The following is a 72,089-nucleotide window of genomic DNA, read 5'->3' as shown; positions in this document are numbered from 1 at the left end:
GTGACCTATTTTTGTTCAAATAGGGAAATTAGTGTAGTAATCACCCTCCAATACTTTGGTATTATGTCTGACTTTATTTAGGTCACTTCTTTTAACTTCAAACAATATTGAACACCTGTATAAAATGCACTATTTCAGTTAGGTATCAATACCTGGAGAGTCAGCTCTCATGTCACCACCAAGTATCACTATTTCCTCCTGACTTAGCCGCTGCAGATTCAAATCATTTAGGACTTTCCACTGGTGAATAACTGCTGGTTCAATGAAACTTTTGGCATGGCGGCGAAATGTTTCATACCGAAACAACTAGCTTCATTTCCTTGAAGACCTTTTGGTGTGGGGGGATAAATAATACATGTAATTAGATCTATATTGAAGCAATTCACAGTCACACATTTACAGTTCCTCATCATTTACCTTTTCAATTTTTAGGAAAGATGCACCACTCAGGTACACAGCGGCAGAAAGGTGCAGATTTCCAGCTGGCGTGCTCCCAAGGATAGGCTGGCTATTCCAGCGTCTTCCGAGTGTGCAATGGGGGCACTGCTGCTTCACAGACAGGAATGTCCCCAGCCTTTGGGTTGTAACTTCACATGCCCTCGTGCAGACTGGACATGCATTAAACAACTCCATGATGCAGCTCTCGTACACCATGTATTTCTTGCCTCTTGCGTGTGTTGCAGTGGATGAATCTTCTCTATATCAAACCACAAAGAAAGGGAAACGCTTTTTGTTAAACTGATTGAGCTTTCATCTGGACTGTACCTTAAACCATCACCCTGTTTTCAGCTAGTTTAATTATTTGTATGCATGTAACAGGGTTGTTATATCTTTTAAATTATAATTACACAATTGCCTTTGTTTTTCTTTCTATTACCTGAAGTTTAGCTTTCCATGCCGCCTTATGCTCTATTTGATTTTGTTCTTTGTTTTGGCTCCACCTCCTTCTGTACTCCCGCCCACATTCCAGAGAACCCCATAAGTTTCCCGCGCCCCCTGCCCTCTTCCCTTTGTTCCGATACCCTTGGGAAGAGGTGTGTACATTTATTTTGTGATCAAATCTTTGACCATCTTATAGTTTATCATTATTTATATTAGTTATTTTGATTATACATTGTTTAATTGGAAGTCTGGGGTATATATCTATCCATAGTTATTAGATAGATTTCAGTGTTTTGGGGAACTTTGTGTTTTGTTGCGATGTCCTAGCATGCACCTGACCCTCGTGTAGTCATGCTAGTTCCCCTTCCCCCCCTGTGCGTTTCGTAGAGGAGTTGGAGTAAGGGCACAAGTGCTAAGAGGAAGCTATTTGTACATGTGTGTATTCAGGTATGTCTTTTATTTCAAAAAATGTTGTTATAATATAGTATGTAGTCGCCCTTTGATCCGATACCCTTGGGAAGAGAGGAGTTGGAGTAAGTGCTAAGAGGAAGCTATTTGTACATGTGTGTATTCAGGTATGTCTTTTATTTCTTTTATTTCAACAATTTTTGTTATAATATTGTATGTAGTCGCCCTTTTTGTTCCGATACCCTTGGGAAGAGATTCAGCAACGAATAAATGGACGTCGGAGTGCCCGAGTCCGGACAGATCGTGGGTCACGTCATTCATTAAAAAAAAGAAACACAACGCAGATTCAGCCGGTCACACTTGATAGACAGCAAAGTTAGCTAGTTTAGATTGACTTCAACGTGGCCGGCGCCCCTGACTTGGAGGAGGGCTTTATTTCGAATTACCAATAACTAGCCTAGCCCAAATCATTGACGTTCTGACGCATTTAAATGGTTGCTGGCAGTGACAAGCATAGACATCTTATATGATAGACGGAGCATCGAATGCTACCGCCTACTGGCGCTGACGAGACGCGGGGCCGCCATCTTGGAGTGGGCATCCGCTCCACTCAGTGTAATCCGTTTGGCTGGAGCAATGAACTGTCAGCGCATTTAATTAATCATACCTCACTGAATACCACTGATTTTCATGCGGTTTTTTGTCATACGTGTAGCTATGATCAAGGCCACATGGTTTGGCGTGTTTTATTTTTCAATACTAATTATACCAATAGTACGGTAATGTTAAATCATGCATGTGAAAAGTAATCCCCCGATTCCTATTATGGATTGTCCGCCGATTTGAGCAGGAATACGCTGAACAACAGCCCGGCATCCTGTTTCTGCTGCTGTTGCTGCTCCCGGTTGACCACTCCAAGATGGCGGCCGTATTTCTCGCGTCCCAGCAGCCAATGCTCCGTCTATCTATAAGATGTCTATGGTGACAAGTATATCACACAATTAAACGAGGATAAACGCTATGTATTTTTGTTGATTAATTTCGTGTTGATAAAAGTTGATTGATAGTTGGCAGATATATTGAAATGATTATTTCACGGAGGGGCGGCGCCCTAGCGCCCTCTATTGACCCACCGCCACTGGTTGATATATCTATCATTTGTTCACTGTATTAGCCTACCAAATCACAGGCCTCTTCAACGGTTTAAACCAGACATCCTTTTTTTCTCACTTCCATTGAAGGAAGGTGAATAGTAGAGGTGCACCGAAAATTTGGCAACCGAAAAAATTCGGCCGAAAACGCAAAAAAAGACACATTCGGCTTTTGGCCGAAAGCCAAAGAGTGGCCGAATCGGAGGCCGAAAGTGGTGGTGACGCAAAATTATACAATCTTGTCTGATTACACAAGCAAGGAGCACAGGCCACCTATACGATCTCAAAATAGTAAAATGTAACAATTACGCCACCCCCTCTAGCTTTTTATAGGTTGTGAGTTGTTTTGTTTATCTCGCCATGAACCGCGGGAATGTTTAATCTAACGTTCGTAAGCTAGTGAATGAGCGCTGCCTCAACCTGTCAGCAGAGGGAGCAGCCGCCGCGGTGTGTTTCCGCGGGACCTCCAGACCTCCAGACCTTTTGCTTATAACACTGCATGCCAGTGCTGAGTTCAGGCCAACAGCAAATCGGATCAGCCCGACGCGTTATTAGATCAGGCCTGGTGCGGGCCTGCGTCCGTGCACACGTCTACATGTGGTAGTTAATAGTAGGGAGTCATTGGTTATTCCCGCTCACAGTCACCGACGTAATGAGTCGACGTCGCCTCTGCCTGTGATACGCGCGTTAAACCCCACCCCCCCCCCCCCCCCCGTTAAAGACACCTTTTGGAGCTGTTAAGTTAGGTTACCTTGAATAGAGCGCTGGGACGTGGGGGGACGTGGGGGGACTGCGCCGGTCGCTCGGGGGGGACTCTATATATATATATATATATATATTTATACAATGGGGGACCTAAATCCAGCGATCTGATTGGTTCCCAACTGTTGTATAAAGAGCGTATACATAACTGCTATGACGCCCGATCATTTTGTGAAAGTATCACTCCGCGCCTTGAAGAGGAAACCGTTACAAAGTATCGTAAGAAACTTTATCACACCGAGATTTAGCTTGACCATGGAGGAGGGGATTCACCAGCGGGGAAATATACCCTTCGACCTTGAACTGCTCCATAGGATAAATTGCCGGCGAACCGCTCTATCGGAGCCTTCTCTCGGAGGGACGCTAAAGTGTGTTGCATAGCGACCGTCGATGCATAGCGGCAGCCAGGAGGGACTACTTTTTTGTATTCTTTAACAATTCTTTAAGTGTAGTGTGTCTATGACTTTCGTTTCGCCATAACAGTAACCGTTGTATAAAAGCAATAGATCACTTCAGTCAGTGGCATGTGCTCATTATACCACTGTGAAGGGGGTCGCCGGCCCTCCGCTGCGCGTCGGGGCCGGACAACGCCCCTTAACAGTGGTATAATGAGCACATACCACAGCCTGGCGGGATCTATTGCTTAAATATATATATATATATATATATATATATATATATTTGTGTGTGCATATATGTATGTGTGTATATATGTATAGATATATATATATGTGTGTATATATATATGTATATATATATATATATATATATATATATATGTGTATATAGGCCTATATGTGTGTATATATATATATATATGTGTGTGTGTATATATATATATATATATATATGTATAAAAAAAAACAGAATGAATTGAAGGGCATTAATGAAACTGATATCAGTTCTCCAACATTTGAAGATTTGAAATAAACATTTTTCCTTGAAAAACATGTCTAAACATTTATTGTAAGCAGTAGATTTAAGCAATATTTAAAAATAGTGTTTTGACAACTTTAAACGGAACCGTCATTTTCGGTTTCGGTTTCGGTATTCGGCCAAGCGATTAATTATTTTTCGGTTTCGGTTTAGGCCACAAATTTTCATTTCGGTGCATCAATTATTATTGGAAGATTGAAGCATAATTATCAATAATTAATTCAAAATGTCACTGAATCCGGGGAAGGGGAACATCTTCGTGGTGCTGTGGTTCCCTCTGGTGGTCAGTAACGGGACCTCAGCTCATCCGTTGCATCCTACGTTATACATAACAGCGTATCAAATATAATTCACCAACATGTTGGACTGCTTCTATTCTATCCAGACAAAACCAGTCTTCTCAGCACTGCATATCCGATTTTATTTGAATTTCTACAGGATAAATAAATAAATACATACAAATGTAGTAAATATAACAATGACGTCAGATATAAGATACCTTACTGATGACAAATGGAAGTTAAATAATTCAGATAATAACATTATCTCTCTCAAACTTTTTTTTTTCTGAACATTTTTTGGGTAAAACCCTTCACTCATAGACATGAATATAAATAAATACATAAAGTTGATAAGATAAACAATTAACCGTTCATGTGCCCTTTTAACATATAACAGCAAGAACCATGTTTGATTCGATTTGAATAACAGATGTCTGGGAACCATTTAGTTTCTTCACATGGTTGTTTGGGTGGAGACTCCTCTGTGAAGTTGTTGGTGTCTCTTGAGATGACCAGGGGCCCGTTTCAGAAAGCAGGTTCAACAAACTCTAAGTTAAAACCTTAACTCTAGGTTGACCAACTCTGAGCTGTAAAACTCTGAATTTTCGGTTTCAGAACAGGTGATAACGCTTAGTTCAATCAACTCTGAGTCAAGGTAACTCTGAGTGAAGCTCGTGCATGAGGATATAAAAAGCCCTCATCAATGGAACACAGATAACATGATTCACCATGGCAACAAGTACTAACAAGCCTCGATCCTCCTACTTCTCCCCAGCGGAGTTGCAAATCTTAATGACTGCATATGCAGAAAGCGAGCATATCTTTTTACTAAAAAGCAATACTATGGCAGCAGCCAAAAAGCGGGAGCTCGCGTGGAAAAAAATAGCTGACCGAGTCAGAGTATTTGAGAAAAAGAAAATGTTTTCTCTTGAATGTTCCACTTATTCAACAATTATATTCCATATGTGTGTTTGTGCGCACAGGTGCAACCCAACAGGCCCCAAACGGACTTGGCTGCAACTAAAAATGAAATATAAAAATGTAGTTCAAACAGATAAGGTATAATTTAAGTACAAGCAATTGTGATGTTGTTTAGCCTGCCCTCATTAAACAGCATTTAGTGGCTGAATTCAACATGTGATAGATATATTTAAGTAATTAGGGAAATCTGCTAAACAAAGAGAAATCCCAACACTGCCAGTATTTAAAATTGTCTATATGAAAGCAACACCTAAATGCCTTTTATACATACAAGTCTCCAAATTTGTGTTTTCTGGTTATCTTAAAATTTGACCTCCATTATAGCCATCAGAAAAAAGGCAGAGTCAGTTAGAAATGATTGAAGCATATCATGTCTCTAACAGCTCTTTCATCTTGTGCATCAGCAGGGGGGTCAGGATTATTATCTGGATCATTGGGGGAAAGAGTAGGACATTGTTCTCCTCTAATAGTGGCAATGTTGTGGAGAACCAAACATGCCACTATAATGTCACAAGCCCTTTCCGGGGTGACCCTGAGCCTACGAAGGCACTGGAACCGGGCCTTGAGTATGCCGATGGTCATCTCCACTCTGGCTCGTGTCCTGCAGTGAGCCAAGTTGTAGTGTTGCTGTGGGCAAGGGTCAGGGTCAGGGTAAGGGGTCAGCAGATAGCGATGGCAGGGGTACCCTCTGTCTCCGAGTAAATAACCATCAAACTCTCCTATGATTATACAAGATACACTTCATTGTTTCAGTTGTAATAGGAGGAAACAAAATATTGATCATAGGATACAACTATATACTGGATATATAAACTATATATATAAACTCACCATGGGCAAATCTGGCACTCAGTGTAGACTCACGAAACATTCGTGAGTCATACACAGACCCAGGCCACTTCGCTTCCACATTATTTACCATGTGGGCTGCGTCACATATGATCTTCACAGTGGAGAACAGTAATTAGCTGTATAGTGAAGCATATTTCATTTGGAATGTTAAAGGCTACTATTTAGGCCTACCTGTACATTAATGCTGTGGACAGATTTCCTATTCACATAATCTCCTTCATTTATTGAAGGAGCTATGATAGGAATGTGAGTGCCATCTATGCAGCCAATCACACCTGGAAACCCTAAAATATATCAAATTGACTGATTAGTGCTTCAAGTCTCAAAGCTTTATGACATAAATGAATTACTGCTTAGACTGATACCTGCAATTCTGTGGAACTCTTCTTTGAGAAGTCTGGTGGGTCTGTGACTTGGGAACACTACAAACGTGCATAGTAGCCGTTTCAGTGCAAGTGTCACATTTCGGACAGCCCGACAGACAGTTGCCTTGGACACATGCTCTGCATCACCGACGTTATACAAAAAACTGCCGTTGGCAAAAAAACGAAGTGCAATACAAAGAATTTGCTCGGGACTGAGCGTGTCCACGATGTGTCATGTGAGCGATGTGAGGGCTGAGAATATTGTTTATATAAATTATTGATGATGCAGATAAACGGAAACGCTCAAACAGGGAGCTACTCATCAGGGAATGATAAAACATCCAAGTATCTGCGCCTCGACATCAACTGGCTCTTCAATAAAAGGACACGCCATGTCTGCCACTGCCTTCAGTCTGCAGGGTTCAACTTAAGGGCAGGAGAAACTCGGGGTTAGTTGAAGATAACCTGCCAGCGAGCAGGTTAGGTTCACGGAGTATGTTGCCAGGGTAACTGACTCGGAGTAAAGCTGAACTGGCTTTGTGAAACTGAAAAACCAGAGTTTCCCTCATCTCAGGGTTAACTAACTCAGAGTTTTCACTAAACCTGCTTTCTGAAACGGGCCCCAGATCGACTAAATGTTTTCCCACACTTCTGACAGTGGTATGGTTTCTCTCCCGTGTGGATGCGCTGGTGATTCTTCAGATCACCAGGGTGACTAAATGTTTTCCCACACTGTTTACAGTGGTATGGTTTCTCTCCTGTATGGATGCGCTGGTGTCTCTCCAGATCACCTGACTGACTAAACGTTTTCCCACACTGTTTACAGTGGTATGGTTTCTCTCCTGTGTGGATGCGCTGGTGTTTCTTCAGATCATCAGACAGACTAAACGTTTTCCCACACTGTTTACAGTGGTATGGTTTCTCTCCTGTGTGGATGCGCTGGTGTTTCTTCAGATCATCAGACAGACTAAATGTTTTCCCACACTGTTTACAGTGGTATGGTTTCTCTCCTGTATGGATGCGCTGGTGTACCGTCAGATCACTAGATTGTCTAAATGTTTTCCCACACTGTTTACAGTGGTATGGTTTCTCTCCCGTGTGGATGCGCTGGTGTCTCTTCAGACTATCAGAGCGACTAAAGGTTTTACTGCACTTCTCACATCTGTGGCGTCCGGCTCCTTCTGCTGGAATCTGGCTCGTGCTTTGGACGGTTCCCGGGGAGGCTCCGATTGGTTCTTGATAGGAGGCTGCGACGTATGGGAGGAGACTAGGCTCCACCTTGATTTCTCCACTCCTCAGCAGTCGGCCGTACAGGTCGCCATGGCTCCTCTTCATGTGTTTGTGGAGGAAGATCTGAGACGTGTAGGAGTACGGACACTCGGGACAGGGGAAAGCCTGTGCTGGTGTCAGCTGGGATTTCCCTCCTAGGAGAAAGAGTGTCATATTTATTTTATTTTTGAGAGTGCTGCTGATGGCTGGTTTAAGCAGCCTCACCTGGCCAGAGTCAGGTGGTTTAGGCTTTGGGGCTTGATAAGGCTGCACAGCCTAATCAGCCTAATCAAGCATACCTGAATTAGTATACTTGTATCGTTTTTTTGAAACCTCCATGTACTGTATATTTAGACATTTTTCCAAGTAAGAATATTTTTCTATTATGTTGTCATCTTTTGTTTATTATGTTTAAATTTATGTTAAAACTTTACTATTTCCTGTATAATTTCTGACCTGCTTTGTTAATGTAGATGTTTATTGTCCAAGCTCTTTTGAATTAAAATGAGAGATGTGGTCATGAAGTGCCGCATAGAAACCAAACCCTGACAGAAAGACAGACTTGAAGGCAGACCTTTAGTAGAGCTCTTGTTGTTCCACAGTCGATCAAATCCGATTCCCAGATGTCTGGCGTATTCGTCCCCATACCAGACCAAGAGCTCTGCTCCTGAAGTCACGAGGCCACAGGTGCGATAAGGAATTCCTCCTTTGTGCTGAAACGCTATTAGGTTCTGTTCCTCTTCATTACGAGCACAATTGACGTACCTAACACACAGACAGGTACGTCAACACACCTTTACAGTCTATCTTCTGCACATGTCATAGCAACACAGAAAATATTGTGAATCTAATCAGATAACAGACATGGAGAAATATAAATGTTACCAATAAAGTAATGTAAGTAAGAAAATTGTGAACATTATTCATGCAGTAGATGGTATAAAGGTGAATAGGGTCCTACCTCATCCAGTTAGAAAGTGTCTCTCTCTTTGCATCAATGTAATCATTGTGTCTGCTCTTGTAGATCTGGAGAAATGTGTTAATCAGACTCTATGCCATCCAATAAACACACAAGCACAAACACAAGACTAGATCAAAATAAATGAATACAAACACACTGACCTCCCAGGAGTATCCACTCTCCAGGGCTCCCTCTTCATCTGTCCTGTGTCCTTCGTAGGGTCCAAAGTGTGTTCCAATGGGAAGGCCACCGTCTCCACAGTAAAACACCCCTAGACCGGCCCCAGGGATCCCAGAATCTCTGATCTACCCCACATGAGACAGAGACGGAGAGAGGAGGAGAGTCGTAGAGTGAGAGGAATACATAGAGGGAGGGAGGGAGGGGTGGAGGAGGGAGGAGAGATAGAATACAAGAGAGGTAGAGGAGAGCGAGATGGAGACACATGGAGAAGAGAGATGTAGAGAGAATGAGGCAGGGAGAGACAAAGAGAGGTGAGAGGAATGGAGAGAGGAAGAGAGGTGGTGAGATGGAGGGGGGGAGAGGAAGATAAGATATGATAAGAAATAAATGGAGATGTGTAGTTGGGAAACAAGTGAGAAAGAGATATTTAGACAGGAAGAGGGAGGGAGGAAAGGAAAGAGGGGGTTGGGACAGGGGGGGAGTTCAGAGAGGGAGTCACAAAGAGAGGCAGATAGAGGGAAATGGGGGGAGAGAGGGAGAGATAGACGGAAAGCACGATTCAGGAAGAAGAACCATTGGGGGAGAGATACAGTATATCCATCTGCTTTGGTAATATAACTGTTCACATTAGTGTTTTTATATACATTAGCTGGGAAATGTATTAAACAATGAATGTTATACTGTCTCATTGGACGGGGAGAACTTTGTTGTGTTAAAGTACGACATATACCTCAAACCCAGCGGGCAGCGTCTTCTTGGCTCTGTCTTTCTCTCTGACAGCAACGGGGCGATCAGCCATGAAGACGATAGGACCGTGGACCTCGCACTCTTCGAGGAAGATAGTCCTACACTCATCACAGACTGGAGAGAGTTCATTTATTTATTACGTCCAAAAGAGCTTCAGCTACGAATCTATATTAAATAGACAGAAACAGGAAGATTAAAAATTGGTTTGTGTGTGTGTGTGAGTGAGTGAGTGAGTGAGTGAGTGAGTGAGTGAGTGAGTGAGTGAGTGAGTGAGTGAGTGAGTGAGTGAGTGAGTGAGTGAGTGAGTGAGTGAGTGAGTGAGTGAGTGAGTGAGTGAGTGAGTGAGTGAGTGAGTGAGTGAGTGAGTGAGTGAGTGAGTGAGTGAGTGAGTGAGTGAGTGAGTGAGTGAGTGAGTGAGAGAGAGAGAGAGAGAGAGAGCTCTTACAGAAGTAGTCATCATCCTTAGGTACTTCCGGTTCTTGGTAGTTAACTCTGAGAACATTTCTCAGGTTCGTCTCTCTTGAATAAACACTTGAGCCCTTCATATGTTCATGGAGAACTGATTCACACACACACACACACACACACACACACACACACACACACACACACACACACACACACACACACACACACACACACACACACACACACACACACACACACACACACACACACACAGTTACAGACTATACGTGCACAACAAGGTGTTATTGCAGGGAAGCAGTGGTGGGATCAGAGCTAACCCAATGAGACCTCCTCCTGGACTGCAGAGCCCCTCTCTACTCCTCCTCCGGGGGGGTCGATCTCTGGATGAGAAGGAGTGGGCCCTCCAGAGACCTCCTGGTCACTCCAGCCCCGCCCTGAGAGACTCTGACAGACAGAACCTCTAGTTAGGAGTACTCCCTGTTTTATTAATGTGGGTAGGACACACCTTACCTCCTAGCAACAATACGTCTAAGGTTATACATCGTGCTGGTGTAATTAATACCCTTAATCCATGAGTCTGCTGTCACACGGACATGAAGCAGGTCTCGTACCATAGAGGACAGGACATGGTAAGGCTGCTGAAGGTGATGTGTGCCGTTTTATACCTGTACAGAAACTGCATCTGACGTACTGGGCTGTTGTAGAGACCCCTGTCTGACTGTTGGTGGCTTCCACACTCGAGCACCTGCTGACATAACTGGCTTTAGGTTAGGATGTAACCTGCTAACTATTACCAACTGACTATATGAGTTAGGATGTGACCTATTAACTACAACAAACAGACCATATGTAAGGATGTACTATATTAACTATGTGAATGTATATCTGGAGTTCGTGACAAAAATAATTTCCCTCTGGGATTATTAAAGTATTTATCTATCTATCTATCTATCTATCTATCTATCTATCTATCTATCTATCTATCTATCTATCTATCTATCTATCTATCTATCTATCTATCTATCTATCTATGACTAACTGACTTAAAGGTAGCTTAGAAGCTATTAACAACCGAGGCAGTATAAAACCTATTACTATTAACTTACTATAATGTAGTATTTAACTTTCTGACTTACGATAAATTAATATTTAACCAAATAACTACTTACTGACTCTAAGTAAGGAAGTATCCTACTCACTACTAACTGACTAAAAAGGTAGTATAAGCTACTAACAACCAATGAAGTATAAAACCTAACTTACATACTATATCTGACTAACTATAAGTAAGGATGTCTGCTACTAACTCCTACTAACTGACTATTAGGGCTTTGACTTTTGCCCAAAAATCATATTCGAAGTTCGTTTGTTTATTAATATTCAAATATATTTGAATATTTATTAATAATATTTTGACCATTAAATGCCTTCAGTAAGACCTGGGCTGAATCCGAATACTTAGTACATACTATTTCGGTCTACAACTATGCGTAGAACGCCTCTGAACGCTTCCGAACACCGCCGAAACTCCACCGGATGTTTGGAGATGACGTATCTCCCCTCAGATGCCGGCAAGATTACCTTGATAAGTTACCTGTTTTCCGTCTTGTCATCGTTGCTATTAAATTAAAAATGTCTCTTTTGACTTAAGTACTTACTTTACTTTTTTACTCTTTTTAATGACTCTTTTTTTCGCCGCTTTCTACGATGTCTTTCTAAGCCGCTGTTGGCAGCCATCTCTTCTTCGTTCGTTACCAGATTCCGGTTGCATTGTGGGATAGTGTAGTGACCTACCGTTGTATACTGTGGCGGTAGTACGCATTCTGAAACTTTTTTCGTACTACACAATGCGTACTGAGCCTTCGGACGCGCTATATTTGTGGCGTACTAGAAATTGCATACTATAAGTATGAGTATTCGGATTCAGCCCTGGATTGGGCTTTGCGAGGTTTGTTTACCGGCGATGCTATGGTTACCGGTCTTGCGTGTTCCAACGGTTTATTAGGTTTCTAATAAATCGCTGTCTAATCAATACTTCATTCACTGCCTCTTCCGTGGTCGTTGCAACATTATGAATAGACTGCGTCGGGTTCTCCGACGTCTCTCCCTCTTGGCCTGCCCATTACAGGCTCGAATATTAAGGGCTGCCTAATATTTGTTCGAATTTTGATTTATTTTTTGATATTCGAATTATATTCGAATAACGAAGTTCGGAGTCAAAACCCTACTGACTATAAAGTAGTATATAAACGACTCACTTCAACTAACTGACTAAAATGGGTAATATAACCTGCTAATTTACTATGAGGTACAACCTATTATTAAAATTGCTTATTACAGGTTTTCCTTTTTTCAGATGCAATAAAATCCCTTTAAATCAATAAAACCCCTTTTTGTTGCTATATCTTTGGTCAAATGATTAAGCAGTATATGCAGGCTAATGTATCTTCAGGGCTTTGAAAGGGATAATGTTCACTGCACATTACCCCTTCCAGAAATGTCTTGTAAATGTCTTTGTACCGGTCAATCCAGAGGTCCAGAGCTGCTCCTCCTCAGAGTCCGTCTCTTCAGGTGAGCAGACTCTCACCTGGCCGGGCTTCTCTCTCCTCATGAAGGCTGGAGCCACAAAGGACAGGCCTGACACACACACACACACACACACACACACACACACACACACACACACACACACACACACACACACACACACACACACACACACACACACACACACACACACGAAAGAAGCAGTGATGTGTACAGCAGCACCACCTGTGTCTGTATGTATAGTAGGGCTGCCACTAACGACTATTTTTCTATCGATTAATCTATAGACTATTTTATCGATTAGTCGATTAATCTAAACGATTAATTTTCCTCCCAAAAAAAAAAATAATTCACCATTTCAGCTCAGTTAATTCTTTTTATTTTAACATAATGCAGCACAAAACAAAATGTAAACAAAGACTGACATATTAAAGTGCAAAACTGCAGGTTTAAACTAGGAACTCCCAACATGATATAAAAAAATAAAAAAAGGACTTGTTATAAGTCAGTATTGCAACTCCAAAATACATTTTCTTGCTATTAAACTCCTTTCTATTATTTCTATTAAACTCCTTATTAAAGTAAAAGTGCAACATTTTTAAAGTAAGTGTAAGTGTCCAGCTCAAAATGCAACTCAAATATTAATCAATATCATGTCAGTTAGACATGTGTATTGTAGTGTAAGAACGTCAACATGTCCACATGTTCTGGGCTCAGGCTAGCTCTTTTCTTGGAAGCTATGTCACCAGCTATGGAGAAAAGAAGTTCTGAAGGGGTTGATGTTGCAGGTACACCCAAATATGACTTTGCCAGAACAGCCAGAGAGGGAAACCTTGCCTCATTTGTTTTCCACCACTGCAGAGGATCTGAACTTTTAGGCAGAGGCTGTTCCCCAAAATACTTGAGAATCTCTTCTCTCACAGAATGACTGATGACATCTGCCTCGTCCCCACTGTCATTCTGGCTGGATGTTTCCTCAGAGTCCGACCCAAGCAATGTGTCCAGCAAAGACACAGACCTCTTCTCTGTAACACCTGCTGATGTTTGGCCATCTATGGTATGCTGTGGTTTCTGACTCTCCATCACCCTCCTCTTTGCTTCTAGTGCAAGGGCTTGCACTTTCAACTGCAGTTGCAGGCTTTCATCTGGGGACAGGAACTTCAGTCTGCAAAACCTGGGATCCAAGGCAGCTGCGATTACAGTGGTGTTTGTACCAGCATCTTTGTAGGCCATCTCAACCTCCCATCTTGTTGAGATTTCGTTCGCTGCAACAGCCTGAAATGCCAGCACATGGGTGTTGTCAAAGGCTGCATTCTGTGTAGACTTCAGCAGTCCTTTAATGAGTGCAGGTAGAGAGGAGAGGGTCACATATGACCCCCCACTAAGGTAAACAGTTGCACACTCAAATGGCTTGAGAGCTTGTTCTAGCTCTTCCAGCAGGCTCCACTGTTCAGCTTTGAGGTCAAGGAAATGTTTTGCTCTGTGTGTAACCTCTGGGTCTGACAGAGTTGCTGTAACAGGCCACCTCTGCTCTAGCAGGCGGCTGATCATGTAGTACGAGCTGTTCCATCTTACACTAACGTCTTGAATCAGCTTGTGTTCAGGTTTGCCCATTTGTTTTTGTTTCGTTTTCAGCTTGGAACTGGCCATTTCACTCTTTTTGAAATGTTCCACCAAGCATCTTGCCGCTCCAATTGCTCTGTTAATTTGTGGATTCTTCAGTGCTTGATTCACCACTAGTTGCAATGTGTGGCCAGCACAGCGGATTGAAGATATCCCATGCCTCTCTTCCAACAACTTGAGGGCTGCTACAACATTAGCTGCATTGTCATGCACCACAGCTTTGATCCTGCTTGTAGGAATCCCAAACCTCTCAATTGCCGTCTCAATCCAGGATGCAATATTCACTGCAGTGTGTCGCTCTTCAAGAGGCATAGTAGTCAAACTATAGCTTATGAGTTCCCAGTCATTGTTGATATAATGGCACGTTATGCCCAAGTATGCCTCCGTGGCAATACTTGTCCATGCATCTGTTGTTAGACTGACCATGGAACTGGATGACGAGAGGGCAAGTTTGACTTTCAGGAATTCATCCTCATATCTCCTCTCCATCATGTTGGTGAAGCATGTTCTTTTAGGGAGACAGTAGCCTGGTTGGAAAGTGTTAATCATAGCACGGAAACCCTCATCTTCCACCATTGACAGGGGTCTCATGTCTTTGATAATCATGTTGAGAACACTGTCAGTAAGAGCAGCTGCAAATGTTGGTGAGCAATCCTTCTTTTGCAGGAATTCGTTCATGTTGCTTTGCCTTTTCCTGAGAGCAAGAGCGAAAGAGAGGAGAAAAACAAATGCATCATAATTATTTAACATTTAACATGTAATAATGAAGACAGTAATATTTCCTATGTTCCTTTGACTTACACCTTTTAACTTTATTGATCACAATTATTCAAATGTTATCTATTGTATTAAAGGCATCCCCCTCACAAATGAACTTCAAATAATGTCAGAAATAAAATATTTCGATACGGTACATTCTCAACAAGCACGAACAAACACTGGCACCGTCAATCAACGTAGAATAAGCCCAGATCTAGCCTACACATTTTCTGTTATTTTAAACGTAAAAACGTATTCAATGAAAATTCTAAGGTCGCAGGTAGACAACTTTATGGCTTAAATAATGCGTGTATTTAGCAGCTACAATGACAAAAGATATTTAAACTTACGGCAATTTAATAAACATGAATAGACAATACTTACGGTGGCTTTTCTGGCGGTCCATCGTCCACAACGGCGCCTGTATGCTTTCTTTTGAGGTGTTCGTGCATAGCGGTGGTGCTGCTATGATACGCCATCGACACTTTGCAGAGTGCACAAACCACCCTTTTGTTAGGCGCTAGTTTAAAAAACTCCCATACTTTTGACGCCTTTGGTCTTGACGCCGTCTCTTTCCCCACCAAGTCGGACTCGACTGCTGCTGCCGCCATGACTTTTTTAAAAACTGAAGCGTTGACTGAAGGCGACCAATGACTGGTGCCAAAAAAGACTGACGTCAGGCACGCAGCACGTAGTGATACGGAAGACGCACATTCGTTATACTGAACTGAAGCGTGAACTAAAGGGTGAAGTAAATTCATTTTAACTAAAGTGAAGTAAATTCATTTTATGAATTTACTGAAGGTGAATTCATAAAATTAAAAAAAAGATGCATCGACTTAAATTATTGATGCCGACGCATTTTTACCGTCGACTTCGTCGACCACATCGACTAATCGCGGCAGCCCTAATGTATAGCAATTAGGGCTGTCACTTTTTATTCGAAGTTCGAATATTCGTTCGAAGGTGGGGTGAAAAGTTCGAATTCGAAGTGTAATTCTCCATTCGAACTGTAAAAATGCGCTATGAAGAAGACAGCGGCGAGTGGCATCTCCTCAATAAAGCGGCCCTCCTGGATCCCCGCTTCTCCCGGTTAGTCCACCTTTCCCCTGCACAGAAACATCTCGTGACTGAAAGCCTCTCACACGAGCTCATTGAAACGGAGACCGACACTGATCGCACACGACAGGGAGAAAAGTCCGCTGCTGCGCTGGGCGCGATGGGCGCCCGACTTATACAGCACGGCTGACAGAAGCAGCTGCAACGGTAACGGAGAGCTGCGAGACTACTTGTAATTTTCTTTCCGTAAGGAATAAAAAGAGCAGCATGCCGTGTTGGAGTTCGGCCTCACAGATTGTTCGTTTATATAGGCTGTGTCCGCATGGACGACATGCGCTCCGCATATCGCGCTCCGAGCAGTTATTGTGTGTAAAAGACAGCCGCACTTGTGTGTCGGAGCTTCCTCTTGTTGTGTTTACAAATGTGTTATCAAAGATGTGTTTTTATCCTGTGCTGTTATGAATTCAGTAGGTATACGTCAAAAATCAAGACTGTTGTCGTGTTCTATGGGGGGGGGGGGGGTCGAATGTATTCGAATGTATTCGAATTAATTATGGACATTCGAAATTCATTCGAATTTCAATGTACTCAGTAAAATAATATTTAAGTATGAGTGGTTTACCAAGAGACGACATAACCAAATGGTTTTCCTTGATCTGCAGGAATCTTTTTTTCTCTGCCATACAGAGGCGGTTCCATTTTGTTGTGGAAAAGTAGGCCCTGATATCCTCAAAGTCCTCCTTCACCACAAACAGACAACATAATGTCCAATACTGTTCCTCTACAACCTTACCACTTTGTAGATAAACAACCTTAACTACAACCGTAACACATTCTAGGTAATACTGAATATATCAAAGTCAACAGTTGCTATAGAGCAGCCAAGTAACTGTTGTAAATCCCACATATTTTGCATAAATAAAGTAATATCGGTCTCCTAAATTGCCATTCTCTCCATGGAGGGTCCCTTTCATGAACACATTGGTCTTATCTGTTCGTATTCAATGGTGATTAACTCACCAATGTTGCATGAACAGATGTTTAAAGTATTGATATGGTGTCTCACCTCCTCCACTGAGTGACTCATCTGACTGGTAGGCCTACAGCTTGAGTCCAGATCAATCGTCTAACAATGAAACATAATTAGAACATCTGGGGTAAATATCGACGGCTAACATCCCTTTGCTAAGAGTTACTTAACGTTGGTTAGTGAATTGGTGCTGACTAGTCAACACGATGATTGGAGGGATTCTGACCATAAATCACTTACGTCGTCCACTTATGCTTAGTTATGTAAGCCATTAAATGATATAATAACCAAACAAGTTTAGAATATAATACATTTCAGAGCATAATATGCCTTACCACATGCACTTGAATGGCACAAAAATGGAGATCCGAGATTCTATTGTTCAGTTGATTCGGCCCCAAACTGAGAAGAAGCGGGAAAACTTGGGCGAAGTCCCGCCCCTTCTGGTAGAGCCCACGGCACATGTACTGCTCAGTGGCGCAGGGCAACATCAAGGAGAGATATGCTTCCGCATCATGAGTCTATGTAGCCTGGTTCTACCAGACTACATCACTTCATTTAATTTGGGAAATTCAAATTGAGCGGAAGTACTTAGGCGGGCGGAGCCAGGCTAGGGTCTATGGCCATAGATATATATATTAACTAGATGCCTCGTCCGCGCTACTGGCCAATGGAGTCGAACGTCACCACTGGCGGCAATCCTACCACAGTAAGCTGCTCACCAATAACATTGTGTTGGTAGTGATTCATGTACTTTTTAAATAACCATAACTTGCTCAATTTTTAACCGATTTTCAAACTGTTTGGTTTGTTATAAACGTCAGAGATGTAGGTATGACAGTACATACTTATGAATAAATGTTAGGTTCTTAGAAAAATTTAATAATGTTCTAAAATAGGTACAAGATTTCCCTTTACAAATATAGGATACAAATATAATGTATTTATGTAATTATAACCATGTGTTTTCATATGAAATGAACATTAAACAAAACAGATAGGTGCAATAAATACACACATGCACAAGGTATTCATGTTATTTATGTTAAATCAATATATGGGTTACTAAAACTCAGCAATCTATTATGTTGGTAACTTCACTCAAATCTATCTACAGTCAAGTATGCATTTAGACAAATATGAATGTAATATGTGCAACCTTTGTGGCTGTTCAAGAAAACTGAAGGCATGATGCCACCATAGGTTTGCAGAGAACTATATACAATATACACACTGAAGGCATGATGCCACCATAGGAGAGAACTATACACAATATGCACACTGAAGGCATGATGGCACCATAGGAGAGAACTATACACAATATACACACTGAAGGCCGCTGAAACCCCAGTTCATCTTCACGGGAAGGGGGGGGGGGGTGAGGGCCGCTGAAACCCCAGTGTCCATCCTCATGGGAAGGGGGGGGGGTAGAAAGAGTGGCAGAGAACGTAACGCGTAAGCACGTAAGATACATTGTAACCCTTCCTTTTACAGTCCCCTAATTACTAGGTATTTACCCGGTACATGCATGGTAAATCATAGTGTATTACTGGGTAATTACCACTGGTAATAAGAAGGTAAATACAGAGGTAGTTACCCGGTAAATACATGGTAAATCATAGTGTATTACTGGGTAATTACCACTGGTAATAAGAAGGTAAATACAGAGGTAGTTACCCGGTAAATACATGGTAAATCATAGTGTATTACTGGGTAATTACCACTGGTAATGAGAAGGTAAATACAGAGGAATTATCTGGTAAATTATAGTGTATTACTGTGTAATTACCACTGGTAATAAGAAGGTAAATACAGAGGAATTACAGCTGATGTACCAAGTAAAACCTCCACTATTACCCATCAACTCAACTAAGTAGTGTGTGAGTTGTAACTGTTTTAGGTTGGTAATAACTCCGATATTGTGTACTTCCTAGGAAATTAGGCAACCAATTCTTAGAAACACCTATTATCCAAGGTTTATGTTGGTAACAGCCCAAATTTAATGATGTATCTAGAAATTAGCATAGTACTTTCCAATAAAATACTTTTTCTTAGTTATTATTCATAGCTACACCCATTTAGAAAGGGTTTATTCAGTTTATTCAGGAAGTTTTCCCCTAGTGTCATGGTACATCTTCTTAAATACTGGGTACAAAGCCGTTTGTTTCCATGGTATTACCAGGTTCTTACCATATAATTTATAATAGATACATTCCATTGTCCATGCAGTCAACACAAACTTGTACCATGTACGTTCTGCGACGTTACCAAGTAAAAGACAACAATTTACCCAGTAAGTAAGCTGAAACTGTACTGTAAAAGGAAGCCTCGTTTGTTTCCATGGTATTACCAGGTTCTTACCATATAATTTGTAATACATTATTCCCTTTTCCATGCAGTCAACACAAACTTGTACCATGTACGTTCTGCGACGTTACCAAGTAAAACACGACAATTTACCCAGTAATTAAGCTGAAACTGTACTGTAAAAGGAAGCCTCGTTTGTTTCCATGGTATTACCAGGTTCTTACCATATAATTTGTAATACATTATTCCCTTTTCCATGCAGTCAACACAAACTTGTACCATGTACGTTCTGCGACGTTACCAAGTAAAACACGACAATTTACCCAGTAATTAAGCTGAAACTGTACTGTAAAAGGAAGCCTCGTTTGTTTCCATGGTATTACCAGGCTCTTACCATACAAGTTGTAACTGGTTATTCCCTTTTCCATGCAATCAACACAAACCATATATGTTCTGCAACATCGTTCACCAGTAGTTAAGCACTTTAATTGTTGTTATAAAACCCCAAACCACTATTGATGAAAGACATATTCAAATTAAACAAAATCAAAGGCTTATCTTTCAAACAATGCATATCTCACAAACAGGCACTGAACACTGAAGAAATCGGACAAACAAAAGAGCCGTCCACATCAACTCAATTTAAATGTTACTGATGGTGTTTTCATAAAACACATGACAGTGTTATGGCAAGTGACCACAAGGAAGACTGCTTCAACCTCTACAATTTGAATAAGTGGTGAATGCCATGCAGCAATCTGCCTATGGGAGCATCTTCGTGGTCATTCGCAAACTAATGAGTCCACTCGATGAATGAGAGATGACTCTTTAGTGTCTTCTCTGTGAGGTATCCCTGCAGTCTCCACATCTGGGATTTGAAGGCTGACCAAGACCTGACCAGGTACCTCCAAATCTCCCCTTCAAGAATCAGAAGACAAGAAAATAAACATTAGGACTGTCAATTAATGAACATTTCTAGAACATGTAGAAGTCAAGGATTATTTTGTTTATCAGTTAAGAAAGGATGCTGGTCCTCTGGCCATTGTGTTTGGTCATATTGAAAAGAGAAAAAGGCATAGCCATAAATACAGTTAATAGGACGGGAGGGGACAGGCAGTTAGCTCCGGTTAGCCCTTTAGCATCGAGCTAGCGGAGCTTCTGTCATTCAAATAACTCGGACATGTTGTTTAAAACCTATAGCACCCAATTTATTAAAATATCCGGATTTAATCGGGCTCTCTTCCATAAGTACAGTTAATAGGACGGGAAGAGACAGGCACTGTTAGCCCCGGTTAGCGCGATGCTAAAGAGCAGCTCTACCGGAGCATGCCACCTCAACAGGTGCAAGTTAGCCTCCGGTTTGATATTCGCCGGATATTCGGTTTACCACCCAATCGGATTCATCAACATAAGTGCAATACATTACGGGCTTAGTATGTTGAGGACGGTTTAGGACACCGTATCGCGAAAAATCACAAACACATGTTGTCGCCATCGATGTCTGTACAACTACGTCATTTACGTTCTCTGGCTGCTACCTGTTTTAGGGACCGTCAACAAGTTACACTCACCGACTGGTGGCAGAGACGTTACCATGGAATTGTTTCTGGAAATAAATCATATAAAATAACATAAAAATCACAAAAAAATAAATGTTGTCACCTGATTGTAGTAGTAGTTGCCAATGGTGGGCTGCTACTTACTGCAGGTAACTTTGCTAATATATTGCATTATTGTTAAACGGGATGCAATTAATAATTTCAAATATAGTTTGGTTGATTTTTGTCGAATATTAAAATATTAACTGCATTATGATTAACTATATTGCAATATATTTGTGTGATTCATTTCCTGAAACAATTCCATGGTAACGTCTCTGCCAACAGTAGGTGAGTGTAATTTGTTGACGGTCCCTAAAACAGGTAGCAGCCAGAACGTAAATGACGTCTGATGGCACAGACATTGATGGCGACAACATGTGTTTGTGATTTTTCGCGATACGGTGTCCTAAACCGTCCTCAACATACTAAGCCCGTAATGTATTGCACTTATGTTGATGAATCCGATTGGGTGGTAAACCGAATATCCGGCGAATATCAAACCGGAGGCTAACTTGCACCTGTTGAGGTGGCATGCTCCGGTAGAGCTGCTCTTTAGCATCGCGCTAACCGGGGCTAACAGAGCCTGTCTCTTCCCGTCCTATTAACTGTACTTATGGGAGAGAGCCCGATTAAATCCGGATATTTTAATAAATTGGGTGTTATAGGTTTTAGACAACATGTCCGAGTTATTTGAATGACAGAAGCTCCGCTAGCTCGATGCTAAAGGGCTAACCGGAGCTAACGGCCTGTCCCCTCCCGTCCTATTAACTGTATTTATGGCTATGCCTTTTTCTCTTTTCAATATGACCAAACACAATGGCCAGAGGACCAGCATCCTTTCTTAACTGATAAACAAAATAATCTTTGAGTTCTACATGTTCTAGAAATGTTCATTAATTGACAGTCCTAATGTTTATTTTCTTGTCTTCTGATTCTTGAAGGGGAGATTTGGAGGTACCTGGTCAGGTCTTGGTCAGCCTTCAAATCCCAGATGTGGAGACTGCAGGGATACCTCAGAGAAGACACTAAAGAGTCATCTCTCATTCATCGAGTGGACTCATTGGTTTGCGAATGACCACAAAGATGCTCCCATAGGCAGATTGCTGCATGGCATTCACCACTTATTCAAATTGTAGAGGTTGAAGCAGTCTTCCTTGTGGTCACTTGCCATAACACTGTCATGTGTTCTATGAAAACACCATCAGTAACATTTAAATTGAGTTGATGTGGACGGCTCTTTTTTTTGGCCAATTTCTTCAGTGTTCAGTGCCTGTTTGTGAGATATGCATTGTTTGAAAGATAAGCCTTTGATTTTGTTTAATTTTAATATGTCTTTCATCAACAGTGGTTTGGGGTTTTATAACAACAATTAAAGTGCTTAACTACTGGTGAACGATGTTGCAGTCGTTCAGAACATATATGGTTTGTGTTGATTACATGGAAAAGGGAATAACCAGTTACAACTTGTATGGTAAGAGCCTGGTAATACCATGGAAACAAACGAGGCTTCCTTTTACAGTACAGTTTCAGCTTAATTACTGGGTAAATTGTCGTGTTTTACTTGGTAACGTCGCAGAACGTACATGGTACAAGTTTGTGTTGACTGCATGGAAAAGGGAATAATGTATTACAAATTATATGGTAAGAACCTGGTAATACCATGGAAACAAACGAGGCTTCCTTTTACAGTACAGTTTCAGCTTAATTACTGGGTAAATTGTCGTGTTTTACTTGGTAACGTCGCAGAACGTACATGGTACAAGTTTGTGTTGACTGCATGGAAAAGGGAATTATGTATTACAAATTATATGGTAAGAACCTGGTAATACCATGGAAACAAACAAGGCTTCCTTTTACAGTACAGTTTCAGCTTAATTACTGGGTAAATTGGTGTGTTTTACTTGGTAACGTCGCAGAACGTACATGGTACAAGTTTGTGTTGACTGCATGGAAAAGGGAATAATGTATTACAAATTATATGGTAAGAACCTGGTAATACCATGGAAACAAACAAGGCTTCCTTTTACAGTACAGTTTCAGCTTAATTACTGGGTAAATTGTCGTGTTTTACTTGGTAACGTCGCAGAACGTACATGGTACAAGTTTGTGTTGACTGCATGGAAAAGGGAATAATGTATTACAAATTATATGGTAAGAACCTGGTAATACCATGGAAACAAACAAGGCTTCCTTTTACAGTACAGTTTCAGCTTAATTACTGGGTAAATTGTCGTGTTTTACTTGGTAACGTCGCAGAACGTACATGGTACAAGTTTGTGTTGACTGCATGGAAAAGGGAATAATGTATTACAAATTATATGGTAAGAACCTGGTAATACCATGGAAACAAACAAGGCTTCCTTTTACAGTACAGTTTCAGCTTACTTACTGGGTAAATTGTCGTGTTTTACTTGGTAACGTCGCAGAACGTACATGGTAAAAGTTTGTGTTGACTGCATGGACAATGGAATGTATCTATTATAAATTATATGGTAAGAACCTGGTAATACCATGGAAACAAACGGCTTCGTACCCAGTATTTAAGAAGATGTACCATGACACTAGAGGAAAACTTCCTGCAGAGGTTGTTACCAGGTAAGTAATTCCATAGTGGTAAATTGAATAAACCCTTTCTAAATGGGTGTAGCTATGAATAATAACTAAGAAAATGTATTTTATTGGAAAGTACTATGCTAATTTCTAGATAGTACATCATTAAATTTGGGCTGTTACCAACATAAACCTTGGATAATAGGTTTTTCTAAGAATTGGTTGCCTAATTTCCTAGGAAGTACACAATATCGGAGTTATTACCAACCTAAAACAGTTACAACTACACGCTACTTAGTTGAGTTGATGGGTAATAGTGGAGGTTTTACTTGGTACATCAGCTGTAATTCCTCTGTATTTACCTTCTTATTACCAGTGGTAATTACACAGTAATACACTATAATTTACTGGATAATTCCTCTGAATTTACCTTCTTATTACCAGTGGTAATTACCCAGTAATACACTATGATTTACCATGTATTTACCGGGTAACTACCTCTGTATTTACCTTCTTATTACCAGTGGTAATTACCCAGTAATACACTATGATTTACCGGGTAACTACCTCTGTATTTACCTTCTTATTACCAGTGGTAATTACCCAGTAATACACTATAATTTACCATGCAGGTACCGGGTAAATACCTAGTAATTAGGGGACTGTAAAAGGAAGGGTTACCATTTTTTGTTGGTGTTGACTGAAATCAGTTGGTCAGTGGGTGGGAGGGATCGGTCGTCAAGATGGCGGCGCAAAGCTACAGTGACGTCACGTGAACCTTATGAATAAACATATAGAGAGAGACACACACACACACACCCATAAATCCACGCATCCCGACCCATTCATACACATCCTCTCATAAATAGTGAATCATGCGCGTAAATCGTAAATATAGGAATAAAAAGGAGCACACTGCAATCGGAATCAGAATTCATGGGTGAATAATGCAGAAACCCCTTTAATGTAACAATGCACATACACATACCTATCTAAAAAAAAAATAGATAAAATGAATAAGTAAATAGGTAAATAAATATATATTAAAGATAAATAAGACAATGCACACACACATACATATCTATAAAGACATGGTAAAAGCATGCAAGAAGTATTCAAAACACACAGGGAAAAATATGTGCTGGCGAATAAGATAGAAATAGATAAAATAAAAAAGACAAAATAGATCAAATGAATAAGTAAATAAATATATATTAAAGATAAATAAGGCATTGTGAAACCATTCACACATACCATCCTTCCACATAACAGAGAAAGAAAAGAGTCACATCCTTGTCTTCATCCTCGCTGGTGTCTGTTGTTGTTGTTGTTGTTGTTGTTGTTGCTGCTGCTGCTGTTGTTGGAGTCTTTGTGTACCAGAAGAGGAACGGTGAGTGGATCAAACTCTCCAGGAGGACAAACACCTGATCTCCACCTGCTACTACTTCCTGTCCCCTTCCTAGTATCTGATTGGTTGTCTTCATGCACTGGTGGTCTGGTGGTAGAAACCTCGGTGACACTTTATTCTGATAGTCCACTGTTACACTCAACAAGCTATCAGATGACACCCAACAAGTACCGGGGAGGGGGGGGGGCGTTAATAGGAGAGGGGGGGCGAGGGGGGGGGTCATCCACTGACAGGATGTAGTCAGGGGCCCTAACCCAGACCGACGGCGAGGCAGGGGGAGTGTGGGGGGGGGGAGGAGGCGGAGCTAGTGTCTGGCGCCCCCCGGTGGCCCCTCCCAGAGTCGTGGTGGGCCAATGGGAGGGCCTTGATTGGCAGCACGAGGGTGTTGGCATGGCGACTCCAACCTCGGGGGGCTCTGGGGGGAAGACCAGGGGGGGGGCTCCTCCTGGGGGGATTGGTGAGGCGGTGGGCCTGGGGTGGGGGGCCGAGGGGCGGGTGGGGGGCTATGGAGGGGGGGTGTTGAGAGGGGTAGGGGGTCTAGGAGGGGGTGAGGAGAGGACAGGGGGGGCAGTAGTGAGCAGTGTGTGTGTCTGAGGGAGGGGGGGGGGCCGGAACCGGGGTCTGTACCGGGGGGCCACCTCACAGCCACGCCCCCCCCCCCCCTCAAAGGGGAAGCCTGTTGAAGGAGGGGGTTAAAGCGTGGTGGGGGGCTGTGGTAGAATAAGGTTCTGCTTCAGCCAGTCGTCCGTGTTCTGCTCCCCCCTGTGGAAGGTATGGGGGGGGGGGGGGGGGGGGGCAAGCAGGTTTAATGGACTCTGCTCATTGGTTCCCCTGTCTGACCGTCCCTGATGGGGGGGGGGGGGGGGGCAAGCAGGTTTAATGGACTCTGCTCATTGGTTCCCCTGTCTGACCGTCCCTGATGGGGGGGGGGGGGGGGCAAGCAGGTCTAATTGACTCTGCTCATTGGTTCCCCTGTCTGACCGTCCCTGATGGGGGGGGGGGGGCAAGCAGGTTTAATGGACTCTGCTCATTGGTTCCCCTGTCTGACCGTCCCTGATGGGGGGGGGGGGGGGGGGGCAAGCAGGTCTAATTGACTCTGCTCATTGGTTCCCCTGTCTGACCGTCCCTGATGGGGGGGGGGGGGCAAGCAGGTTTAATGGACTCTGCTCATTGGTTCCCCTGTCTGACCGTCCCTGATGGGGGGGGGGGGGCCAAGCAGGTTTAATGGACTCTGCTCATTGGTTCCCCTGTCTGACCGTCCCTGGTGGGGGGGGGGGGGGGGCAAGCAGGTTTAATGGACTCTGCTCATTGGTTCCCCTGTCTGACCGTCCCTGATGGGGGGGTGTTGGTGGTGATGGCGTGTGAGTGCATGCGTGTGTGTGTGTGTGTGTGTGTTAGGGGCTGGTTGTCTCTGTGTGTGTGTGTGTGTGTGTGTGTGTGTGTGTGTGTGTGTGTGTGTGTGTGTGTGTGTGTGTGTGTGTGTGTGGCGTACAGGTAAAACCTCTTGAGTTGGTTAATGATTGATTCATATCCGTCTCTCTAACAGAGCTATCTTATCTATCAGAAAGGCGGAACAAGAGCAACCAGAGTCCATGCTTACAGAGGTTGATACAGACGGAGCTCCAACGAGGAAACAGTGAATACAATACAGAGTATACAGAACAGGTCACAGATATGAATACCGGTAATAATAGATACAAGCCCAGGTAGCATGGCGACGCTAAGCGTCCTGCTAACCAAACCAAACAAACCAAGCCGGCTACCCGGAAGTTGCGTCCGCGGCGTCACACGGCAGCCTCGGGTCAGCCTGTGGAGAGAGAGCCCAGGTAACACTCACACGCAGCGCAAGCTGGGTATGGTGGGGGGGTCAGGTTAAGTGGTTTGATCCAGATATGAAGGGTTATTGTGGGGGGGTCAGGTTAAATGGTTTGATCCAGATATGAAGGGTTATTGCGGGGGGATCAGGTCAAATGGTTTGATCCCGATTCCCGGTCAAGGTCCCTGTCCCGGTCCCAGTCCCAGTCCGGGTCCGGGTCCTGTTCCTTGTCCCAGTCCGGGTCCTGGTCCAGGCCCCGCTCCGGGTCCTAGTGCGCGTCCTGGTCCCGGTCCGGGTCCGGACCTGGTCCTGACCTCTGCAGCTCATGATAGGCCCCCTGATAGTCGTAGGCCCTGAGGCTTCAGCCCAGGTAAGCCTGCGCATTAAGGCGGCCTTGACCACATCGACCTCCTTAAGAGGTGGAACCATCTCCCTTGTGGGATTTATACAGTTATCTTATCTGGTTGTGTGTGTGTGTGTGTGTGTGTGTGTGTGTGTGTGTGTGTGTGTGTGTGTGTGTGTGTGTGTGTGTGTGTGTGTGTGTGTGTGTGTGTGTGTGTGTGTGTGTGTGTGTGTGCGGGCGGGCGGGCGGGCGGGCGGGCGGGCGGGCGGGCGGGCGGGCGGGCGGGCGTGTGTGTGTGTGTGTGTGTGTAGTACAGGTAAAACAGCAGTCCTCTTCAGTTGGTTAATGATTGATTGTTTTAATGACAGCTCTTACTCAGGCCCAGGTCTGGGATCTGGTTTGATCCAAGGTGTTTCTGACAGCGTGGATACATTTAAAGATATATTTTTACTATGTTTGTTGGTTGCTTGTCTTGTCTTTTTCTCCCACAGTATTTTGATACGATGGGAGTCACATGATTTCACAGCACACGATACAAAGTACAGCAGAACTTTATAGCCTTGAAGTAACTTTAGTTCCACTGTTTTAACCTCCAACATCATTACTGGGACCAGGTGGTTTATAGCCTTATATGGGCTTCCTCCAACCTTCGCTCCGTCTTATCCCTTCACCAGATTAGGTTGTGTTCGGGTGGAGGCCCCGCCCTGACGGAGCGTTGGGACCATCGTGAAGGCTTTACACGTCGTTAGCTGCTCTTGAAGTCTCTTTCCTCATTTGTCTTCCACACTGAGGAGCCCAGCAGCTCAATCTTTACTCTGAACCTTTAGAACCTCTTAATGTTCTGACTCGGTTCTGAACACTTACTTTGGGTGTTGGTGAATCTCTTCCTTCAACGGATCTCACTTTCCTTGCTGTTTTGCTTTTAAATCTTCATACTACATGGGGCAGCAGACGTTTTTCCCACGGAGAAACTAAGGTACAGCTTGCTTAATTTCATATTTTCTTTAGATTATTGGTCACAAACCGTATTGAGGCGAATAAAATCTTTTCCTGGAAATGCGTCTGAAAGAGTACATTCACAACTTCCTGGTAATAAATACTTTAGATGTTACCTACTCCTACTAATGTGCTGGGGTCATATACCATTGATGGGAACGGCAGGTACCATTCCTGAGCGGCGTAGGCCATGGTGTGTCAGTGGTCGCGGGGGCACACGCCACAGGCCAATAAACGATCTCGGCGTCTCTCTATTATTGTGTACTTTGTAAACAGACATATAGTAGAATATTACGGCGGTCTCACCTGTAGGCGAGTGCGTTCTGCTGAGGGAGGTGCAGTAGAATTCACATTCACATTTTTAATAAATATAATTATTTAATTCATAAAACCTTCACATTCCCACCGGTGAAGAATCCCTTTAAGGTGGTTATAACATTTGAGGGCTCTCTTCTAAATTTTAATCACGATTGGATATCGTCCTAATTCTGCTCTGCATGCATTATTTGGTCCATTCTCTAGAAGAGTTTCAATTTAATGTCCCATTTTATAAAATCTTGGTTCATGCGCCCCTCTCCCTCTCTCCCTCTCTCTCTTTCTGTCTCTCCCTCTTTCTGTCTCTCCCTCTTTCTGTCTCTCTCTCTTTCTGTCTCTCCCTCTCTCTCCCTCTCTCCCTCTCTCTCTTTCTGTCTCTCTCTCTCTCTTTCTGTCTCTCCCTCTCTCTCCCTCTCTCCCTCTCTCTCTTTCTGTCTCTCTCTCTCTCTTTCTGTCTCTCCCTCTCTCTCTCTCTCTCTCTCTCTCTCTCTCTCTCTCTCCCTCTCTCCCTCTCTCTCTTTCTGTCTCTCCTCTCTCCTTCTCTCTCTCTCTCTCTCTCTCTCTCTCTCTCTCTCTCTCTCTCTCTCTCTCTCTCTCTCTCTCTCTCTCTACTCTGTATATAGTGGCCTTTTGCCCAGATTAAAAAGCCACTATAGGAGCGAGTTAGAGGACGCAAATTAAAAAACCAAAACAAAGCAATCAAACAAAGCTTCAAACAAAGTGATTTGTCCTCTGTTTTACAGGTTAAACATGATAGTTCCAGTAACTAAATTACAATATACTTTTAACCAAACCTTTGCTGACAAAAACTGTGAGATAAAAATAGAACTGTTCCGTTTCCCCGACTCACTCTGATTTGTGTCACACTCAGGTGGATTCCATCCCTTAATTATGACAGCGGTCCTGCAATAGCAGAGCTGAGCTATAGGGGGGGCCAGACAGAATACAAACTCACATTCACATTCAATAGTTATATCAAAACACCAGCTCTATCACTGGCAGTGGTAGTGTTATTATTCATATCTCACATTCACATTCAAGTTAACCATAGTTATATCAAAACACCAGCTCTATCACTGGCAGTGGTAGTGTTATTATTCATATCTCACATTCACATTGAAGTTAACCATAGTTATAACAAAACACCAGCTCTATCACTGGCAGTGGTAGTATTATTATTCATATCTCACATTCACATTCAAGTTAACCATAGTTATAACAAAACACCAGCTCTATCACTGGCAGTGGTAGTATTATTATTCATATCTCATATAGCATTATACCTGTATTATTTTATTATTGCCAAACTGAGAGAGCGAGAGAGAGAGAGAGAGAGAGAGAGAGAGAGAGAGAGAGAGAGAGAGAGAGAGAGAGAGACAGACAGACAGACAGACAGACAGACAGACAGACAGACAGACAGACAGACAGACAGACAGACAGACAGACAGACAGACAGACAGACAGACAGACAGACAGACAGACAGACATATAGAGAGACGGAAAGAAAGACAGATTTCATTTGTACATTTATTTTGTATTTTATTGAATTCGTATTCTTCCTTAATCTCTCTATCGCTGTACTTTTGACTCTTGAACTGCAATAACAATGGATTCCCCCGGGTGAGATTCATAAAGTTGATTGCATCTTATCTGCTTGTGGATGTTTTATAGGGGAAGAGTGTGTGTGTCTGTGTGTGTGCACGGATAAACCAGTTATCCTCTTTAGTTAGTTAATGATTGATTAATGAAAGCTCTAACTCAGCTACAGGTCTGTTTGATCTGAGGAGTTTCTGACAGCGTGGATAAGACCTCTTTTCTATGTTTGTTTGGTTTGTTGTCTTGTCTGTTTCCTAACTTTGAATAGTCTGTAATCATTTTCTTCTCCTTCAAAGTGATAAAAGTCTTTTCCTTCTCCGATTGTATTTTGATACGTTGGGAGTCCAATGCTATCACTGCAGACGATACAAAGTACAGCAGAACTTAATAGCCTTCCACTGTTTTAACCTCAGCCATCGTGACTGGGTCGTGGTGGTTTTATAGCTTTATATGGACCTCCTCAAACCTTTGCTCTGTCTTGATACAGTTATGGGTGTGTTCTGGTGAAGCCCAGCCCTGACCTTCATAAAGGTTCCAGGTGTAGTCAGCTGTCTTTCAAAGCCTCCTTCTTCATTCCATCTGTCTTCACTGAGGAGCCCAGCAGCTCAATCTGTACTTAGAACCTTTAGAACCGTGTTCACGTTCTTTCTCCGTTCTGAACACTTACTTTGTGTTTTGGCGAACACCTAAATCTCCTCCTTCAACTGATCTTACTTTCCATCCGTTTGTGCTTTCATACAACACGGGACAGCGAACATTTCACCACAGAGAAGCTAAGATACAGTTTGCTAAACATAATTTCTTCTTACGATTATTGGTCATATATTCTCACTGTATTAATATATTCTAAATGAATCGGTAACCAGTCCAGGTTGATTGTTTCCAGGTTCCTGCTGTAAAAGTGATATTGATCTCAGAGAGACAACATGTCTGAACACGGAATATAGGTCAGAACATCAATAACTAGCTACACTTTTATTAAAACTTTTTTATCATACGTATTTTTTTTTATTTATATTTTTCCCTTAATCTCTCTATCGCTTTACTTTTGACTCTTGAGCTGCAATAACAAATTATTCCCCCGTGTGGGATTGATAAATTGATCGTATCTTATCTGCTTGTGGATGTTTTATTGGTAACAGTGTGTGTGTGTGTGTGTGTGTGTGTCTGTGTCCACACAAGCAAACAGGCACACAGACATTAATGCACACATACACAGACATTGACACACAAACACACACATGAATGTGACTTTTGCAGGAAAGTCATCACAAAAGCATCTAGATCCGCCCCCTGACTGGGAGACGAGGTGACGTGTGTCGGGGCTCCACTGACCGTCCTTAGCGTCCTTACCCTGCCACCTGCCGTGCTGATGTTTGGCTTGTTGTGGGCTTTGTGTATGTGTTCAATGATGTATCCGTCTGATCGTATATTAGCTGTAGATGGTTAAATAATGTCACGATCGGTCCTACTGCAGGCTCTCATTATGAAGTGCACTGAAGGTGTGCCCATATCTGATAGGCTATATACCTGACCTTTATTCAGCTGATTGCTCTTTTAAGTGCACCAGATTGGTGCCAATTATTGTCGTGTTTGCATTGTAATGCAAAACTTTGCCTCTCCTTGTTTTAAAACAACACGCATCCAACTTTAGCCAATGCAGGCTCCTATCAGTGTTGCTTTACGAATACTATATATCAGATTATCAATAAATGTTAAGTGTGTGCGTGCGTGTGTGTTTGTGTGTGTGTGTGTGTGTGTGTGTGTGTGTGTGTGTGTGTGTGTGTTGTCATGTAGGCTATAGATATATAGACTGATTGTCTTGGCTTGAATCCATGAAATATTGTAATGTTATGGCTTATTGAGAATATTTAGATCGGTGTTGCGCAACAATCTGGGGATGAGGAATACCCCGAATATTGACGGGCATTTCACACACTGCCATCTCAATATATAGCCTAACATGTATAAATGTAACGCTTTAAAAGACACAAATGTATTTTCGAGATAACTCGGTTTAATTAAATACTCAAGTGAAATACCTCCAAGTTGTACTTATTGTTCAGTGCTTCAGTGAGGGCAGTTACAATCCATCACTAAAGATTTCTGTGTTCTGATTCAGCGGATTTAATATTTATTTGTAGAATCTTCACAACTAACAGCAATTAAATGTTAATTTATCATCATGGGAAATAGCATATAAACAAGCTTCATAAAAAATGATTTCTAAGCAGCACAGAACAGTTTAACATCTGAATTGATCCTGAAATCCTATTTCCTAGAATTATTCATTCCGTTTTAGGCCATCTCACTTATGGTCACTTAAATGTTTTTAAGCTCACCATGTCCAGTATTCAGAGTTCAAAACATTTATTCACAAATGTGTTCTATTTTTTTGCCAAGCTGAGGCAGACAGTCCTGTGTAGCAGATATGGAAAACTGTTCATTAGTTATCATGAGATTCTCAAACGATAGAGCAGTTGACGGTGTTTTATAGCCATCTGCTGGAGTGATTGGGTATTGCAGATCTGCATCCGCCTTAGGTGTGCGGCCGTTGCTAGTCAGAACCAGTTGACGTGACATGTGGTAAGATCGCTCCTGAAGGTTTATACGTTTTAAAATTGAGAATGTATGTTTATGTTATGAACCTCGACATATTCGATGATTGTATATTGTATAATTGATATGTTATTATTGTTTTTATAGTTTGTCACTTGGTAGGGAGTTTATTCACCTTTTTAGTTTGACCACATGTTACTGGTTAGCTATTTTGGATGTCTGTGTTTTGTTTTTACTCGTGCAGATCCTGCTGTACAAATCACAAATATACCTTTGAAAGAGACCAATTTGTCCTGTCTTTCAGTCCTTTAGACCCAATCACAACCGTTACACCTGTGCAAATATTCAAATTAGCCATGTGTGCCAAACAGAAGATAGACGCAATGTAAGTAATTGATTGTTGTGCACTGTTGTGTTTAGGTAGGCCTACTGCATGGTTAGTTGTGGTCTTGAAAACAGCCTAGCCTTGCAGTTGGAGTAGTTGGAGTGATTGTGTGATTGTGCGAGAGAGAGCGCACCTGCCTTGGTTGTGTTTGGCTTGTTGTGGGCTTTGTGTATGTGTTCAATGATGTATCTGTCTGATCGTATGAGCTGTTGATGGATGGTTAAATAATGTCACAAGATCGGACATACTCCAGGCTCTCATTTGCAAGTGCACTGATTGTGTGCCCGTCTCTGATATGCTATATACCTGGCATTTATTCAGTTCATTGCTCTTCTGAGTGCGCCAGAATGGGGCCAATTATTGTCATGTTTGCCTCTCCCTGTTATAAAATAACGTGGATCCCAACAACTTAAGCCGATGCAGGCTCCTATGTCAGTTTTGCTTTATGAGTGTGCTTTAATTGTGTGTGTGTGTGTGTGTGTGTGTGTGTGTGTGTGTGTGTGTGTGTGTGTGTGTGTGTGTGTGTGTGTGTGTGTGTGTGTGTGTGTGTGTGTGTGTGTGTGTTGTCATGTAGGCTATAGATATAGACTGATTGTCTTGGCTTGCATCCCTGAAATATTGTAATGTTATGGCCTAGGCCTACTGCATATTGAGAACATTTAGATTGATGTTGCGCAACAATCTGGGGATGAGGACATCCCGAATAATGACGGGCATTTCGCACACTACGATCTCAATATATAGCCTATATAAAAATATAACACTGTACTCGACACAAATGAAAGTAACGTTGTTTACTTTTAATTGTACCGCAATGCATTTTTTTTTAAGTCTATTGTTTATCTTTTTTGTATTGTAGTTTAAGCACAGTTACAGTCTCCAAGGTGTTTAATTATTCATCCGTCATCTGCTGTACACATCTGTACTGTAGTGAGGGCAGTGTTATGTTGTGGGGTTCATATTGATGGTCTATGACGTCCATAATGCTTTAGTGTGACGCAGTCGCAATGATCTTCTCTCTCAATAAACAGCTAAAGTTCAAAAGGCAAATGAAGTGATGGATGAGTTGTGTTTGTGTCCAGGTCTCCAGTCTACTATGGATGAGGAGAGAGAGGAGGAGGGTCCTACCTCTATGACCACTCTGTCTGGGGAACATGGCCGCCGGAGCAAAGCTAAGAGGTAAGAAGAGGATCTCTCTGTCAGTGACTGTTGTCCATCTCAGAGCTCAGCAGTGATACATCATGACTCCATCATTAGTCCGAGGAAAAGATGTGTGTGTGTGTGTGTGTGTGTGTGTGTGTGTGTGTGTGTGTGTGTGTGTGTGTGTGTGTGTGTGTGTGTGTGTGTGTGTGTGTGTGTGTGTGTGTGTGTGTGTGTGTGTGTGTGTGTGTGTGTGTGTGTGTGTTGAAGCCCAGAGAAGCAGGAGAGAACAGACTCCCCTGGACCCAGCTGTGTCTCCATGAAGAGTGACCGCTCTATGCATCATCCTTATGTGCAATTTAAAGATGGTATTCAGTCTATTGAGAAGAGGTGAGGATTTATCGAACGTCCATAAATCTTGGTTCTTGTTGTTCTAGAAGAGTCCAGCAGGAGAGAACAGACTCCACTGGGCCCAGCTGTGTCTCCATGAGGAGTGGCCACTCTATGGAAGAAAATCATAACTTTAAGGATGGAAATCAGTCTATTGAGAAAAGGTAAGCATTGATTAGAGATGATGATTTTGGGCTGTAGTCTTAAATTCAACCTACTCTCTGACCAATCGATTGGTCGATGGTGAAAAGATGATTATAAAACAATGTGTCCGTTATCTCTGGATCAACATAATCTACCACAGTGTGTTGTACTCTACCTGCTATCCTCAATATCACATGAGGTCTGTTTGGAGAAGGGCAGTGGGTTTCAGACCCCCCCTCGGTCCGAGTCCACTCGGTTAGGGCAGAGCTTCAATATGAAGCAGACAGCGGACGAGCCACGGAGCGTCGGGCAGCGTCGTTTATAGACGACGCCACCGAAGAATTGATTATAGCTTTTATCTGTGTGTAATATAACGGGGCCCACTGGATGCTGCTGGGATTCGTGACAAGAAGCCAATTCTGATGTGTTCCCACTCAAAGCCTAGCGAGCGTTAAACACGAAGGGGGATGAAGAATCACAGACGTATTAAGAAAAAAGTACCCATGCCTTACCATTTTAGCTGATCTGCCCACAAACTTCCTCGACACTTTGCATGCTTTTTTATCGTCCTTTTTAACCAAATGCTGCCAGATCGATGACTTTGTTGTAATCAATGAGTTAGTAGCGGAGTAAAGGTCAGTAAGTTAGGACAAGCGGTCTTCTTTATGGGCCAGTTCAACGTTGAGAAACCCAGGGGCTTGACCTCTTGTTGTATAAGTCTTATAGTTTATTAAACCATATGATTATTAAAACAGAAACTATGGAGCCTTCAACCTTATTTTTATTCATAATTAATGTTATTTCTAACACAATATAGCCCGTCACTCAAATATAAAACACATTGGTCTGCATTTGTCCCTCCCAATCCTAAAATAATGGATTAAGAAGCTCTTGTTCTTATGAAAGGAACACCAGCCATTGTACGACCAAAGAGTATTTGGTCCAAAAAGTGCATATCCATTAACCAGTCAACCAACCGACCAGAACTTGACAGCCCTAGAGATTATATAGTACAGCTTCTATCAGAAGCTGTACTATATAATAGTACAGAAACAGATATAAGAATATAAGATATAAGAAACAGATTTTCTATCCAGAAATCCTGTTTCTTGTTTTCTAAAAGAGTCCAGCAGCAGAGAGCAGACCCCCCTGGACCCAGCTGTGTCTCCATGAAGAGTGACCGGTCTATGGAACATCATGTTACCTTTAAAGATGGAAATCAGTCCATCGAGAAGAGGTGAGGATTCATCATATATTATAAAAGTACAGCTTCTATTAAACATCCTTAAATCCTGGTTCTTGTTTTCTAGAAGAGTCCAGCAGCAGCAAAGAGCAGACTCCCCTGGTTCCAGCTGTGTCTCTATGAAGAGTGACCGCTCTATGGATCACCCTGCTAAGTTTAAAGATGGAAATCAGTCTATTGAGAAGAGGTGAGGAATAACAAAGATCATAAAGATACAGCTTCTATCAAACGTCCATAAATCCTGGTTCTTGTTATCAGACTTTACTGGCACTGATGTTTCCAAGTCAGGCAAAAATATAAGTGTGTGTGTGTGCGTGTGTGTGCGTCAGGGATGGAAATGAATGCCCGCCACCCGCCATTTGCGGGTGGATTTGTAAGGTGGCGGGTGAATTGTGTCACTTCACCCGCCACTGTGTCGGGTAATACTTTCCAGTAAGGTCCAATCAAATTTGCATATTTAATACATTCGTTATACGGCGCTGCGCAGTTCCACAACCATTACTGTCAACATCCGGCCCGCTTCTTCTTCTACGCCTCTTTTGCTGAACTGCGACTGTCCGGCATCCAGGATAATATATCGGTAACAGGGCTCTCGATTCTCACGCATTCAGCGTGAGACACATGCAATTCAACCCATGCACACGCTCACACGCCACACTTCATATTTCTCATGCAGAGAATTTACCAGGATAGCGCTCACCAATTTGGGCCGCAATTTAACAGTGTTACAGCTAGGAATCAAATGGGTTTCCCGTACGTAGGGTAACCAGACGTCCTCTTTTGCCCGGATATGCCCTTTTATTAAAACGTTTAACGCCTCGTACCCACTACCTCCGTCCGTTGACTGATCCCCATTGACTTTGAATAGGGACGGACGCGCAATGCATTGTGGATCCGTCCGTTCCGTTGGAGCCTTCGGCTCCGTCAAAAAGTTGAACATTTTTTAACTTTTTCGGCAGCGACGGATCCGTCATCCAATCAGATCGCGTATGCAAATTTAAGCACTGTGACGCGACTCGGGCTCTGACGATACTGGAAAGCGGGAAAGCGGGTCATCTTGCATCGCATCAAGCAGGAAGAAGCGGGAAGAACCCGGCGAAGCGATTTGATTGGCTGACGGATGCCTCTGCAAAGACTACTCCCCCATCAGTCAGCCCCGCCTTCCCACGTCCGTTGACGGTGCAGTGGGCACGAAGCGTAAAAGTTCAGGGTATAAAGTTCAAGTATATGCCTCTACTTGTATTGCTTAAGCCAATAGCCTTTTGAGGCAGTGTTTTTTCTGAATATTAGTGTTAAGGGCCAATAATGCTTACTATCATACGTTAGTTACCATGTCTGTGGACACATTTGTATTCAGGCACTAATTAGATTGACTTATGATGGTGTAGCCAAGCATGTTGTTTTATTGTTAATATGTCAATTTGTTGTTTATTGAAAATACTTTGTATAGATGCATTATCCCCAAACTTGTCATCGTAACACCTTTGACATTAACCTGGCAGATACCTGTGTAATGTTTATCATATGCGGCAAGAGTGTAACATTTTCAACTCAGTTCCTTGGTAGCACCTACTTACAGTAAAAATCACTTCTGATGGAAAAAATTGTTTAAAATGTACGCATACATTTCAAAAATATATAGCGCATAAAAAGCGGCTGGTAAAAAAGATGAGTGGCTGGTAGATGTTTAAATCTACCTGCCACAGTGGCTGGTGGGCAAAAAAGTTAATTTCCATCTCTGGTGTGCGTGCGTGTGCGTGTGCGTGTGCGTGTGTGTGTGTGTGTGTGTGTGTGTGTGTTCTCCACAGACACCAGGAGAGGTCAAAGGTCACCAGTGCTCAGTCTGTACAGCAGCATCAAACAGAGCTGGAGATGAACCAGGAGGAACTGGCTGACACACTGGGGGGCGGTAAGAGACTCTTACTTTGAAGACAGAGGAGACTATTATTTTGAAGGGCAAAAGAGATCTTATTTTGAAAAAAGAGAAGAAATTATATTTTTAAGTAGCAGTATCTTTCCTCTGTGGGTTAAACGGTGTAGGGTTATTGTGGGGGTATCAGGTAAATGGTTTCGTCCATATCTATAGAGTTATGGTGGGGGTATCAGGTTAAGTGGTTTGATCCAGATATGTAGGGTTTTTGTGGGGTAATCAGGTTAAGTGGTTTGATCCAGATATGTAGGGTTATTGTTATTGTTGGGTATCGTTTGGGTTTTATCCGATACCGGTGCCTACTCTGTACTTTTCAAACGGTTCCGGTGCTAAACGGTTCTCGAATCGGTACTTAAAAAAACGAAACCGCACACGCTTGCATACATGCACGACTTGTTATGAGTTTCACATTAAGCAGAAAGTCAGCAGACACTGAGTTGAATGGCAACGGTGTTTGCTAGCCTACTTGATGTGCAAAATTTACGGTTGGCATTAAATTACTCGACTTACCCCAAGAGGAAAGGCTGCTGTGAGTGCTGTGACTGAGGAATATCTTTTTAAAAAATATAAATAATTACAAATAATATTAATTACCCGCTGAAAGCAGGCGGCCACGCAGCTATGCTGCTTGTGTTTACACTTGCGTGCACGGTGCAACGTTACTGCCAAAGTCATAATAAGTAATACAACGCAGGTGTGCAAGGCCACAGTAGACGCCAACACTGTTTTCAACCGCTCTGTACCGCGGTGTATTAATTCCCAAGTTTTGAAAAGTAAAGAAAGTATTTGAAGCGAATAAGCGGTTTTTGATTTGTTTATTTGGTTTTGAACAGATAGTTTTGGATGCATGCATCGGCTTTGAGTTTGTTTGTTACTTTAAAATTATATTCGCTCGCAACACACACACGCACATACACACATACACAAACACACACACACACACACACACACACACACACACACACACACACACACACACACACACACACACACACACAAACACAAACACACACAAACACGTTCATTCATTCACGCACGCACCCACTACAACCTCCCGATCTTCAATCAAAACAACATCAAGTAAGCGATGCCGCAGCGTGTTGACAAGTCCGTCCCGAGTCATAGGCTTTATGGTTCATATGTTTGAAAGCCATGACACACTCTATTACCAGTTGGCCTGAAACACCACGCCTCGCATTCATGGAACTATAAAGAATATCGCAGTCGTTGTCGTACCATGCCTGTTTAAAGCAACATTGAAAAGGGTCCGTTCCTGTCTGAAACAGTGTTGCGCGGCTTTCCAAACGTTATCCAATCAAATACACTGGTATCGTAGCCTGGCTCCGCCCGCCTAAGTACTTCCGCTCAATTTGAATTTCCCTTCAGTACTAGGTCTGGACTAGCCTGGCTCCGCCCGCCTAAGTACTTCCGCTCAATTTGAATTTCCCTTCAGTACTAGGTCTGGACCTGCTGTATGTAATTTGGTTTTCTGGTGCCGCCACAGCGGCCGCCAATCAGCGAACAGAGGGCGTGTCTGAGAACAATGACGATAAAGTCGTACGCCAGTTTGAGTTGTTGTTGTAGGTCGGTAGTTGATTTACAATGTGCAATTTTTCCCTGATAAATTAAATTCGACGAACAAAACCTGCAACTGTCGTTGACGGACATTTTCGTGCAGACGCGCAAGGTGTTTGGTTTGTGTACAACCTGCGCGTGATTCCCGGCGCATGACATACGTCACAACCAAACGTTAGCGATTGGTTATGGCAGATCCAGAGTGGCACTGGGCAGATCCAATCATTTTAAACTTCAACAGACACCCGCCTTCAAGTGAGTTAACGTTTGTCAATTGATTAGGTCCAGACTCTCTGTACAAATGAAATGAAGTGAAGTACGAGAGTCTGGTAGAACCAGGCTACTGGTATCGCAGTATTTAAAAAAAATCATATCCTAACGAAAATACACACCGTTCTTCGGTGTGAACCAGTATACCGCCCAGCACTAACGCAAGTTGACGCCACTACACCATCGGGGCAGGGCAGGGGGAGTTTAAAAAAGTCAGGCACCGTTATGAGGCACCGAAATGTGCGTTCTTAAGGCTCGATTCCACCGGAGGCGTATGCGCCGCGGGACGGCTGCGCCGCGGTCACCGCTGCTGATCGCTTCCACTATAATCAATGAGACCATTTCCACCGGGCGCGCCGCGGAACGTTTCAGCAGCGTCCCAGGCGCGGCGTGCCGCGCCGCGGCGCTATCTTTCCGTCCAATTCTATTTTTGCCGCCAGCCGCTGCTAAACCGCGTCAATTTCGACAGAGCAGGTCGAGCCGGGCAGGAAGTGAAAAGTAAAAGCCATAGAGCATCCGGTCAATTTTCAAAATAAAACAATACTCAGCTCATGTAACTTCACATCAACATTATTACGTCATGACCGGTGGGTCTCAGAGGGTCGGCAACATGGACGACGAGAGACTCATTGTCGAAGTTCAGCAAGATTAAGTCATTTATGTACCAAATCATCCTTTTTATAAGGAAAATGTCAGAAAGGACAAAGCGTGGCATTTAATTGCAATAGTTTTGGGAGTGGAAGGTGAGTACATTAGGTTTAGGATTATCGCGTGATCTCGTGATCTCGCGTGAATACGGCTGGCTCGCAAGGCAGCGCTACGCTGCCGTTACGCGCCCGGTAGGAATGGACGCAGGGCAGAGGACGCAGCCGTTCCGCGGCGCAGCCGTTCCGCGGTGCGTACGCGTCCGGTGGGATCCCGGTGTTATTCGATCTCGTTACAACCGTTTACGTCGGAAACGGTTCCCTACTGGAACCGAGTTTCGGGGCTCAACCCTAGTTATTGTGGAGTATCGGGTTAAATGGTTTGATCCAGATATTTAGAGTTATTGTTGGGTATCAGGTTAGATGGTATGATCCAGATTAGAGCCCGACCGTCAAAGGGTTTTTAAAGCCGATACCGATACAAATATTTGGCCATTTAAAAATCTGATATTCCGTTATATCGGCCCATATATATTTAAAAAAGAAATTCCAGAAAAGAGTAACAAAACGTAAACAGATTTCCCTAACATTGGTTTTTTGTAGTTATAGTAGTAAATGTACAGTGTGAGTGACAGTTGCCGGGGAATAAAGTTTAATAAAGTATAACGCTTCGGTGGTGTTTGACACCTCGGGTCTAAAGGTTCACGTTACGTTTTAAGAATCTGTGGTTCAATAAAGAGACAGAATTCAGACTTTGTTCCAGTGGAGAAATTATTGTAACGTTCTTTACTTTTAATTGTACCGCAACGCATTTTTTAAGTCTATTGTATATCTTTTTTGTGTTGTAGTTTAAGCACAGTTACAGTCACCAAGGTGTTTAATTCTTCATCTCTGAGTTCTCATCTGCTGTACACATCTGTACTGTAGTGAGGGCAGTGTGGTTATGTTGTGGGGTTCATATTGATGGTCTATGATGTCCATAATGCAGTGTGACGCAATCACAATGATCTTCTCTCTCAATAAACAGCTTAAGTTCCGAAGGCAAATTAAGTGATGGATGAGTTGTGTTTGTGTCCAGGTCTCCAGTCTACGATGGATGAGGAGAGAGAGGAGGGGGGTCCTACCTCTAAGACCACTCTGTCTGGGGAAAATGGCCGCCGGAGCAAAGCTAAGAGGTAAGAAGAGGATCTCTCTGTCTGTGTCTGTTGTCCATCTCAGAGCTCAGCAGTGATGCATCTTGACTCCATCATTAGTCTGAGTAAAAGCTGTGTGTGTGTGTGTGTGTGTGTGTGTGTGTGTGTGTGTGTGTGTGTGTGTGTGTGTGTGTGTGTGTGTGTGTGTGTATAAAATAACTTCACCCCCCCCCCCCCCCCCCCACACACACACTTAAATGTCCCTCTTGTTGAAGAATGAGTTGTGCTATGTTTAGTGTGCCCCCGGGCACTGCGTTGGTGACCCCCAATTTAGACCCTACTTCATATCCCAACCCTTGAAAGGCCACCCCCCTAAACCAGCCGGAGTTTGAATAAGTGTGAATGACCCTCACGGTCGAACATCCTGATGTACAAATGCGGAGAAAAGACGGAGGACATGTGTGAAAACGGCTAATAACTTCATTTTCAGCCTGTCCATATATTTCCATTTCAACAATCTGAGAAAGATTATTGAAATCGAAAGTCATGAGAAAGTAGTTGAGTAGCCTGGACCCAATAAATAGTAAAACGGAAAAGATGTCCACAAATCCTAACTTCCAGATGGTGTTTGTTTTTCAGAAGGAGGCAGGAGAGAGCAGACTCCCCTGGACCCAGCTGTGTCTCCATGAAGAGTGACTGGTCTATGGATCATCCTCCTGTCCAGTTTAAAGATGGAAATCACCAACCTTCTAAGGAAAGGTGAGGATTCAGCCAATACATCAGGGCTGTTCAACTGGCGGCCTGCGGATCATCTTGAACCGGCCCGCCGATCATTAATCAGAACATAACAACGTCCGATCACAGGATCACTTGGTGCTGGATTGATTCATGGCTGAGGCTGTTTATTCTGCTGTTTGAATCGTATGAATTTGAATCGTTTTCTATGTTAGCCAAACGCATTGTGAATCAACACTCATAGTATGAAGGGTACTAAGTGGGTTTTTATGTCTGTAACGATACGTGTATCGAAACCGAAATCGCGACACTCAAAGCCACAAACCTGTCTCGCGGTGTGAGAAGGCAGAAGCCCGATACGCCCTTTCTAACTCTCCGGTCAAATTGTCAGATTGAAATTTGCTAATAATTTGTCTAAATAATAGTCTGCTGACACCGCCCCCTCTTATCGATGCCGTAAGTATGCGACGAGATGCCCTCTCTGTGATGAAACCTCTCCGTGGCTACGGAGGATTGCATTTCTCCACAGCCATCGAAGTCCTCATATGTGATATAAACGACATTTATCCAGAGTGGGCCAAGCGCGAAAAAAATTGCCTATGTGATCCCTGTTTCTATTGTTTTGTGTGCTTTGAATGGCAGGTGGTCTGCTTATAGGTCGGAATGAAGCGGCCACCGATTATTGACAGGATGGGTACTTTATTCTACCGGACTCGTTCGCTTCTTCACTAGACACACGCGCTACCGCTCGCTCTCCTCGCTCGTCCACTCACTCGCTGACGTCACTCACACACACTGACACACACATACGCACACTGCCATTCTCGCGCACACACATACGCTACTCGTAACACTATGCCTCGTCATTGCGACAACGTTCATGTTAGACGTTCATGTTTTTTCCCATCTATTGAAAGTTAGGCTATTAAAAATGTTGCATTCTATACGGCCTGATTATGTCATTATTTAAGCTACATAGCCTAATAAGGACCGCTGATAGGATATTTGACTAAACCAACCAAACTAGTTGAGGGTTTTTGCCTACCTGCTCCTCGATCGCAGTCGAGGAGCACAACACCCTGTGTGTAATATAAATCTGATGGGGGGGGTATACAGGGGGGGGTCCTTGAAAATGTTTTCTGATTCATGTTCCTCACAGAAAATGAGCCAAAGCCAATGAATCTTACTTCAAAAAAATAATTATTTGTATCACTTTTATTAAGCTAAAAACTGAAAACGGGTCCCACAGACCCGAACACCTTATAAGGGTTAAATGCCATTATAGCTGCTTTCACTCATAGACGTACAGCCCGTTATTAGCCCGCTTTTCTCCTGACGGGCCGTGTATGTAAACGACATATCCTGACATTGGACATCCTGAAAAAAGACAACCCCTGAGGTTGTATTTTAGCCAGCGGAAATGTTAATTACCTTATATGTGAACGAGCAGTAGAATATCAGCATTTCACACCATTTGAGTGGGCGTGTTGCATGTTGAGTGGCACCCTAAACGATAATCAGCCTGTTGCCTTTTGTTCGCTGAATGGTTTAAAAATATTTTAATGTTGGCACTGCTTTTCAGAGTCATTTGTGGTGAGCGCTAAATGATAGGTCTTTTGGTAACCCTAAAAGTACACATTATACAATAAATTACGATACATGAGTTCACAGCTGCACGCGTGTGTAGAAAATGTTTTTTTTATTATTATGTCACACCCTTCCTGCTGTCGGCTCTCAGACCGTAGTCGAGGAGCACAGGAGAGACGTTCCCTCCAGGGCCGATGTTCTCTCGGGGGGAACACCCTTCACTTTGACCGGCAGTGGGTCTGCTTAGAGGTCGGAATATGGTCTGAATGAAGCGGCCACAGATTCTTCACAGGCTGGGTACTTCATTCTTAGTTTCACTAACTTTTCAGTACACGTTTTCACGGACACAACCGGACTCGTTCATTACTTCACTAGACTGACACATGCTACCGCTCGCTGTCCTCGCTCGTCCTCTCACACACACATACTGCCAACAGTTAGCTGAACATCCCGGCTTTCCATTCCCTGTTTTCTAAATTAAACACAGAAATCAACTACATTCGTCCCAGTGTTTGCTACATGTGAAATGAAGCAAAAAAGTATGTTTTCTTTTTCTGGTAACGCAGTCGTTCGCGACACCTTTCTTCTTCGTCGTTTCTTCTGTTTGTCACTAACTCATGCTCCAATCTTTGATCGATTGATGCAGATGTTGTGGAGGCAACGGAATATATGATGCATCGCTGCAGCAACATTTGAGATGATCGCGATGAGTTTTGCCCGTTCTGCCTCCGTGCTGGTTGCGGTCAAATACAAACAGAGAGTGACAGCGGCTCTTCTTATCCCGCCTCTGGATAATATAGTCCCTACGTCATATCCCAACCCTTGAAAGCCCACCCCCCTAAACCAGCCGGAGATTCTACTGATGTCTGAGCGACAACGATGTCCGCATATCAGGCATCAAGTGTGAATAAGAGTGAATGACCCTCACGGTCGAACCTCCTGATGTACAAATGCGGAGAAAAGACGGAGGACATGTGTGAAAACGGCTAATAACTCTTTTGATTATTGTTTTTCAGAAGGAGGCAGGAGAGAGCAGACTCCCCTGGACCCAGCTGTGTCTCCATGAAGAGTGACGGGTCTATGGGTATACCTCCTGTGCTTAAAGATGGACGGCCCTCCAGAGAGGAGAGGTAGGGGTTTCAAACAGACGATAAAAGAGACAATTTGGTTGTTACCAGACCCAACTGATACTGATGTTTATAAGTCAGGGGAAATAAAAGTGTGTGTGTGTGTGTGCGTGCGTGCGTGTGTGTGTGTGTGTGTGTGATGGACGTGTGTGCATGCGCGTCCATCATGGCGTTCATGCTGAGATGGGAGTAGTGAGAGTTCCACCAAATGACCCTAAACACCCGTCGTAATTGCCGCCATTAATGCAAACATGCATGTTGCTTCAGAAAACGATCTTGATAATATGTTTACTATCGACAATCAAAACAGAGCACAAACAAGCCTTATCAATGACAGGATACACTGCTGTCAATCAAACATCGGCAGCGTCAAAGTCATTGGAGGGGACTCAAACTCCAAGGAAAGCTAGCCTGTATCCCTTGTGCAGACCACTCCATAGTAATAGTAAAAGTACACATCATACAATAAATTACAAGACATGAGTTCACAGCTGACCGCAGTCGAGGAGCACAGGGGAGACGTTCCCTCCAGGGCCGATGTTCTCTCAGGGGGAACACCCTTCACTTTGACCGGCAGTGGGTCTGCTTAGAGGTCGGAATATGGTCGGAATGAAGCGGCCACCGATTCTTGACAGGCTGGGTACTTTATTCTTAGTTTCACTAACTTTACAGTACACGTTTGCACAGACACAACCGGACTCGTTCATTACTTCACTAGACACGCCAGCGCTCGCTCTCCTCGCTCGTCCACTCACACACACATACTGCCATTCCTGCGCACACACATACGCTACTCTCGTAACAATTATTATTAACAGTTAGCTGAACATTATAGGGTCCCGGCCTTCCATTCCCTGTTTTCTCAGTTAATCACAGAAATCAACTACATTTGTCCCAGTGTTGAAATGAAGCAAAATCATGCGCCTTCTTTCTCCTGTAATGCAGTCGTTCGCGACGCCTTTCTTCTTCGTCGTTTCTTCTATTTGTCTCTAACTCATGCTCCAATCTTTCATTGATCGATGCGGATGTTGTGGATGCAACGGAATATATGATGCGTCGCTGCAGCAACATTTAAGATGATCGCGATGAGTTTTGCCCGTTCTGCCTCCGTGCTCTCTCTGGTCAAACCAAAAGAGAGTGACAGCGGCCTTCCTTATCACGCCTCTTTATATTTTAGACCCTACGTCATATCCCAACCCTTGTAAGCCCACCCCCCTAAACCAGCCGGAGATTCTAATGATGTCTGAGTGACAAAAATGTCTGCATATCAGGCATCAAGTGTGAATAAGTGTGAATGACCCTCACGGTCGAACCTCCTGATGTACAAATGCGGAGAAAAGACGGAGGACAAGTGTGAAAACGACTAATAACTTCATTTTCAGCCTGTCCATATGTTTCCATTTCAATAACCTGAGAAAGATGATTCAAATGAAAAGTCATGAGAAAGTAGTTGAGAAGCCCTGCAATAAATGATAAAACGAAAAAGATATCCACAAATCCTAACATCCAGATGGTGTTTGTTTTTCAGAAGGAGGCAGGAGAGAGGAGACTCCCCTGGACCCAGCTGTGTCTCCATGAAGAGTGACCGCTCTATGGATATACCTGAAAACTTCAAAGATGGAAATCAGTCTATTGAGAAGAGGTGAGGATTTATCAGATATAATAAAGATACTAATTCTATCAAACGTCCATAAATCCTGGTTCTTGTTTTTCTAGAAGAGTACAGCAGCAGAGAGCAGACTCCCCTGGACCCAGCTGTGTCTCCATGAAGAGTGACAGCTCTATGGATATTCCTGTTGGGTTTAAAGATGGAAATCAGTCTATTAAGAAGAGGTGAGGATTTATCAGAGATCATAAAGATACAGCTTCTATTAAACGTCCATAAATCCTGGTTCTTGTTTTTCTAGAAGAGTCCAGCAGCAGCAGCAGAGAGCAGACTCCCCTGGACCCAGCTGTGTCTCCATGAAGAGCGACTGGTCTATGGATCATCCTCCTGTTGGGTTTAAAGATGGAAATCACCAACCTTCTAAGGAAAGGTGAGGATTCAGCCAGTACATCAGGGCTGTTCAACTGGCGGCCCGCGGATCATCTTGATCCGGCCCGCCGATCATTAATCAGAACATAACAACGTCCGATCACAGGACCACTTGGTGCTGGATTGATTCATGGCTGAGGCCGTTTAGTCTGCTGTTTGAATCGTATGAATTTGAATCGTTTTCTATGTTAGCTAAACGCATTGTGAATCAACACTCACAGTATGAAGGGTACTAAGTGTGTTTTTATGTCTGTAATGATACGTGTATCGAAACCGAAATCGCGACACTCAAAGCCACGAACCTGTCTCGCGGTGTGAGAAGGCAGAAGCCCGATACGCCCTTTCTAACTCTCCGGTCAAATTGTCAGATTGAAATTTGCTAATAATTTGTCTAAATAATAGTCTGCTGACACCGCCCCCTCTTATCGATGCCGTAAGTATGCGACGAGATGCCCTCTCTGTGATCACAGCTCTCCGTGGCTACGGAGGATTGCATTTCTCCACAGCCGTCGAAGTCCTCATATGCGATATAAACGAGATTTATCCAGAGTCGGCCAAGCGCGAAAAAAATTGCCTATGTGATCCCTGTCTCTATTGTTTTGTGTGATTTGACTGGCAGTTTGTCTGCTTATAGGTCGGACTGAAGCGGCCACCGATTATTGACAGGATGGGTACTTTATTCTACCGGACTCGTTCGCTTCTTCACTAGACACACACGCTACCGCTCGCTCTCCTCGCTCGTCCACTCACTCGCTGACGTCACTCACACACACTGACACACACATACACACACTGCCATTCTCGCGCACACACATACGCTACTCGTAACACTATGCCTCGTCATTGCGACGATGTTCATGTTAGACGTTCATGTTTTTTCCCATCTATTGAAAGTTAGGCTATTAAAAATGTTGCATTCTATACGGCCTGATTATGTCATTATTTAAGCTACATAGCCTAATAAGAAGCGCTAATGGATATTTGACTAAACCAACCAAACTAGTTGAGGGTTTTTGCCTACCTGCATGCATCCTCCAACTGCAATCTTTGGTTATTTATTTATTAATTTAGCTATACTTTAATAGCATTCTTTCTGTTCAAATCTGTTCAGTTTTCCAAATTATTTGTTATTAAATGTTACATTAAGTTAATTGATGTATAAGTGTTTTTTAAATAAAATGCTTTTTAAATTTAAAAGAATCGTGGGATGTATCGAACCGTGGTGATACAAACCGAATCGTGAGTTGGTGTATCGTTACAGCCCTAGTCAACTTGTTAGTGCTTAAATGCCATTATAGCTGCTTTTACTCATAGACGTACAGCCCGCTATTAGCCCGCTTTTCTCCTGACGGGCCGTGTATGTAAACGACATATCCTGACATTGGACATCCTGAAAAAAGACTACCCCTGAGGTTGTATTTTAGCCGGCGGAAATGTTAATTACCTTATATGTGAATGAGCAGTAGAATGTCTGCATTTCACACCATTTGAGTGGGCGTGTTGCATGTTGAGTGGCACCCTAAACGATAATCAGCCTGTTGCCTTTTGTTCGCTGAATGTTTTAAAAATATTTTAATGTTGGCACTGCTTTTCATAGTCATTTGTGGTGAACGCTAAATGATAGGTCTTTTGGTAACCCTAAAAGTGCACATCATACAATAAAGTACGATACATGAGTTCACAGCTGCAAGCGTGTGTAGAAAATGTTTTTTTTATTATTATGTTACACCCTTCCTGCTGTCGGCTCTCAGACCGCAGTCGAGGAGCACAGGGGAGACGTTCCCTCCAGGGCCGATGTTCTCTCGTGGGGAACAGCCTTCACTTTGACCGGCAGTGGGTCTGCTTAGAGGTCGGAATATGGTGAAAATTAAGCGGCCACCGATTCTTCCCAGGCTGGGTACTTTATTCTTAGTTTCACTAACTTCACAGTACACGTTTGCACAGAAACAACCAGACTCGTTCATTACTTCACTAGACTGACACACGCTACCGCTCGCTGTCCTCGCTCGTCCAATCAGACACACATACTGCCAACAGTTAGCTGAACATCAAAGGGTCCCGGCTTTCCATTCCCTGTTTTCTCAGTTAAACACAGAAATCAACTACATTTGTCTCAGTGTTGGTTACATGTGAAATGAACCAAAAACTACACTTTCCTTCTCCGGTAACGCAGTCATTATGACGCCTCTCTTCTTCGTCGTTTCTTCTATTTGTCTCTAACTCATGCTCCAATCTTTCATTGATGGATGCGGATGTTGTGGATGCAACGGAATATATGATGCATCGCTGCAGCAACATTTAAGATGATCGCGATGAGTTTTGCCCGTTCTGCCTCCGTGCTGTCTGCGGTAAACCAAAACAGAGAGAGTGACAGCGGTTCTTCTTATACCGCCTCTGGATAATTTAGACCCTACGTCATATCCCAACCCTTGCAAGCCCACCCCCCTGAACCAGCCTGAGATTCTGATGATGTCTGAGCGACAACGATGTACGCATATCGGGCATCAAGTGTGAATAAGCGTGAATGACCCTCACGGTCGAACTTCCTGATGTAAAAATGCGGAGAAAAGACGGAGGACAGGTGTAAAAACGGCTAATAACTTCATTTTAAGCCTGTCCATATATTTCCATTTCAATAATCTGAAAAAGATTATTGAATATTTTGATTATTGTTTTTCAGAAGGAGGCAGGAGAGAGCAGACCCCCCTGGACCCAGCTGTGTCTCCATGAAGAGTGACTGGTCTATGGGTCTACCTCCTGTGCTAAAAGATGGACGGCCCTCCAGAGAGGAGAGGTAGGGGTTTCAAACCAACCCGGTATCACGCAATTGCGTGCTCCTGCACACGAACGTTAATCTATTGAAGCGTGTTCCCGAGCACGATAGTCCGACTTTTTGCGTGTTACACAAAACGAAATGTAAACCAATGCATTCTGAATGGGAGTGTTCTAAGACAATTAACGTGCTCCACAAAACGGTACGAGAGAGAGAGAAAGAGAGAGCGGGAGGGACAGAGAGAGAGAGAGCGAGAGAGGCTTCAGAAAGGGTGTGCGCAGATAGTACAGTGCACCCTAGTTATGTTTATGCCAAAACCTATATATATAATTAGGCTGTGGAAATTGCAATAAGTTAAGAACACAACTTCGCACGTTGAGCACACAGCCGTGTGACTCGTTTATTTTGTAAAAAAGAAAACCGGAAAACAAAGCGTGCTGAAGGTAAACAAATCCAGCATGGTCTGTGACGTCATGAGACGCACGTTAGTTGAAGGGGGGGGGGGGGACACGTTTGTTGAGGGGGGGGAGACACGTTTGTAGGGGGGGGGGCACGCGAGAGTTGGTTTTTATTGAACGCTCGACAACGAGAGTTGGTTTTTATTGAACGAGACTTCAACACGGAACAGCTGCACGAAACGATGGTCACGTCACTCTCGGTGACGGTGTCGACAATAATGAACACACGAACAATGTTAATAGAACAACACACAACCACATAACATCCCGAACCCATTAACCCCACTTAATCCTAACAACAAAACAAGTTAACAAAAGCCCCATTTGTCAACTGAGAACCCCAATTCCCAGAATCCCCCGCGGCTCCGGAACACGGCGTAGCTTATATTAATCTTTATTATCTGAATGGGAAATGCAATATTTTAGGACAGATACACCATTAAACGCGTTTCTAATGACATTTCTAGCGAGAAATGTACATTTTCCTTACATAATCTTCAGTCAGTGAATGTGTATGATCTTTATTAATCTTTATTGTCTGAATGGGAAATGCAATATTTTAGGACAGATACACGATTAAACGCGATTCTAATGACTTTTCTAGCGAGAAATGTACATTTTCCTTACATAATCTTCACTCAGTGAATGTGTATGATCATTATTAAATTATCTGAATGGGAAATGCAATATTTTAGGACCGATTCACCGTTAAACGTGTTTCTAATAACATTTCTAGCGAGAAATATACCTTTTACTTGCATAATCTTCAGTCAGTGATTGTGTCTGATCTTTAGTTTTATAGTTATTAGGATTTGATCGGCTCGCTCGCATGTTTCAACGACGTCAGGTTGCTTTCGCTAAACTAGCAGCTCACGTGCTTCCTGCGTTTGTGTTATTAAACTGTTACTTTATGTAACTTTTAATGATATCATCTTGTTAGAAACACGTATATCTGAGAGCCAACCCAGTCGCCAAAAGCATACGTTGACAGTGTACTTTTCGTGAACACTGGATTACGTCGCATTTCAACATAAAATAGCGTGTTATACACACACACACACGCACGCACACGCACAGACACACACACACAAGCACACACATGCACGCACAGACACACAGACACAGACACACACACACACACACACACACACACACACACACACACACACACACACACGCACACACTCACACGGTGCATTTCGCTGCTAAAACAACAACAAAAAAATATTCCCTCAAATATTATTACTTTCAAAACGTTGGCCAAAATGGCCAATAATATCATTTTTTATTTGGGATGCTTCTAGGACATTTTGGGTGGATTTTGAACGGTATGTGGGGGGCACGTTTTTTGCAGGACCTGGCAACCCTGCGCTGTTGCCCGAGATCTGGATCCACCCCGACGTGGTGCCGTCTCCTTTTGACCTTTTGACCCCAGACTTCTGGGGGAATAGCTGAATCAATTCATTAGTCAATCAGAAGCATGTAAATATGTTCCCGGTGGCGTAAGAGTACGAACAAGGTGTCCTTCAACATCTACGCTTCCAGGAGATTGCAACGGTGCCACACATGAGCATATTCAAACATGTTTAATGGTAGTAATTAGCTGTCGAAATTGGAGGCCTTAATCAATACTGAGCAGCTATTGATTTGCTTCCCGATAAAGATTTGTCACAAATGACATGTTATTTAGCATCTACACGTTGAGCTGAGTCCAATGACACCAAGAACGACACTCTAGCTAATGGTAACATGTATTTTACATGGTACACCTAGGTCTAGGACATGATCTCGGTGTAGCAAGAGGCCGAGCTTGATCTCATTGGACTCAGCTTAACGTGTAGATGCTAATTAACATGTAATTTGTCAAAAATCTCCATCGGGAAGCAAATCTATAGCTGGTCATTATTGATAAAGGCCTCCAAAATCGACAGCTAATTACTACCCCGAAACATATTCAAATATGATCATGTGTGGCACTGTTGCAATCGTCTCGAAACGTAGATGTCAAAGGACACCTTGTTTGCTCTGCTGCACCACCGGGAAGATATTTTCATACTTCTAATGGATTGATTCATATTTTAAGGTTCTCGGAGTGAGACTTTAAGTGGCTGCAGCAGAAGTGTTGAGACGAAAGATGATATCAAGAGATTTATAGAATATTCCCATTCACATTATGATTCTTCGTCGTAACATCCGACCAAACATCCTTTACATTCACAGAGCGAAGATTATGAAAGTCCAGGCTCAGCAAGTGCTCCATCTCGTTGCACCTGCACCCAGCGGCTCGCTTGCAAGATTTTGGCCTGAAGTTCTTCCCAGACCTATACCCTAACAGTCCAATATGCATATCTGAGAATCAGGCCTCTCTTCAATAATGACAAAATGTAATGAGAGAAATACACATTCACTTTTTGTTATCTCATAAGCGGCGTGGTGCCGGCTCCTTTTGACCTTTTGACCCCAGACTTCAAAGACGTGGCCACAGGCCAGCGGTGTCTACACACATTAAGCCACAAATGTACACCTCCATCCCGCAAAAAATGGGGCCTAGAAACTAACCTCTGTCTTATGTACATTGACTGTACTGTTGGAGGTCACGCCCCTTTTCCAGCCTTTTCGAGATAGCTAGGGATGCTAAAATGTTGACACACATTTCCCGGGGCCCCGAGAACGACATATGCAAGATTTGTAGTTCTAGCCCATAGAGAAAAAAAGTTTTCCCAAATGGACTGTCATTTGGACAAGGCCCCTTCAGAAGTGTTGCCTGCGAGACCTAATGGTTCAGAATGTGGTGGAAAAAAAGTTTTTGAGATAGGAAGGTTCTACCGCCCTGAAATTTGAATACCATATTCTAGGGCCTAACTGGGACCCCCGCACCGAAACTTGGCCCGGTCGGACCCCGAGGGCAGGAAGGGGGGGCCTGCCCTTGGGGTCTGACCGCGCCAAGTCTCGGGCAGGAAGGGCCCCCCCTTCCTGCCCTCGGGGTCCGACCGGGCCAAGTTTCGGTGCGGAGGTCCCAGTTAGGCCCTAGAATAAGGTATTAAAATTTCAGGGCGGTAGGACCTTCCTATCTCAAAAACTGTTTTTCCACCACATTCTGAACCATTAGGTCTTGCAGGCTACACTTCTGAGGGGCTTTGTCCAAATGACACTCCATTTGGGAAAACTTTTTTTCTCTAAGGGCTAGAACTCCAAATCTCGGATATGTCGTACACAGGGCCCCGGGAAATGTGTGTAAACATTTTAGCATCCCTAGCTATCTCGAAAAGGTCGGCAAAGGGGCGTGACCTCCAACAGTACAGTAAATGTACATAAGACAGAGGTTAGTTTCTAGTCCCCATTTTTTGTGGGATGGAGGTGTACATTTGTGGCTAAAGGTGTGTAGACACAGCTGGCCTGTGGCCACGTTTTTGAAGTCGGGGGTCAAAAGGTCAAAAGGAGCCGGCACCACGCCGCTTATGAGATAACAAAAAGTTAATGTGTGTTTCTCTCATAACTTTTTGTCATTATTAAAGAGAGGCCTGATTCTCAGATATGCATGTTGGATGGCTAGGGTGTAGGTCTGGGAAGAACTTCAGGCCAAAATCTTGAAAGCGAGCCGCTAGGTGCAGGTGCAACGAGATGGAGCACTTGCTGAGCCTGGACTTTCATAATCTTCGCTCTGTGAATGTAAAGGATGTTTGGTCGGATGTTACGACGAAGAATCATAATGTGAATGTGAATATTCTATAAATCTCTTGATGTCATCTTTCGTCTCAACACTTCTGCTGCAGCCATTTAAAGTCTCACTCCGAGAACCTTAAAATATGAATCAATCCATTAGAAGTATGAAAATATCTTCCCGGTGGTGCAACAGAGCAAACAAGGTGTCCTTTGACATCTACGTTTCGAGACGATTGCAACAGTGCCACACATGATCATATTTGAATATGTTTCAGGGGAGTAATTAGCTGTCGATTTTGGAGGCCTTTATCAATAATGACCAGCTATAGATTTGCTTCCCGATGGAGATTTTTGACAAATTACATGTTAATTAGCATCTACACGTTAAGCTGAGTCCAATGAGATCAAGCTCGGCCTCTTGCTACACCGAGATCATGTCCTAGACCTAGGTGTACCATGTAAAATACATGTTACCATTAGCTAGAGTGTCGTTCTTGGTGTCATTGGACTCAGCTCAACGTGTAGATGCTAAATAACATGTCATTTGTGACAAATCTTTATCGGGAAGCAAATCAATAGCTGCTCAGTATTGATTAAGGCCTCCAATTTCGACAGCTAATTACTACCATTAAACATGTTTGAATATGCTCATGTGTGGCACCGTTGCAATCTCCTGGAAGCGTAGATGTTGAAGGACACCTTGTTCGTACTCTTACGCCACCGGGAACATATTTACATGCTTCTGATTGACTAATGAATTGATTCAGCTATTCCCCCAGAAGTCTGGGGTCAAAAGGTCAAAAGGAGACGGCACCACGTCGGGGTGGATCCAGATCTCGGGCAACAGCGCAGGGTTGCCAGGTCCTGCAAAAAACGTGCCCCCCACATACCGTTCAAAATCCACCCAAAATGTCCTAGAAGCATCCCAAATAAAAAATGATATTATTGGCCATTTTGGCCAACGTTTTGAAAGTAATAATATTTGAGGGAATATTTTTTTGTTGTTGTTTTAGCAGCGAAATGCACCGTGTGAGTGTGTGCGTGTGTGTGTGTGTGTGTGTGTGTGTGTGTGTGTGTGTGTGTGTCTGTGTCTGTGTGTCTGTGCGTGCATGTGTGTGCTTGTGTGTGTGTGTCTGTGCGTGTGCGTGCGTGTGTGTGTGTGTATAACACGCTATTTTATGTTGAAATGCGACGTAATCCAGTGTTCACGAAAAGTACACTGTCAACGTATGCTTTTGGCGACTGGGTTGGCTCTCAGATATACGTGTTTCTAACAAGATGATATCATTAAAAGTTACATAAAGTAACAGTTTAATAACACAAACGCAGGAAGCACGTGAGCTGCTAGTTTAGCGAAAGCAACCTGACGTCGTTGAAACATGCGAGCGAGCCGATCAAATCCTAATAACTATAAAACTAAAGATCAGACACAATCACTGACTGAAGATTATGCAAGTAAAAGGTATATTTCTCGCTAGAAATGTTATTAGAAACACGTTTAACGGTGAATCGGTCCTAAAATATTGCATTTCCCATTCAGATAATTTAATAATGATCATACACATTCACTGAGTGAAGATTATGTAAGGAAAATGTACATTTCTCGCTAGAAAAGTCATTAGAATCGCGTTTAATCGTGTATCTGTCCTAAAATATTGCATTTCCCATTCAGACAATAAAGATTAATAAAGATCATACACATTCACTGACTGAAGATTATGTAAGGAAAATGTACATTTCTCGCTAGAAATGTCATTAGAAACGCGTTTAATGGTGTATCTGTCCTAAAATATTGCATTTCCCATTCAGATAATAAAGATTAATATAAGCTACGCCGTGTTCCGGAGCCGCGGGGGATTCTGGGAATTGGGGTTCTCAGTTGACAAATGGGGCTTTTGTTAACTTGTTTTGTTGTTAGGATTAAGTGGGGTTAATGGGTTCGGGATGTTATGTGGTTGTTTGTTGTTCTATTAACATTGTTCGTGTGTTCATTATTGTCGACACCGTCACCGAGAGTGACGTGACCATCGTTTCGTGCAGCTGTTCCGTGTTGAAGTCTGGTTCAATAAAAACCAACTCTCGTTGTCGAGCGTTCAATAAAAACCAACTCTCGCGTGCCCCCCCCCCTACAAACGTGTCTCCCCCCCCTCAACAAACGTGTCCCCCCCCCCCCCCCCCTTTAACTAACGTGCGTCTCATGACGTCACAGACCATGCTGGATTTGTTTACCTTCAGCACGCTTTGTTTTCCGGTTTTCTTTTTTACAAAATAAACGAGTCACACGGCTGTGTGCTCAACGTGCGAAGTTGTGTTCTTAACTTATTGCAATTTCCACAGCCTAATTATATATATAGGTTTTGGCATAAACATAACTAGGGTGCACTGTACTATCTGCGCACACCCTTTCTGAAGCCTCTCTCGCTCTCTCTCTCTCTCTGTCCCTCCCGCTCTCTCTTTCTCTCTCTCTCGTACCGTTTTGTGGAGCACGTTAATTGTCTTAGAACACTCCCATTCAGAATGCATTGGTTTACATTTCGTTTTGTGTAACACGCAAAAAGTCGGACTATCGTGCTCGGGAACACGCTTCAATAGATTAACGTTCGTGCGCAGGAGCACTCAATTGCGTGATACCGGGTTGTTCAAACAGACGATAAAAGAGACAAGATGGTTGTTATCAGACTCTACTGATAGTGATGTTTACAAGTCAGGGGAAATAAAAGTGTGTGTGTGTGTGTGTGTGTGTGTGTGTGTGTGTGTGTGTGTGTGTGTGTGTGTGTGTGTGTGTGTGTGTGTGTGTGTGTGTGTGTGTGTGTGTGTGTGTGTGTGTGTTCTCCTCAGACACCATGAGAGGTCAAAGGTCACCACTGCTCAGTCTGTACAGCAGCATCAAACAGAGCTGGAGATGAACCAAGAGGAACTGGCTGACACACTGGGGGGCGGTAAGAGACTCTTACTTTGAAGACAGAGGAGACTATTATTTTGAAGGGCGGAAGAGACTCTTACTTTGAAGACAGGTGTTTCGGCAGCTTGTACTACTTTCTTTCATGATGCTGTGCGAGCCCAGGCAAGGGGGTATTTCAGACACACGATCAAGTTCAATCAAACAAAATCTAATTACAACGAAAATAGGATCACTTAAATAGGATATTATCGTAAGGTGTATGCGGGTTTCAGTGTAAATGGAAACGCAAAGGTTATATTCAAGCTTGTATCTTTGAATATAATTCTCATAGGCTATACTTATTTGTGTTTGTATTCGTGGTCAAAAAGCGATATTGTTACCGACTGTGGCTGGCGTTAATGCGGCCCCCTAACGGGCCTCACATCCTGTCTACCTTTATTGAGCTCCAGGAGGCATCTCAAACCAACATAAACAGGGCAAGCAGGGGGAGGTAACTTTCAATAAAACAAAACTAGAAATAATGTGGCCCTAACAACACGAGAACAATATGAGACTCTTATTTGTTCTCTTCAGACTAACTGACATGTGAAGATATCTTTCCTCTTGGGGGTTAAATGGTTTGATCCACATTCGGGCTGTTTCCCAATGTGAAGCCTGCAGCCTTGCTAGGACGCGTCCTTGCTAGTCACGTCCTATGGAGATGAGACTAGAGTGCTAGCTTGAGTGCTTCCTAGCATTTGTAACGTTCAGACTTTGGAACGACTTGCTAGTGTGGAAGCGCTTCCGCTTCCGCTTTTTAATACTGCGTGTCCGCTTGTAAACAAATGTGCGCTTACGAATAAAACATGGCAGCAATCAAGCTGATCGATATTTATATGACTTTTGTCTGTTATGAATGCCGTCATGTCTCCTTCGCATGGAGCCTCTTTGAGGGAGTCACAAAAGCTTTGTTGCAGTTGATAGAATCGTCTTTATTAAAAGGAAAATCCATTCAATTTTTATAAAACTTAGTGAAATTGTCTGAGAACCTAATTCCTGCATCACATTTACAGTACGGTTGATTACTATTATGCAGGGGAAAAAAGACAAAGTAAGTGATGATAAACATGTATTTATTTGGATACATTATTTAACTGATCTGATTCATTCATATATACCTACAAATTACCAGTGCTTTGAACACATAAGTATATTATATAAAATACAATTATATACGTTCATTACAAACATTGCAAATGATCGGTGGTGCATTTATTTGGCAACATTTTTGTGGGTCATCCTTAGGTGCACAAAAGCCTCCGTTTGCTGGGCTGACTCTAAAAAAAAAGATTAAACACAAACATAAATAAGTATACATAAATAATGTAATCTTGTGAGCGAGTAAATTGACATTGGTGACAGTGATGTTTAACACCATAGCTACGTCCATGCAAAATATAGCAACGTATCATTAAGTTGCAAAAACGTTTGAAAAGTGGCACAGGTCTTTAGGCTTAATTATTTGCATTAACATGATGAATCTATAAAAACCAATACGGCACAAAATATTTCTGAAAACTTTAATATAACTTCACTTACATCTGAACGTGTACTGCTTTCCCTCTGCCATTTTTTATATCCCGTGCAGCATGTGAACGCAGTGGATTGTGGGTAGTTTTGGCTCGTCTAGGATGCAGCGATGCATCCTTGAAAAATCTCGGAATTCTCAAAAACAAAGGACTCAAAAATGGCGCGGCTTTCGAGTGTCCTCAACATTGGAACAGTGCTTGTTGGCGTTCTATGACGTAGCGTCCTTAAAAGGGCGGCCGTTGAGCATGCTTCCTTGACATTGTCAAACAGCCACAGTATGTAGGGTTATTGTGTTGGTGTCAGGTTAAATGGTTTGTTCCAGATATGTAGGGTTGTTGTGGTGGTATCAGTGGTTTGATCCATTCCAGATATGAAGGGTTATTGTGGGGTATCAGGTTAAATGGTTTGATCCAGATATGGAGGGTTGTTGTTGGGGCATCAGGTGAAATGGTTTGATCCAGACATTAAGTGTTATTATGAGGTATCAGGTTTAATGGTTTAGTCCAGATATGTAGGGTTATTGTGGGGGTATCAGGTTAAAGGGTTTGATCCAGATATGTAGGGTTGTTGTGGGGGTATCAAGTTAAATGGTATGATCCAGATACGTAGGGTTATTGGGGGTCTATCAGGTTAAAGAATGTTAAACATTATACTGCAGATGAACAGCAGAATAACGCAGTGGAATAAATGCAACACTATCTTGTCATAACGGCAGAACAAGTCACCTTAGACTGATTAACTATCATTATCACTATCATTGGACCAATCACACTGCTGTGGAAATAATATTCCTGAACATTTTGAATCCGTTACAAGCATTCCTTAAACTAAATATCGAGAAGTTTTTTTAATTTAAGTTGATAATAAGGAAATATTGACCTGTATGTCACCTTCCACTAACTTATGTACTCTGTTGTTTTCTCATTTAGGATTTAATTCTGTTGAGTGCCAAAATAAAATCAAGTCTCGTTTGACGAAGAAGTTCAGGTGTGTATTTGAGGGAATCGCTAAAGCAGGACAGCCAACATATCTGAATGACTTCTACACAGAGATTTTCATCACAGAGAGAGACGGTGGAGAGGTCCACAAGGAACATGAGATCAGACTGATTGAAACCGCTTCCAGGAAACCAGCCATGGAGGAAACACCAATCAGATGTGAGGACATCTTTAAACCCTTACCTGGAGAAGATCAACCAATCAGAACAATGATGACAACTGGAGTGGCCGGTATTGGTAAAACCGTGTTAACACACAAGTTCACTCTGGACTGGGCTGAAGGCAAAACCAATCACGACATACACTTCACATTTCTCCTCACTTTCAGAGAGTTGAATTTACTGAAAGGGAAAGAGTTTAGCTTGATGGAACTGCTTCATCACTTCTTTATTGAGACCAAAGAAGCAGGAATCTGCAGATTCCACCGGTTCCAAGTTGTCTTCATCTTGGATGGTCTGGATGAGTGTCGACTTCCTCTGGACTTCCAGAAAAACCGGATCTGGACTGATGTCACAAAGTCCACCACGGTGGACGTGCTGCTGACAAACCTCATCAGGGGTGACCTGCTTCCCTCCGCTCGCATCTGGATAACCACACGCCCTGCGGCAGCCAACCAGATCCCTGCTGTGTGTGTTGACATGGTGACAGAGGTGAGGGGGTTCACCGACCAACAGAAGGAGGAGTACTTCAGGAAGAGATTCAGAGAGGAGCCGCTGGCCAACACAATCATCTCCCACGTCAAGAAATCACGAAGCCTCCACATCATGTGTCACATCCCAGTCTTCTGTTGGATCACTGCTACAGTTCTGGAGGGCCTCTTCAAAACATCCCAGATAGGAGAAGAGATGCCCAAGACCGTGACTCAGATGTACAGCCACTTCTTAAGGGTTCAGTCCATACAGGGGGACAGGAAGTACCGTGGGAGATCTGAAACAGATCCACACTGGAGTTCAGTCAGCAGGAATAACATTGTTTCTCTGGGAAAACTGGCTTTTAACCAGCTGGAGAAAGGCCACCTGATCTTCTACGAGGCAGACCTGGCAGAGTGTGACATCGATATAAGAGCAGCCTCAATATACTCAGGAGTGTTCACCCAGATCTTTAAAGAGGAGTGTGGGCTTTACCAGGACAAAGTGTTCTGCTTTGTCCATCTGAGCATCCAGGAGTTTCTGGCTGCCCTTTATGTTTTTCATTCCTTCATCAACACTGGGGTCAATCTGCTCTCAGAAGATCAACCAACCTCCAGGAAAGTTAAACTTGTTCTCTACAAGAGTGCAGTGGACAAAGCCTTACAGAGTAAGAACGGACACCTGGACTTGTTCCTCCGCTTCCTCCTGGGCCTCTCTCTGGAGACCAATCAGATTCTTCTACGAAGTCTGCTGGGAAAGACAGGAAGTAGATCACTGACCCCTCGGATTAAACAAGGTCTGCTGGGACAAACAGGAAGGGTCTCACAGACCAATAAGAAAACAGTGTCTTACATCAAGGAAAAGCTAGAGAAAGATATCTTTCCAGAAAGAAGCATTAATCTGTTCCACTGTCTTAATGAGCTGAACGATCGTTCACTAGTGGAGGAGATCCAACAGTCCCTGACATCAGGAACACTCTCCAAAGGATCTCTCTCTCCTGCTCAGTGGTCAGCTCTGGTCTTCATCTTACTGTCATCAGAAGAGGAGCTGGACGTGTTTGACCTGAAGAAATACAAAGCTTCAGAGGAGGGTCTTCTGAGGCTGCTGCCAGTATTCAAAGCCTCCAAAACTTATCTGTAAGTTCACTAATAAAATGTATTATTAGAATACAAACAACACTCTATACATAAAACTAGAATATGTAAGTTGTTATGCTACGTTCACACCAAAGACATTTGTCGCATGGTCGCCCAAATTTTGTCGCGGGACAAATCATAAGCTGTCGCTGTGCAGGTTTTATCAGGCGAATTTGTTCTTTTGTCATTCTTTTTGTCATTCTCAACCATGGCATAGATTACCACCATTGCATGTCTTAACCTGTTGTGGAAGAGTGTTGGACGTCGGAGAACCCAACGCAGTCTATTCATAATATTGTAATGACCACGGAAGAGGCAGTGAATGAAGTATTGATTAGACAGCGATTTATTAGATAGATAAACCATTGGAACACACAAGACCAGTAACCATAGCAACGCCGGTAAACAAACCCTGTGAAGCCAAATCCCTACGAAAGCTCCCTGCGGAGGTGCACATTGCTTTTGGCCATGATATTATACATACAATTATATTATATTTAAGCAATAGATCACGCCAGGCTGTGGTATGTGCTCATTATACCACTGTTAAGGGGCGTTGTCCGGCCCCGACGCGCAGCGGAGGGCCGGCGACCCCCTTCACAGTGGTATAATGAGCACATGCCACTGACTGAAGTGATCTATTGCTTTTATACAACGGTTACTGTTTACTAAAGTCATAGACACACTACATTTAAAAGAAACCAAGAAAGTCAAAGTAGCCGTTTTGTTAAAGAATACAAAAAAGTAGTCCCTCCTGGCTGCCGCTATGCATCGACGGTCGCTATGCAACACACTTTAGCGTCCCTCCGAGTGTTGGGAAAAATAACCTGCTGAGTACATCACATGTACATTACAAATATAGCTAACTAACCCAACGAACACATAACACAAACATGATAATATAGTCAGGTCAAGGCCGGAGCCGAAGGCCCCATTTCCCACTCAGGCAAATGGTAGACACTCAGACAATGCACCAGTCATCCTCAAGAACGGGAGAGCCACATTCATTTATCACACAGGAGACACTTGTCTCCTGGGAGGTGCTCTCCCCCGTGAGGAGGAACACAAGGGATACACAATACCAGGGCCTGGGAGCCAAGGTCAAGCAAAAATACACAGAACCACGCACACCTCAAACGCACACACCTCATCGAGAGGAGGATACAGCATAAAACTGTATCACACAGGGACTCTTGATCTTTTTCTGAAGCAGACCTTCCACGGAGGCGAAGCTCTGGACGAACCATCAGCGCTGATTAGGGACTTATACATATTCGATCTCTCACGCTTTATGACTCTGTATAACCGTTGCCACTTTACTTAATAAATCCAAGGTCCTCGTGCCGACAGACTTTATTACCTCTCCGTCTCATTTCATCTGGTCCAGTAACTAGACAGACCGTTTTTCCCCTCACGAGAGAAGGCTCCGATAGAGCGGTTCGCCGGCAATTTATCCTATGGAGCAGTTCACTCGCCGTGTGCCTAAGCTTTCGTTAGTCTCTCCATCGCCTTGCTCACTCCCGGAGTAACAACATTTACACCCTCTCCATCATCCAACACATGTTTTACTTTGTAACTGTTTCTACTTCCAGGCGCGGAGTGATATGCAAACTTTCACAAAATGATCGGGCGTCATAGCAGTTATGTATACGCTCATTATACAACAGTTGGGAACCAATCAGATCGCTGGATTTAGGTCCCCCGTTGTATAAGATATACTATTATGTATAGAGCCCCGGGAGTCGCAAACAGCAACAATCACTTTCTTCTCCATGCTGCGTTTCACCCCTGACTGCACTGCAGGGAACGGTTGGCCGGTTGAACGCTGATTGAATGTTGCGTTGCACACGTCACTCAGTGGCCACGTTGTCGAACGCTGATTGGCTGTCATCAATTCGCGGCAAAGTTTAAATATTTGAACCCCAGCGAAAGTGTCACGCTGCAAATCCACGTGAACGCGCTCGCCCGTGCCGGGCAAAAGTGTCGCGCTGAATATCAAATCTTGTCACGGGTTTTCTCTGGGGAAAATTGGCCCGATTCGCGTCTCTACGTTGACTTTGTATTGAATCATGCCGCCCCTTCGCGCTTGGTGTGAATGCACAGTTATAACTAACAAAACATCTGTAGGTTCTCTCATAAAATGTATACAAATAATTGTATCATAATATACAGAAAAATACAATATAAAAGCGATCATAAAATACAAATCGTATCTGTACGTAACAATATACACAAGATAATATACATAAAACTAGGAAATAAAAGTTATAATAACATTGAAAACTCCTTTGTACGTTCAGTGATAACGTATTAACTTACACACAACAAAAAAAATGAATATTATGATATCCAATGTTTTAAACATTATTTAAACTAAAAACACTTTCCTTGTTTAGTAAAGTTTAATATCAGATACTTCTTAGAACTTGGCATTTTTATGGACAATTTCAGGAGTTTTATTCATTTGACCCTCTAAATAAGTCATATTTTGAAGATCTGCTGTACAGACATTTAGTCAAATTAAATAAAATAAAACATATCTAATAACAAATTACAAATAAAACATTAAGCAGAGTTCCTAACATGTAGCGTATTTTGTTTGTATGCAGGCTTAATGGCTGTCATCTGTCAGAGACATGCTGTGAAGCTCTGGCCTCCGTTCTCAGCTCCAACTCCTCTAGTCTGAGAGAGCTGGATCTGAGTACCAATTATCTGCAGGATTCAGGAGTGAAGCTGCTCTCTGCTGGACTGGGGAGTACACACTGTACACTGGAAACTCTCAGGTCAGTTTCACTAAATGGTCAAACAGTTCCACAAGTTCCACATCAGTGGATGTTTACAGGTCTACATAAGTAAAATATGTCCTCTCAGGCTCAAGACATTTTCTACTGGTGCCAATTACTTTTTCTATTTCGTTGCACCCTAACAAATGTGGTCGCACCCCTTTTATGAGACTTGAGAATGTTCTTGGTCACGTAACATCCATCTGTCTCCATTCATATGAACAGATTCACTCACTTTAAATCAGTTGTTAAAGTTTTGATTGATAAAACATGTCTTATGACAAATTTCAAATAAAAAAGTAATCAGAGTTCCTTACATGTAGTGTATTTTGTTTGTATGCAGGCTTAATGGCTGTCATCTGTCAGAGACGTGCTGTGAAGCTCTGGCCTCAGTTCTCAGCTCCAACTCCTCTAGACTGAGAGAGCTGGACCTGAGTACCAATGATCTGCAGGATTCAGGAGTGAAGCTGCTCTCTGCTGGACTGGGGAGTCCACACTGTACACTGGAAACTCTCAGGTCAGTTCTACTCAATATCTCAAACAGTTACACCACAAGTTATACATCAGAGGACATTGAATAGATTTACCTCCAGAAAGTTAACGAGTCTAAAAAAATACGTAGAATATGTTCTCTCAGGGCTCACGACAGATTTTTCTACTCGGGCCAATTACTTTTTAATTTGGTGGCACCCTGACAAATGTGGTCACAGCCCTATATAAGACGTGAGAATGTCCTTGGTCACGTATTATCCATATGTGTCCATTCATATGAAAAGTTTCACTCACCTTTAATAAGTTGCTAATGTTTTGATTAAATAGGGGGTTTATCTGTTTTTAACGCGAGCGCCTTGACATCTCTTTCCTCACCTACCATCTCCTCCTCCTCCTCATCATTGAAATACCTACTAATAATAACCAGCTGCTGATTTGATAATATACTCCAATAAGGATTTATCTTCTTCTCTGGGTCATCCTGAATAGTGCATTTCTTCACATGCTCTTGAATAACGCTAGTGCTGCTGTGACATTTCATTGAAACTTTGCACAAAGTACAAACCAGTGTTTTAGTTTCTGATCAAAGCAGAGTGTCTTCATGGGAACTTAAGTGGGTCGTGTTCCTTAATAGAGCGATCACACCGCCGCCGCAATACAGCCACGCTTTAACTCAGCACTGAACTAATCCTTGGCGGTCTGGGTGCATCGAAGCACCATTACCACTCACTCATCTTATCATACACAAGACCTCCATCTCACTCTATTTGTGTTGCCATGAGAGTAAAAGGTGTACGTTGGATTCAGTTTGTCAATGATGGTATAAGATGTATGTTTTATGAGATTTCTATTCTACTCAGAACAATGTAGTCAGACACTAGCTGCATTTCCATCCCCCTGCTTTTATGCAAATTTTGAAGTATCGAATCAGTAAACGGTGATGGAAACACCAAAATTCTTAAAAAAATCCTCTTAATTCGCAAAAAGGTTTTTCTGCTCGCTTGAGGTGGTTTTTGACTTATGCGAAAGAGAGTAAATGCGCAAAATGGGAGATGGAAACGCTTTTCGAAACAGCTGTGCATAGCAAACATTTAAGACACAGGACTGACAATGTCTTTTCGATTTCCGCATAACGACCGGCCATAGCAACCCCACCGACATCAACTTGGAGGGTCAATATCTATTTTCAAGCTTTTCTACATCCTTTAATTATACCATCGTCTGGGGGAATACTCGATTCTGATTGGCTGCAGGGTGTCCATTAAGCCTTCAAAAGGAGAGCTTGTAAATTGTGAAAAATGCATTAAACTGTAATCAGAAAACACGGTTATATGTTAGTATAGACCCTAGAGTATCGGTGGTACAAAGGCGTTGATGAATTTCAAATGATCAATATGTACACTGTATCCTTTAAATACTTCCATTGAACAGATGGGCAACGTGAATAACAGATACGTGTGGACCGATGGAGAGATACAACTTTTCCTTGCTCTCATCCAAGCAACAAACATTACAGCTTTTTTAGATGGAAAATCACAACTAAATTCCACCATATACCTAAGAGAGAGAGCATGTTATCAAAAGGATACGAGAAGTCCTGGAATGTGTGGTTTTCCGCTCCAACCACTTGATGGAAACGCACCTAATTCAAATGTCTTTTTTGCGAACATTCCAAAGATTCACTTCACCTTTTAGATGGAAATGTGACTAGTAAGGTGCACTTTAGAGTTGTTTTGTAAAGTTAAATAACGGATTCTTCTTTTAACTAATGGTTATCTTAAATCTTTAGTTATTTGACCTCTAAGTATGCAATCATTTAAAGATCTACTGTACTGACATTTAGTTAAACTAATAAAACATGTCTTATGACAAATTTCAAATAAAAAAATTAATCACAGTTCCTCACAAGTTGTGTTTATTGTTTGTGTGAAGGCTGACTGGCTGTCATCTGTCAGAGAGATGCTGTGAAGATCTGGCCTCAGTTCTTAGCTCCAACTCCTCTAGTCTGAGAGAACTGGACCTGAGTACCAATGATCTGCAGGATTCAGGAGTGAAGCTGCTCTCTGTTGGACTGGGGAGTCCACACTGTACACTGGAAACTCTCAGGTCAGTTTTACTCAATGGTCAAACAGTTACACCACAAGTTCTACATCAGAGGACAGTTATAAACCCAGCTTATAACTCAGTACCTGTGATGACCACATCCATGACTTTGTATCATTGGAGATGTAACACCTTGTTGTTCAGGTGTATATTCTAATAGATCCATATGCCTGCAACCTTTCAATTATAAATATAAAATTAACTCAAAATATAATACTATTGCCCCCCCACTGTCCCCCGTATACGGGACAGTGATAGTTTAGAGCGGGGTGAAGAACAGGGGGGCTTGGGATGGTCTTACCCCTAGCTGGACACCTCAGACCCCCTGAAAGCCTCAACAGAAACATTTTGGAGGGTCTCTGGAAAGAATGATTTGAAACTTGCAATTGTCAAACAAAACGTGTTTTAAAGCTTACTATATCCAGTACTCATTATTTAAATAGCTGTCTTTACTAACAAATATGAATAGGATGCAGAATAACATTGTTATATTGTGTACCCAGTGAAGAGACTAACTCATTAAAGCTCGATTCATTATGAACTAATAAATAAGGGAAGCCAAGGATTAATACTTGCTGATTGATAGTTAAGTCCAGCTGTATTTCAACAGCTGTAAGCAGTGGTGTAGTGGTTCTGGGAGAAGTGGGGATACTCTAAATGTCTTAAAGCGCCCTGTGTTATAAACAGTAACATTAGGGATACTCTTGCATCTTTAGTGCACCCATAAATGGGCCAGTAATGTTGGGACATTGTCACTTAGCTTCTGCTGCTTGGCCAGGATTGTTTTTGCATCAATCCTGGCCCACAGACTATAGGGTGAGACCACTACATTATTATGCATTCTGAGTGAACTATTGATGATTCCTTAGTCCATTCACACATGAAAATTTGACAACTACTCTCACCGTATAAGTAATCTATCGGCCAGTCGTTTATTTAGTAAACGACTGAAGAGCTGGTCAATTGTGAAAAATGCATAAACTGTAATCAGAAAATGCGGTTATATGCTAGTATAGACCCTAGTGTATCTGTGGTATAAAGGCTGAAATGAATTTCAAATTATCAATATGTACACTGTATCCTTTGAATACTTCCATGGAACAGATGGGCAATGTGAATAATAGATACGTGTGGACCGATGGAGAGATAAAAGTTTTCCTTGCTCTCATCGAAGAAAAAAATATTCCAAATGTTTTAGATGGAAAACAACTAAATTCCACTATATACCTAAGAGAGAGCATGTTATCAAAAGGATACGAGAAGTCCTGGAATGTGTGTAGTTTTCCGCTCCAACCACTTGATGGAAACACACTTAATTCAAATTTCTTTTTTGAGAACATTCTAAAGATTCGCCTCACCTTTTAGATGGAAACGTGACTAGTAAGGTGCACTTTAGAGTTGTTTAGTAAAGTTAAATAACGGATTCTTCTTTTAACTAAAGGTTATCTTAAATCTTTAGTTATCTGACATCTAAGTGTCATAATTTAAAGATCTACTGTATTGACATTTAGTTAAACTAATAAAACATGTCTTATGAGAAATCTCAATAAAAAAAATAATCACAGTTCCTAACATGTTGTGTTTATTGTTTGTGTGAAGGCTGACTGGCTGTCATCTGTCAGAGAGATGCTGTGAAGCTCTGGCCTCAGTTCTCAGCTCCAACTCCTCTAGTCTGAGAGAACTGGACCTGAGTACCAATGATCTGCAGGATTCAGGAGTGAAGCTGCTCTCTGCTGGACTGGGGAGTCCACACTGTACACTGGAAACTCTCAGGTCAGTTTTACTCAATATCTCAAACAGTTACACCACAAGTTCCACATCAGAGGACAGTTATAACCCAGCTTATAATTCAGTACCTGTGATGGCCACATCCATGACTTTGGTATCATTGGAGAAGTAACACCTTGTTGTTCAGGTGGATATTCTAATACATCCATATGCCACAGAAACAGAAACATTTTGGATGGTCTCTGGAAAGATATAAAAAAAATGATTTGAAACTTGCAATTGTCACACAAAACGTGTTTCAAAGCTTAATATATCCAGTAGGGGAATTTGTTTTGGTATGCTCACATGTATTACACAGCAACATAACAACACAACATTACAAGACAGAAAGCCAAAACGGCACATAAATAACAAGGAGTACAACACTTAACACACATGAAAAACACACAATGCATGGTTCGCGGAGAATGACAGCAGTAAAGTAGAGTACAGTGGTGCAAAAACTGCAAGTTAGGTAGACCATGAAGATCTTAAAGACCTTAAAGTGCTTAGTGTTTGTTCAAGTGGCGTATAGCTTGTAGATAGGTACTATCCCTAAAGCGTGTTGTTTTACGTGTGATGCTTCTGTACCTCCTCCCTGATGGTAAGAGTGTGAATAAGTGGTGTGCTGGATGAGAGGGGTCAGAGATGATCTTCCTAGTTTTCCTTGAAATTCTAGTGTCATAGTGCGAGCCTATGGTAGGCAGACTACAGCCAATGATTTCAGAGGCCCTGCGTACTACCCCAAGCTGTTGTTTGTCCTGGCTGGTAGCACTACCATACCAGACCAGGATGGAGAAGGTGAGCACGCTTTCGATGGCTGCACGATAAAAATGGGTCATGCCTGCCTGACTTACCCCAAACTTCCTCAGCTGACGGAGGAAGTATATTCTCTGATTGGATTTGGAAATAATAAGACTAATGTTCAAGTTCCATGATAGGGACTGGTGGATAGTGGTGCCTAAGAAGCGGAAGGAGGAGACCCACTCCACAACTTGGCCATTAATGGAGATGGGAAGGTGCTGGCCTGCCTTTTTCCTATAGTCAATTATGAGTTCTTTGGTTTTGGTTGTATTTAGTATAAGGTTATTGTCTTCACACCACTGCACCAGCTGTTCAACCTCACTCCGGTAGGTAGATTCCTCCCCATCAGATATGAGGCCTATGACTGTGGTGTCATCTGCAAACTTTAACATTTTAACAGATGCAGAGTTTGATGTACAATTATTAGTGTAAAGAGAAAATAATAGAGGTGACAAGACACACCCTTGTGGGGCGCCGGTGTTCAGAATCCTTGGTGATGACACATTATTCTGGATTTTAACACACTGTTTCCTACTGGACAGGAAGTTTAAGATCCACTGACAAAGTAGAGCATTAACTCCTGCGGCCAGGAGAAAGTTGTACAGTCTGACAGGAATGATGGTATTGAAAGCCGAGCTAAAATCAATGAACAGTACACGGGCATAGGTGGACTTAGTGTTCAGATGTTGCAGAATGAAATGTGTGCAAAGTGAAACTGCATGGTCCACTCCCCTATTAGCCCTGTAGGCAAATTGGTGAGGGTCTAGCGTGATGTACGTCAAGTACCTACAAACTAGGCGCTCAAGTACCTTTATAACAACAGAAGTAAGTGCCACAGGCCTATTAGTCATATAGTCTCTCTCTCTCTCTCTCTCTCTCTCTCTCTCTCTCTCTCTCTCTCTCTCTCTCTCTCTCTCTCTCTCTCGCTCTCTCTCTCTCTCTCTCTCTCTCGCTCTCTCGCTCTCGTCGTTCTGGAAGTTTAATTGGGTTTATTACAGTGATGGACAGTGCTGTTAGCCAATCAGAGGTGATACATTTGCATGCCATGAATATTTATATATTTCTTTCACCAAATCCGACTCAGAGCGCATTCATTGCTATTAGTGACCAACGCAAAATCAATGAATAATGATGCATTAAAAGCTTTAAGCAATATAACACAAGTGTGAGTGGGGTTGTTAGTTTGTTAAAAAAAAATGATTGGGGGGGGGGGTCGCCAGAGGATCAGGGTAAGGTCAGGGGGGCGTTTGCTCAAAAAAGGTTGAGAACCACTGGTCTATAGCTTATAACCGCGTTGTCTGATTACAGTTTAATTAATTTTTCCCAATTTACCAGCTCTCGTTTTGAAGAATAATCACCGCACCATTCGTTTCAATGGGAATAGCGACTATACTTTGTCTATACTTTCAACATAAAGTGTACATATTTATAATTTGAAATTTGTCGCAGCCTTTATACCACCGATACTATAGGGTCTATAGCATATAACCACGTTTTCTGATTACAGTTTAATGTAACAGTAAGCTGATAACATCCTAATTAACACCACAACTGCAAATGAACCACACGGAGATAACCGTGGCAACCGGTCAAACAAATGTTCTTTCTGCGATCATTCTGCTCGCGCATCCGCCGTGTTGATAAACAAATAATCCCCCTATAGCGCGACTGCGGTCCACTTTAAAAAAAAAGTTAAAGCTTCATTAATTAATAAAGAAACGGTTAACCGTGTACACGAAAAAGTAGGTTGTGTAAACGTTTACATTTTTTTGTAACCGTTCACACCCCTAATATCCAGTACTCATTATCTTAATTACTAATTCTTTATCCACAAATACTTCATCAAGGTAAAGGCACTTGTGTTTGGAGTAGGACGTTCACTAAGTGGTTGACAGACTGGAAAAACACAGGATTTTACATGTGTGTGTGTGTGTGTGTGTGTGTGTGTGTGTGTGTGTGTGTGTGTGTGTGTGTGTGTGTGTGTGTGTGTGTGTGTGTAGCTTGTCTGGCTGCCTGGTCACACAGGAAGGCTGTGCTTCTCTGGCCTCAGCTCTGAGCTCCAACCCCTCCCATCTGACTGAGCTGGACCTGAGCTACAATCACCCAGGAGACTCTGGAGCTGCGCTGCTCTCTGCTGGACTGGAGGATCCACGCTGGAGACTGGACACTCTCAGGTATGGAGAGGACAGCTCACCACTCAGGGAAAAAGTCTCCTACAAGGATTCATGTCGCTGCTAGATGAAGTGGTTTGAAGAGGCAGCTGTCACTCATGTTGTGTAGAACGTGATGAGACGGCAGATGATGAAGGTGAATGTTTCAACATGCTGCTCTCACTTTGTTTCCCCCCCAGTGTGGAGCACGGTGGAGTGTGGAGGCTGAAACCAGCTCCACAGAGATGTGAGTGTCTGTTTGATTCATCACATCACACACTCACTATTGAGATGGAAAGTCCCATCCACACAGCAGGAAGTGAGGTCATAACATCCTACTGGGAATGAAGATGATAGGCTGAACATCATTTATCTTACTATATATTAATACTGTCGACCATCACAGTTAAACCTGCTTGTATAAACCCAGCAGGTATTACATTGTTACATTGAGGGGGGGTGACGGGGCTGAGGGGGGTCTGATGGGAGGATTAGGGGTGAGGGGGGGGGGGGGGAGACCGGGCTGAGAGGGGGGGAGGAGTGTGGGGGTGGGGGGGTGAAGTGGCTGAGGGGGAGGGGGGGTGACCGGGTTAGGGGCCGGTGAGGGGGAGGGGAAGGGGTGTAGAGAGAGGGGACTGAGGGGGGAGGGGGAGGGGGGGTGAAGGGGCTGAGGGGTGAAGGGGAGGGGGGTGACCGGGCTGAGGGGGGGGGGGGGGGGAGGGGGAGGGAGGTGACGGGCTGAGGGGGGGTTACGCGGGTTAGGGGGCCCGTGAGGGGGAGTGAGGTTTAGAGAGCTGGTTGAGGGGGGGGG

General features: G+C 43.0%; 4 protein-coding genes and 1 pseudogene across 4 annotated transcripts in view; 1 reads left to right on the top strand and 4 right to left on the bottom strand.

The window, feature by feature from the left end:
* Positions 1-545, bottom strand: part of LOC130378919 (uncharacterized) — a 2,107-nt gene extending 1,562 nt beyond the window's left edge. The window contains exons 1-3 of the mRNA XM_056585512.1: positions 418-545; positions 153-328; positions 1-5 (exon numbers count right to left, since the gene is read on the bottom strand). The exon at positions 1-5 is cut by the window's left edge and continues 70 nt beyond it. The gene's annotated coding sequence lies outside the window, so the exon portion shown is untranslated. The remainder of the gene's footprint in view (positions 6-152; positions 329-417) is intronic.
* Positions 546-4,534: 3,989 nt separating this feature from the next.
* On the bottom strand, positions 4,535-7,012 carry LOC130378920 (putative nuclease HARBI1; annotated as a pseudogene).
* A 203-nt stretch (positions 7,013-7,215) lies between these two features.
* Positions 7,216-17,685, bottom strand: LOC130378915 (histone-lysine N-methyltransferase PRDM9-like). The gene is made up of 12 exons (XM_056585508.1): positions 17,558-17,685; positions 17,259-17,318; positions 16,815-16,932; positions 12,725-12,841; positions 10,870-10,949; positions 10,522-10,648; positions 10,221-10,334; positions 9,759-9,889; positions 9,010-9,153; positions 8,849-8,913; positions 8,462-8,652; positions 7,216-8,042 (listed from the first exon to the last, which is right to left on the bottom strand). Exons 2-12 carry the CDS (start codon positions 17,277-17,279, stop codon positions 7,216-7,218), a joined length of 1,935 nt encoding a protein of 644 aa, XP_056441483.1. The 5' UTR covers positions 17,280-17,318; positions 17,558-17,685.
* LOC130378921 (E3 SUMO-protein ligase ZBED1-like) lies at positions 13,248-15,735 on the bottom strand. Its single transcript, XM_056585513.1, has 2 exons — positions 15,518-15,735; positions 13,248-15,068 (listed from the first exon to the last, which is right to left on the bottom strand). The coding sequence occupies exons 1-2, from the start codon at positions 15,610-15,612 to the stop codon at positions 13,412-13,414; spliced, it is 1,752 nt and encodes a 583-aa protein (XP_056441488.1). The 5' UTR covers positions 15,613-15,735; the 3' UTR covers positions 13,248-13,411.
* A 10,226-nt stretch (positions 17,686-27,911) lies between the features above and the next one.
* Positions 27,912-71,108, top strand: LOC130378918 (NACHT, LRR and PYD domains-containing protein 3-like). Its single transcript, XM_056585511.1, has 19 exons — positions 27,912-28,223; positions 34,181-34,277; positions 34,676-34,792; positions 35,896-36,009; positions 36,083-36,202; positions 37,824-37,924; positions 41,513-41,609; positions 42,207-42,326; positions 44,906-45,019; positions 46,545-46,658; positions 46,733-46,849; positions 46,924-47,052; positions 49,732-49,845; positions 56,784-56,884; positions 59,346-61,179; positions 63,789-63,962; positions 64,306-64,479; positions 66,387-66,560; positions 68,157-71,108. Exons 2-19 carry the CDS (start codon positions 34,195-34,197, stop codon positions 68,455-68,457), a joined length of 4,098 nt encoding a protein of 1,365 aa, XP_056441486.1. The 5' UTR covers positions 27,912-28,223; positions 34,181-34,194; the 3' UTR covers positions 68,458-71,108.
* Positions 71,109-72,089: the final 981 nt, after the last annotated feature.

The sequence above is a fragment of the Gadus chalcogrammus genome, unplaced genomic scaffold (genome assembly GCF_026213295.1).
Source record: "Gadus chalcogrammus isolate NIFS_2021 unplaced genomic scaffold, NIFS_Gcha_1.0 GACHA116, whole genome shotgun sequence".
NCBI classification, from domain to species: domain Eukaryota; kingdom Metazoa; phylum Chordata; class Actinopteri; order Gadiformes; family Gadidae; genus Gadus; species Gadus chalcogrammus.
The sequence above is the reverse complement of the archived record's forward strand: the minus strand, read 5'-3'. Positions and strand labels throughout refer to the sequence as shown.

What these genes read in the sequence shown, in the direction of transcription:
- LOC130378921 (XM_056585513.1), bottom strand. Translation starts at nt 15,612, where the DNA reads ATGGCGTATCATAGCAGCACCACCGCTATGCACGAACACCTCAAAAGA. An exon ending in GGACCGCCAGAAAAGCCACC is followed by an intron (nt 15,069 to 15,517) that starts GTAAGTATTGTC and finishes TCTTGCTCTCAG; the next exon opens with GAAAAGGCAAAGCAACATGA.
- LOC130378915 (XM_056585508.1), bottom strand. Translation starts at nt 17,279, where the DNA reads ATGAGTCACTCAGTGGAGGAG. An exon ending in TTTGGTTATGTCGTCTCTTG is followed by an intron (nt 12,842 to 16,814) that starts GTAAACCACTCA and finishes TGTGTGTGTCAG; the next exon opens with GCCTGTCCTTTGTGGCTCCA. An exon ending in CAACAAGAGCTCTACTAAAG is followed by an intron (nt 8,043 to 8,461) that starts GTCTGCCTTCAA and finishes TCTTTCTCCTAG; the next exon opens with GAGGGAAATCCCAGCTGACA.
- LOC130378918 (XM_056585511.1), top strand. Translation starts at nt 34,195, where the DNA reads ATGGATGAGGAGAGAGAGGAGGAGGGTCCTACCTCTATGACCACTCTG. An exon ending in AATCAGTCCATCGAGAAGAG is followed by an intron (nt 36,010 to 36,082) that starts GTGAGGATTCAT and finishes CTTGTTTTCTAG; the next exon opens with AAGAGTCCAGCAGCAGCAAA. An exon ending in CACCAACCTTCTAAGGAAAG is followed by an intron (nt 42,327 to 44,905) that starts GTGAGGATTCAG and finishes ATTGTTTTTCAG; the next exon opens with AAGGAGGCAGGAGAGAGCAG.